Consider the following 72089-nt stretch of genomic DNA (forward strand, 5'->3'; position numbering starts at 1 on the left):
CTAAAGTTTCTTGGCTGCTTGCTAGTATGAGTATTACCATCCAGACTGATTTAGTTGGCTCAGGTCTTCCCTTGATGCCTTAGATGATTTACTACCCATCCCTTTGAGAACAAAGGCTCCAGGAACGCTTGTTCCACTCTCTGGGACATACCTGCTCTTTGCTCTGTGCCTGCTTTGGAATAGGCATGGATTTATTTTATTTATTTTTAAAAAATTTTCTTTCTTTTCCTTTGGATCAAGCTGCTGACAAAACCAGCAGTTTCTTGAGATAGCTGTCACACGTGCCACTTGAGCCAGTTCAAATATTACAAGCATACTAAAACTTGCCAAGGACTGTTCCAAGCCGCCCCATTCTTCTGGCCCTGCATGGCTGCCTTGCTCTGAACAGCCTCTCACCTGCCTCTGCCCTATGTCCTCAAATCTGCTGCGTCCACGTGCAAATCTATTGCAGTGAGGTTAGCAGTGAGACAAGTGTAGGGCATCTAAATGAATAGCCTTTTTATCAGTGGTGCTAGTAGATTTGCAGTCTTCAGCCAGTCACGTGTCTTGCCTATTTTTCCTGTGTGCTATTGCACTAAATCAACAGATTTATACAGAAATACAGCAGCAAAAAGTAGGCGGTCACACCCTATGCAGACAATAACAGCAGAGAGCAGCTGTGGAATCAGAAGATTGGTGAAGCTAACACTGAAATTGCTGGATACTTCTCTTTGTCATTCTTTACCTTGAGAAATGTAAAACAGCTCCTTTGGGCTGAATTTGGTGTTTCTCCTATTTAAGACTTCTCTGTTATATAGAAGTTTTGAAACAGAAGTCCAGTCCGAGCTCTTCTTACTTGATTAGACTGGCAGAGGAATGGAGTATTGATATAGAAGTAAACAGCTAAAACAATTGGAAGCTCTCCTGGATCTGCAAGTGCTGTATTTTCTATGCCAGATTCTATTCCATACTCTACTATGATAGAGTATTAGATGCTCTAATATGATCGTTTCTATAGAAACAACCCTTCATTCTGTACAACTTGAATACAACAAAGTTTTGCCTACCCCCTCTTTTCCCCCCACATATCAGGATATCAAAATCACAACTTTAGAGAACTTGGGCTGTTTTACATGTAGGAGTGGAGCTCCAAAGTTTATAGTTGTTGCTCCATTTACAAATACCAATGTTTGCAAAACATGACCATAAAATTGTCGTTGATTACTACGAAGCATTTTGCAGTCATGTTGTTTGATATACTTCCTTTGTAACCAAGAGACCTTTCCTGAAGTGTCTAGGTAGCCATTTCAATAGGCAGAAATAATGCAGGCTACTAATTGGCTGGAAAATCACTAGGGAACATGCCTAAGAAGTAGCACGGGTGATTTGACAAATTGCACACTGCCATCAGAACAGAGCAGATGAGCATCCGAGAACTACTTTGAGAAGTGCTGTTCTGGGAAAGGCACTCACTGTATTTTAGATAAGACAAAATGAAGTCTCTCCCTGCTTGTGGTCATCAGAGAGCTTAAACTACTAGTGTCAACACCAATACTGAAGCCAAGAGCCATTCATGTCATTATCTTCCCCAGCCCAAATGCCCTGGCTCTTTCAGAGGTATATGATACCCTTCTTTACTTCTGACTCCAACCTCGTGTTCAGAATCGCAACTACAGCATTCTCTCTAGGACAGTGATTTCTAGTTCTGTGCTACTATTTAACATTTAATATTTCATCCTTCAGCATTCCCTGAAGGAAGGAGATGCAGATGGCCACAAGGCGTACGTGAATGTACGTGCATTTTAGAGCTTGCTGTGTAACTCCCAAGCTGAGTGCTGCTCACGCCTGGCAGCAGTTTAAATCTGGAGCAGAACTTTGTAGGATACTCACATAATGATATAACCCACATTTCTGAAACCTTGCTGCTTTCCTTCCCCTTCCCTCGGAGGATAAAATAGGTCAGCTCTAGGCATGAGTGTGAATTTTGTGGTTTGATCTCTTTACACAGGAATAATAAAAGGAGGTGGTTTCTAAGCCACAGAATCCAGTCTCACAGTGTTGCTATCAACCACGCCACACAGTTTTCACTACCAATTGATCTTCAAAATAATTTTGTTTTCTTCTTTTTCTTTGTAGCAGTACAGCAAAGCCCATCCTAAATTTAAACAGGCTTTCTGGACTTTGGTGAGTTTACTTTTCCAAAGTCACCATTACCTCTATGAAGCTGCAGCTGGTTGTTTTCTCTTGCTGGATGTGAGAAGGCTCAACATGCTACTTCAGTGGTCTTTGGCAGGTTGCTGCCAGCTTGCTTTGCTTTTTCAAAAATTATTGTAACTTTCTGAATTTTTCAAGAGGGAAGGCAGGATCTTTGCAGCTATCCTCCTGACTTTGGGTACTGAGGTCACTGAAGGCATATTTCTACCATATTTTATGGGACTTTTGGTCATTGTGTCGTCCAGGAGAGTACAATCAATCCCACAGGAAGCTCTTACAAATGCCAGAAATTTGTGGAGTTTTCAAGCAGCAGGTAATTGGCATTCGGGGAACAACAGATTCACTCTGCAAGTATGGGGCTGCTATTTCTCAATTCTGTTTTATTCCACAACTTTTCTGCCCTTCTGAGTTATTTCTCTATTTCTAATGGAAATAAGCATGGAGTGGCTTTCTTTGCAAGACATCTGAGCAGCAGTTACTTGGCTGGAAACTTAGATGGATACTTAGGAACTTGCTTAAGTGGAATCCATGGTGGAAGACATCCAGGAAAATCTATTGGCTGCTCAGAGCGTACGGAGTAGTGTTAGAAGATTTAAGTCTCTCCAGAGATGCTTAAATGTCAACTAGATTCGGCAACTGAAGCATCTGCTGCAGCTCTTGTTAAAAAAATAAAATAATACAAAAAGATAAAACATCAAATAGACATTTTACACTAACACTCAAGTGAAAGGTGGACCTGGCAGAACAGTGTCTAGCACAAGAGATGTAACTAAAACCATATCAGAAACAAGTTTCACCAATGTCTGTCACCAGACAAAGATTTCCCAACAGCAGATCTTTGTACAGGTAAATGAAGTACTGGCAAAAGGACCGGAAATGTTCAGCTGTGACTCAATTTCACCGGGACAGAGAAAGTTACTGATATAATGAACACAATGAAAACAGTTATGTTTCAGGGCTGTCATCCACATTTTCGTACATCTGGAACATATTTTTCTTGGAGCTCAAGTAGAGATAAATCCTGATTTGAAGCCCAAAGAAGTCAACAGAAGTCTTTAATTGACTTCATTGGGTTTTTCACCAAGACTTTGACTGGCACATCATATATGCTGAAGTTTTAAGTGAGAATCAGTTTAATTCCCTGGGCATGCGCTGTTATTGACACCTTTCTTAACATTTTGGTTGGGGAAACAGCAATTTTTTAATGAAAATAATTTGCTTTGCTGCTAATGAGAGACTAATTCACTATCAGCGATGAAGACAACAACGTCAAGGCCTTATGAAAAGCAAGAAGCAACAGAGCTCAGGAGGGATGTGACTCTGTGAGAGCTAACCCATGCTTTTAATTTAAACCTGTATCATTTGCTACTCTGGAGCCAGAGTGCCCAGTGCCAGGTATTAGAAAGCCCTCATTGCCCTGTCATCAAGGTGGTGCCAAAGGGACTTAAAATACCAATTTCAGGAGTTCAAATATTTTGTGGTATTATTCACTATAGTTTTACCTCATTCAGCAGCGCTTGAGTTTCTTTTGGGCTTTCCACGAGTAGGCACTGACCCAATATTTGGCCTTTAATGAAGAACAGAAGCATTAAATGGTCTAAAGTTTTCCAATAAAGAAGTGAGCCATTACTGAAATTCACTCATTTTATCCTAATAACATTGCATTTCCTGCCAATAGCTTAAAATATGCTGTTATTCTCCCTGAAAAGAAAAAGGTCTTAACTCTAAAATAAGACTCTGGAAATGATATAATATAAACATGTGCTGACATTAATTACTGTAATATTTATCTATAAAACAGATGGTAGTGCTTTCAAAAATGTGTGAGCAATGATCAGAATGAATTCATTAGGCATTTATACTGCTGTCATGTACTTGCATAGGTGTTGCCTTGGACCCTGCTGTATGCTAAGGGGCTCTTTCTTTTTAAGTGAGGTTTTACCAAACAGATGGAAAACATTATTAACTACTGTTTTCCTTTCTTGTCAAAGATGTTTTGTCTAATCATCGCAATAATTACACATCCACATTGTAGTAAATCATGCTGTATAAACATTTAGAACAGAGTGGATTATTAGGGTGAAATGCAAAGTATTCCAGACATTAAAACAAAACAAATATGGACTAGACTCTGCTGAATAATAACAATTTTCAACATCAAGGACAGACAAAACATAATTTAATAGCTTTGGCTTTTCTTTCTTCCATTTATTCTATGTACAGCATATCCTGGGTGCTTTCAAAAGCCTCTCTCTTCTCTTTGTGTGAAAATCTTACTAAGGAGACATTTTCCTTTCTACAGCAGCCCCTTTCAACATCTTGCTGACACTGTCTTCTTTTAAGGCAGGACCACAAAAGCCTCCCTAATGTGGGCCCTTTGTTTCCTCAAATAGCCACAATATTTCCATTCTAGTTTGAAGCAAGTGTGTTTGTCAAAGGTAACCAAGAACTTTGGGTGTGGGTCTGCAGTATCGCCATTTCCACCTTCAGGACATCTCTGTTGGATTCACAGTCGCACAATATCAGCACAAACAACTGCATTTCCATCAGGTTGTGCCTGCACCTGGAGGCCACCTTAGCCCTGCTCTGGGTCATAACCTCACTTTGGGAATTGCTTGTACAGGTGGCTGCTAGGCGCAGTTCACACCAACTTTCTGGCCCCGTTTGGCCAAGCAGTGAGTGCAGGCGGGTGCAGCTGATTCAATGGCTACACTATTGATGCCTCTATCTGTGCTGGTCATCCTTTAAAGTCAGTGGAAGAAACAGAAGATGTTATAATACTAATTTAACTGACTATACTGATGGTGAATTCTGTTCTGGTGCTCAGATCTTTCTCCTTCAAAGCTCTCTGAATTTCTAGGGTTTAGAAGATCCCGCTTGAAAGAGATCTCTTCCTATTGTCCCAAAGGTTCATGAATATTGTCTTACAGTGTCAGAAAAGTGAGTTTGCTCTCCCTCTGTAGCCATCAGGTGTCTATTCAATTGTTACGAAAAAAAAAACTAGATTTGATCAGAGACTGAAAGAACATTTATTTCATCTACCACACAGTTCAGACTTAGAAAACAACAAACACCTTATCACTGTGTACATTTGCAGGACAAGTTTCAGATCTTCTTTTCCTAATAGTCAGGCTGCATCTACATTTTCCTCTTCTAAGATAAAGGCAATCACACCAGCTGTTTCTTGGAAGGTCAACAGTTTTTGATACCTATGGGAACTATGACCAAGCACTGATATACAAAAAGGTTTAATTTTGGGTTTAGACCTTTTCTGCATACTTTTGCCTCCAAAATAGAATTGTGCAGAGTCCTGCTATTCCTGAAAGACATTATGGCAAACTGCAGTACTAGGAGAATATCAGTGATATTGAAAAATAAAGTTGGCTTATAGGGGAGCTGAAATATTGAAACAAAACAAAACAGAGAGAGAGATTAAGTAGCTTCCATGGAAAGCAAACTAGCTATATTCAATGGGAGAAAAAAAAATCTTCCTGTACAGAATTGATTCCTCATGCATTAAAGGCTGGATACTCTGGTACACCACTAAGCAGTAAAAAGCAATGCTTTACTGCTGCAGGTCAATATATTTCTATCTGCAGACATTTACATACTTGTGTCAGAAGTTGATCATGGCTTAGGTTTTATCAGCAATGATCTCTTTATTGTATTTCTGTACATTCCCTAAGGAAAACCAATGGCACAGAACTGGCTATCTGTACAATCTTGTTAAAAGTCTGCAGCAAATTGCAGAAGTTTGGGCTTGCTCAGTGTCTGTTACAATACAAATACTCATGCAAATTCTTAGTACAGCAAAAAAGGTTGATCATCACTAAGCTTGCTATATCTTTTCCTAGATGCATCTTTTTACAATTTGATAGGATATAATGCAAAGCCAACCCTCTCAGCTCTGCTACATGGGTTGCAAAGGGCTCTGAGCAGCTTAGTTTTGCTGTGTTGAAATGTTTGCACAGAACTATACTGCCATTAGCTAGCAAGACCAAGGAGGTGCTTAATGCTGCTCTTTTAAAACTCATCAAGTTCATTAAAGCTTTCCTGGTCCAGCAGACTCATTTCCAGCTGCTTCACCCTGCAGCTTTGCACAAAGACAGCCTCACATGGTCACCTTTTGTGTCCAACTCTGCTCTGAGGTCAGGCAGACCAGGTGACAGCTCCCTACATCCGTGCTGGCACATGCTTAGGTTCGGTCTGTTTTAGTAGTGCGTCCCTTGTGTCAGATTAGAGCACACCATAGTTTTGCAGTAACTGCTGGTTAGTTTAAGGAGTACCATGCCATTTACCTCTTTGGGCAGCAACGCAGAGGCCTGGCTTTTGGAAAGTGGATATTCATGAAGTCTTTGAGAAGAGCCACAAATCCACACTTCATGAAGAATCTCTTATGGGCACTTTCTCATGTTACAAGACAGACAAGAACAAAGGCAGACTGCTGGTTGTTTTGAAGCCACGAGTTCGTACTATGACAGGCTGTACAACAGGTGGTCACTCATGCGACATTTTGATGCTGACATCAGCAAGCTGTCAAAGCTATCAAGGGCACTGGAACTGACTGATAACAGCAGAACCTCATTTCCATACCAGAATGTCTCTGCTTTAATGTCTATGGCAGGAGGAAAAGAATCAGCACCAATACCTCACTGGCCACACTGATGGGGAAGCCTCATCTGGTAAGTGCTGTTCCTGTATCATAGCACAGCAGGTGGTCTCTACTCTACTCTCTACTGTGGTAGAGGAATTCAGTGGTGCTGCCGGACTTTTCTAAGGTCCTTTTATAAGCTCCTAAGAGGTATGGTGATAATAGCTGATGATACATGATGGTGAATATAATTATATATGTCAGATGTTTAGAGCTAAAACTCTGACTAGCTTTATTTGAGCGCTGTATGTTGCTGTATCGGGCAGATTTGAGTCACTAAATAGGCTTTAATGTGTTTGAATGAAGCCTGAATGAAGCATATCATTCTAAAGACAGCATTGTAGAAATGCTGTATCTGGCTTTTCGTTTCCACAGCTCTTGAAGTGTCCAGTTGTGTCTCTTTCTCAGCTTCTGACTGCCTTCAATAACACAAAATGCACACATATTCCTTCACTCAGTGCACCAATTTCAATAATATTATTTTATACTAATATACGTATTGGAGGATTGTGATAATGAGACATGATCTTAGCTTGTTTAATAATTGGAACAGTGTCTTGCTTTCAGATAACGATGGGGAATGGAGTAGAAAAAACTCATCCTGATTTCACAGCTGACTCAGAAAAGACCTTCTGTGGCCCAAGCAAACAGGAAAGAAATGGGACTTGCTGAGGTAGATCCTGGAAATCATAATGATTGCCTGGGAACATGGCTCTGACAGCATCTGTACAGTCTGCACAGGCTGTAAGTCCTGTGAGCAGCTTCTTCCACCCAGACTGAGGAGTGAAGTTTGTGGAAAAGAGATTTCTGGGAACCTGCCTTTGAATTTCCAGTTATACACAAGGGCTTATGCCTTGTGTATGGGAACTGCTGAATCACAGCCCAAACCTCTGATCACCTGAGGCGAGCACTGAGTCAGCCATGGCAGCACAGGTGAAGGCAATTCTCCTGTGCTGCCGGAAGGGTGGAGCCTGGCTGCACCTCTCCTAAGGCCCATTTAAGAGCTGACTGCCAGTGGGGAAGGAGCTCTCCTGGAGATCCCTCCTCTGGAGTTTTGCAGTGAGCCTGGGATACAGGTAAGCATCCTATCTATTCTCTTTTGGTATGATAACTGCTTAGCTAAACTCTCTGGTATATATCATAATTATAGCATCTGTACATTCATTGATTATGCACTTTGGTACTTGACTTTTTGAGTTGCAAGGAGGATGACAAAGAAACCTGCAGTGAAAATCAGTCTGCACACCTGAAGTTGTTCAGCTCTTGACTGCAGGAAGAACGTGGCGAAGTTTTCAATCTTGTGATTGGATTTATCTGAGCAGCTGGGGGCTCACCCAGTGGGTGCTGCTGAATTGAGTTCTGCAACCACTGCCACTGAGCTCCCTGCCATGGTTTCCCTGGCACCTTGAGATGTGTGGACAGTAGTGCTGGTGCTGCCAGGGTCACAGCAGAGATATTTGCTTCCAGCTGGGGACCTGAAAAGCAGTATCACATGAAATCAGTCTGTTTCCTTTATGGTTTTCCTATTGTTGCCATCACTGAAAGAGAATGGGTCAGTACTCCTAGAAAAGAAGTTGCAAAATCAAAACCTGGTAGGTTAGCTTTTGGCAGACTCAAATTTGTCACTAGAAACTGCCAGATCCAACAGTGTTTTCTCCATGCTAGCTAGTAAGAGATCAATAACAGTCCTAATCATGAAAGTACAGGGAGATTGTAAGAGAGCAGTAAACAAGAGTGATTGTGAGTTTGACCTATCATTCCTGTTGATTCTGGATGGTTTCTGCTAGTAATTTCATAATGCATCATGAATTTCCATAAGGCAGATGGCCCAGCATATGCAGAAAGAACTTGTGGAATTTTTGCCTATAGGGTTGAATGGTTAATAAAGGGAAAATTTTTAATCTATGGAAATGGCTGAGATTGCAGTAGGGGGCAATTAGCCCTCTGGACTCAGGTCTGACAGTTGTCTGGAACACCCCAGTACAATGCAGATAACTGTAACCTCCACACCTCCTCAGTCTGAGCAGTCAGGCCCCATGGCTGCCCCAGCAGCTTCTTTAGCTGCGGTGAGGAACTCTTCAGATTCAGTTAAATGACTCTAGGCCTCTGCCAGTGTGAAACCAGGCACAGCCCTTTGAGAGGACAGCTATCTGTCCTTAACACCAGGAGTATGCTGAGTCTGCAAGAGTCTAGCTTGATTTACAGACAGAAGTGACAGAAGATGGGCTGAATTATGTAGGAATAGACTCACACAGTTGCATCTCAGTATTTGCACCAGCGTGCTGTGATGCACAGAAGAGCCATTGATTTCTCCCGGCTGCCGGCCAGTGGGAGCACTGCAGGGAGAGGACACAGTCTGGGAGAACAAAGGGCTCCTATTCCCTCCTAGCAGCTTCCTCCACCCTTCTGTGCTCAGCATGAAGTTGAAAAGGAGACTCTCCAGTGCTTCTCTGTGGGGAGAACGCTTGTCAGGAGACGAAGCCCAGGGCTGAGGAGGAAGCAAAGAGGAAAGAAGCTTCCAGTCATCAATTATAAACAATCCCAAGGAGCAGACTTTAAACAGATCAGCTCAGAGCATAGGAAACTATTTATGAACCTATCATGTTCTGTTTCTCAGTAGACCAAGCACTGAGTATACAGTACACGGTCAGGTTACTCCACCAACACATGTATACATACCACTTGCTGGGAGGAAAGGTGATGTACCTAGCAGCAGTTTAGTAAGCTGACATTAGACACTCAGATTTTTAAAAGGGGAGGGAAAGTCATATTATGGTATCTTTTGCAAAAAGAATGTAGGAAAAATTTTAAAGAATTAGGAGGAAAAGCCCATCTATTTTTAACAAAATATTCTGTGTTGAATTTCAGCTTCAGTGGAAGTACAGAAACATCTGGCACTTGGCTGATTACTTAGAACTATTATAGAATTTCTATATCGTCCTATGTCTTATCTCAGGGACTGTGCTATACTTCCATTCAATCAGAGTCACACAACTATCACACATCTGGTCTGATCAAAGGTGCAGTGGGTGGCATGATCAATATGTATTTGAACTAGCTTTGGAAGGGAAGTGCAAAGTCCAAAAGCTGTTGAAACAATAAATAAAACATCACACTACCAGAAGATGACAACTTTTACTTTGCTTGTTATTCTTTCCTCATTTTATTCCTTGTAAATTCAAGAAATTACATACGTCTGGCACTTCTTGAGTTCTGCTGTAGCAGAAAATACTCTGCAATCCCTCATGAAGGCTTGTTAGTTTAGAACTTCTGAATTTTGGATCACTGCTAAATTTGAAATATTGAAGTAGTTAATGTACAATTCTTGACATCTGTTGGTTTTAAAAAAAAAAAAGCCATCAAAAATCACCTCGTGCATAGTGCTGAGGAATATCTGTGTTCATAACAAGTGGGCAGACTTAATCAGTCTTTGAACACTTTTCTTAATAACATTCTTTCCTTTCCTTAAACAACCTTATTTTCACTTGGATTGTAGAAGTCTCAACATTACCAGTCAAAAAAATTAAATTGGACAAGAAGTTTGGAGTTGCATATACCTCTGAATTAACTTAAGACTAATGGAAGGCTATATTGGCTGCAGACATGTAACCTGCTTGATATGAACTCCAAGAGCAATGCAATGAGCCCAGCAGCATATGTGATGTCTGGAGAGGACGACATCCATTGCACAAAGCTGCTGGTTACTGTTTCATGTATGCAAGGGTATAACTAGTTGATATAATTTTGATTATCTAATGTTTGATCTTTTATATCCTGTTTCCATGGTTTTGGTGGGTGGAATTCCTAGGCTGAAGTTACCTTAGCCTGGTTGAATGAATCTGTCATTTAAAAGAGGCTGTTTTTTATCACCTGCCTGCATTATCTAATATGGTGATACCTCAAGGAGGTGGATGCACTGTTTGCCACAAGACAGAGCTCCTGACTTATGGATTCTATTTATGAATCAAGATAGATCTTAATGTAAACATTTGTACAAATTTTCCAAGTAATAAAGCTAAAACTAAAAAAATGCAAGAAAATTAGTGGAGATAGAAAGCTCCTTTCTCAGCCTCATGTAGACAACTAAAATGGAGAAATGCGAGCTCCTGTAACAGCAGACAGACATGGAAATAAAGCCACTTTCCCACTGACATAGTGTGCCAATTTCCCACTGTCTTCATAACCTGTGGTAGACTGAATCCATGCTGAGTATGGACTGCAGGAGTGGATTAGACTGGCCAATGGCTGTGCTACCACCAAAAGTGAGGATGCCTCCCTTGGCTATGTGCTGCAGCTGCTTCACCTTCATCAGCCCTGCCCTTGTCTTGCAGCTGTGAGGTGAGTGGGATCAATGCTGATACAAAAAAACACCTTTATTTTTCAAGGTTTGTTTTCAGCCTGGAATTAGAGCTTACCAACTGCGCACAAGGAGGCAGTGGGAGCATGTATCTGAGTGGGGATAAAGATAAGGTCACTGCTTTGGCAGCACTATGGCCTCAGAGGGGATCCTGCAGTGTGCAGAGTGCTCCCTGAAGGATATGCTAAGACTGTTTGGGCAGCCATTCCTAAGCTTTAGTCAAAACAAGATTTTAGGAGCTTCGTGCTTCATTTTCTTTATGTTGTAGCACTTGAATTCTGTAACTCATTTGCTATATTGGCACATATAATTCTCTCCTGGAAAGTACTGCTGACTGAAAGAGACCATCATTCTGAGAGGTGAGAAAATGATAACCTGTTGTATTTCCTGAAATACAGATAGTTTCATTCTCACCTTTTGCCCTGGACCTATCCAATATTTTGTACAAATTAAGATTTAAATAATGTGTTAGTTATTGCTTATGATTCTATATCCTTTTGTAGCCTGTAGCTCCCTTTGACATATAGGCAGAGCTTACCTGCTCCTTTCATGATAAATATCAATTGCATGAGGAATTGATCTCATTTTGTTAGTACTTGTTGATTGATAGGATATTTTTACTAATAGCCACAGATCTTAATTTAACAACTTTTCATGGGAGGAAGAAAAACTCCTCTTGTTTTATTCTGTGAAGGGATAAATTTTGGAACCTGCCCACAGACAGGTGGAAGGGCCTTTCTATAGGAGCTGTGAGGAGACAAAAAAAATCCTTTTCTGTGTTGTGAATGCAACCTCAGGGCTGTATTAGCTTTTATATCTGGTCTATTGCCACACCACAGAGCTGGTGAGGGAATGATTAGCAGATCTGGGCTGCCCTGCTCTTCCTGTCTGTAGGAATAAAACCAGACAGAGCATGCCCCTGCACTGCCTGCTCCCAAAGCAAATCAAGTAAGATCTACACTCTAGGCTCCATTACATCCATGTTTCTTTTCACAAAGATATTTTCTGATAAATGAAGCAACAGATGTTCATGCACTGTCAAACATTAAACAAGACAGAGAAATAGGTATTCTCCCTGAAAACAATATTTTGTTTCAGGATTATTACAGATTATTAAAAGCTCAATGCAAACAGGAAATGATCCATACCATGGTACTTTAGAACCTCCCACCACTAAAAGGAGAGAACGTACTGTGTCTCATCAGCTCCTGTTATGATGGAGATGATTCAATCCCATTTTATCTTAATAAAACAACTGTGAATGCAAATTACCAAAGGATAAAAATACGTACAAGAAGATCTGCAGAAGTACTTCCAAAGCTCAGCATGTTTCAAAGACCTGAGGTGGAAAGCTCAAATGACAAATGAAAACCAAAGGCTTCTAAGTCCTTACCAAATGCTAAGTATCAATTTGTAATTGAAATACTTCGGGGGGGGGGGGGAAGGAACACTTGACACAATGGATGGTGCATGATGGAACAAAAGATCTTGAAGGCAGAATACAAGACCCTGGGGACCCCAGTAGTATATCCGAATACTAAATGACAGATCTGAAAACTGTAACTTCATTCAGGCTACCAGATGCACTACAGAGCTGAGCAGATGAAACTAGAGGATCAAGGGGAAGTATCACAGTGATGCAGAAAACCCAATGGAAAAGTAATTGTTTCAAACCCAAGGGGAAGAAAAAAAAAATACGTATTGTATAACAGAGGAGGATTAGGTGAAAGACAAGGAATAATTCTCTCGTGCCAGGAAAATTCAGTCATCTAATTCAAACTCCTGATCCAGAAGAAAATATTTTGGTTTTTTGCAAGTGTTTTGGATGACAGAAGATTAAATATAATGTTGCCATCCAGGACCTTACGTCTGATCACTGTTTGGAGACAGATATGATCAAGAAACACTCAATCTGCTGTGGGGAAAATTCTTGCCTGCATGAGTAGAGCTAGTTTTACCTTTCAAACATTTATAAGTTTTGTGATTTTTATTTTATTTTATTTTTTTTTTTTAGAATGAATACAATTTCTAATGAAACTCTGAAGGCATTTGTGCAGTGGAAACAGAAATAATTGGAAATCAGTACATCAGCTTGGTATTAAAGATGCTTGCTCATTTACTGGTGCTGTTTTGTATAAAATGAGAGGTAAGAAAAAAAGATTATGAATATAAACTGTAGATTCCCATTGCAATTTTTGCAAGAGAATAAAGGTTGTATTAGCATTATTACATTTTGATATGTCCACTTATATTTTGGCTTCAATTTCAAACAGATTGTAGTTTGCCTTGCTCTCTCTTCTACATTGTTCTTCATTTAGATGTGCTATGTAATTTCTGGCTTCTTCCTCAAAGAACTGCCCTTCAGTAGTTGTTTAAGAGCCTCCTCCAAAGTTTATAGATCCCTTGAGAAGAAAGGGTTTATACAAATAAGCTACAAAATCATTATAAATGTTTATGGAAGGCATGGTAGGAAGAAATACCAACTACCTATACATCTTAGAGTTGCAAGGCAGTATCACCATGCCTGGAGTTTTGTAATAGTGTTATATTCTAAATGTAAGAGAAATGTGCAGTGAAGTTACTGAACCATGATACTACGAATGCTTCCAAGACCCTGAAATAGTGCACTTTTTGTAAGTGAAGATCTAATGATGCATGCTGTTTGTTATTGTGCTGCCATGGCCACCTATTGAGGAAAGTGCTTAAAAGAAAGTGAATACAGGCAGCACAGTTATGCCAGCCTTGGCATCAGCCCTGTGTTGGACATGGAAGCAAAGGTCCTCTACCGAGTATGCTGGTGGATAAAATAAGTTGCGCTTCTGAAGGAGAGGAGGTGTGTTTATTTTGTAATGCTCACACATTCAGTGTTGCCTAACTTTGAAGACTCTGCATTCAGGTATTTCAAGTATGCTGGAGGTATTGCCTTGGAGAGAGAGTCCATCCTGTGCCAAATGCCCATTTCCACTTCCTCCCTTTATTACAGTCATGCTACAATAAAGGAACTGCTACATGGCTGCTGTCATAGATTTGTTATCAACCAGCTTTGTGTTGGGGAAATTCTTGATCCCTGTGGCTGTTACCTCTATTAGTACTCAGGTTTTCACAGATTGGTAGCTGCTTACTTAATGTGCAGACAACAAAGATGCAGGACTGGCAGTGTGTAGCTGGCTGCCTGGCCAAGGAGATTAGAGGAAGATTGACATGATGAACCTGGGAGTCAGTCTGAGTCTCTCAAAGATACTGAGAAGAAAGGGAACTCAAATAGCAATGAAAGCTTCCCTTACATCCAAGGCAGGTTACATAAAATATCATGTCAAGACATGGTGCTAGGAATGAAGGTTTGGATGTCGTAAACAACTTCTTCATTAAACATGTAGCTTGGAACAAATGGAAGAACAATTCCTGATCTTTTCCTGAATGTCAGGAACGATCTAGTTCAGATGAAACTATGAAAGAGCATTAATGCAACAACTGCATTCAACAGCAGTGCAGAACTGACAAACTGCAGAACATCCAATCCATTAAAAAAAAAAAAAGAAAAAAAGTAGAGGAATTTGAAACAGAACTTAAAGAAAGACAAAAAGTTAAACTACAGCAGTCCATGCTCAATATAGGCTATTTAATGACACCCCACTTGAGGATCAGCATAGCTGTAAACCACCTGTCAGTAGCAGTTTTGGAAAGATACAAATATGGATAAACAAATACAGATAGAATTAAGAAGGCATTCCAATAGGCAAAGAAGGCTGTAAACCTCCTGGGTTTTACTGGGTAAAGCTCTGCCAGTGGGTTGAGAGAAGTGATCCTTCCTTTCTGATCAGCACTGGTGGCCACACATGGAGTGCTGGGTCTGGTTTGGGGTTCCACAGTATCAGAATGATGCTAACTTAGTGAAGTCATGAATATAACTAAGGGAGGCTGGCAGAGCTATGACAGTAGCTTGAAGAGAAGGCTCCAGGAGATCGTATCAGTATCACATGAAGGGTATTAAGAGAAAATCACATTCTTCTCAGTGGTACCTACTGACAGAACTGAAGGAAATGGGAACAAGTTAAAAAAATTCAATGTGAACACAAGAAAACACTTTGGTGGTGGTTTGTTTGTTTGTTTTTACTGTGAGTGAAACAGAGGAAAATGTTGCTTAGAGAGGCTGTGGAGTCCCCCACCTGTTGATATCAACTGGTCCTCAGCAACCTGCTCTGGATTTTCCTGCTTGACCAGACAATCTCTAAAGGTGCCTTCCAACTTCAGTGATTCTGTCATTCTGTAGAAAGCTGGAACCTCATTCAAATGAGGAAAGTACAAATGAATATAAACTACAACAAGTATATGTAAAAGCAGAATAATATGAAACATTAAAACCTGGCAGGAGGGAGTAAGAAGATGGAGCCAGACTCTTGTCATCATTGCCTAATGACAGGACAAGTGGCAATAGGCACAATTTATAATACAAGCTTCCCCACTTTGTGATTCTGTTTTAAAAATATCCTAAAAGTACATGTATAGTGAAGAGCTCTGCTGTGGTTTTTACCACGCCAGAAGGAGTGTGCAGGATTTCAGATGCATAAACATTGTTAAAGCGTAGGAATCAAAGAACAGGAATAAAGATGCAATGTAAGGAAGTAGAAAAAAATATAATACACAATTGTATGAATATATCAGTTCAGATCTTAGTGGTCACAAGTGAAATGAATAAAAGTGAATAAGTGAAATAAAATTAGAAAATATTCGAAAATATTCATAGAAACCATTCCTCACTGGCACTCATATTTTGTGTACTTTCTACACTTCTAGTCTTCTTATCTGAAAAAAAAAAAAAAAAAAAAAAAAAGATACAGTAGGCTAAAACTAGAATTGTAATGATAACCATAGGAGGAGTAATCAGGCAGATCAGGATTCCTCTTGCTATTAAAGAACCCCACAAAACTATCAGAGGATATGATGGAAATCTATAAAATAATGAGTGGCATGGACTAAGCTGATATATAGTTGCTCATTTTCTATTCTAATATGAGAAATCAAATGAAAGTAGCAGATGTAGAGTATAAAATGAAGAGTATATATGTACTCCTAGTTAGCTGTACAACCCCTTGCTACTGGAGGCTTTACATTATAAGTGCTATTATGGTTTCAAAATATATGGATGAGAAATTCATTTCTATGAATCAAAATATAATTATTATTGAAAAGAATTGTAGCTATTGTAGATTAAGACACTATGGGCTCAGAAAGTCCTGGGTCACAAACTGCTGAAGGATGCACTAACATTTTGGGGAAGTACCATTACATGGTCTTGCTGAGGACACTACTGTTCCTGGTGACAGATGGGCTTTGATTGGACCCAATAAAACTGGTTGCCCAAATTTGAATTCACATTTCAGTGTGCATTTCTTCCAGTGATTGTGGCAGCTTTAATATAGATCACGTTTGGCTTACTTGGCAGTCACTGCCTTGATGCTGTATCTCTGCCCTTTGCCCTCCAGGTCCTCAGATTTTTCATGATTGCTTCATGATTGCAAAGAGCGTTGTGTTGTGCAAAGAGTGCGATACTGATGACAGTGGTTACTAAATCCACCCAGTGCCATTCTGACAGCTAATCCTACCAGGTCATAAAACCAAAGGCTAGATGAGGTATGCTAAACCTTCAGAAGGGATTATGGATAAGACGATCCCAAAGTAGGGATAGAGTTATCTCTTCCCTTCCTTGCTTAATCCATGTTAAGTACTAGAAGCAACTGGAGAAAGTTACATAAATATGTTCTTTCTGAAATGCAAAATAACTCAGTTCCTGATTCTTCTCCCTTCAAATGATCACTTAAAGTAAAATCTTGTTAGAAATGAGAAGTTCTTTCAGAACAACTGCTTTCTGAGAAGGACCCCCAATTGTCTTGCTTGTGGGAAATAACAGATTTTGCTAATGTAAAAAAGTACTCGCAAAGACACATGCTTACCTTATCTTTGGCAAGTTTACTGTATTCACAGAAAACCTCTTTAGCTCTGCCACCAACACAGGAAATCCAAAACAAATCCAAAAATTGCTTTTGAAAAATGCATGAAGCAATGTAGAAACAGCAAGCTTTGGATAATGCTCTACTACTTTATATTTCACTAATATTCAGAGAAAATACTTCATATGAACTTGGTTTGTCAGATATTCTTTGATATTCTTTTTCTGTCTTCTGATCTTAATGGTAAATATACATTGTGCTGCACTGGATACAAATACACTTGAACAAAGCACAATTCACAGCACAAACTGTTCAATGTTTATGAAGTACACATAAAATTGGACTGCAGGAAAACTAACACTCACACTCTGTTGTGCTTTCTGTCTCCTTTGAAAGCCGCTGTCTTACCTTTTTCATTGTTTCTTTACAGTCGGTGGTAGATGTAGCTCAAATATCATACCTGTTTTCTTATTATTTAAAGTATAATGAAAGTATTGTCAGGAATCTAACAATCATAAACAGGAATCTACTTCATATCATTATTTAAATATCTCTATAATTACCTTAGAGACATTTAAAAAATAATATTTAGGTCATCCAGTCCTTAAAGCTGCCCTTAGTTTAAAGATTCATGATATGATGCAGGAAGATAAAATGCCATTTTTCAGATAACTGCTTGCATTAAGTAGGATTAAATGATTAATCAATTGATCTGAACAAAATTGAATGGAACTAGGAGGTGGCAAGCCTTTCTCACCATTTTCCAGTAGAGAAGGAAGATGTGGTATATCTTGAATATTACACCACACACTTATCTATATAACAGCATTTCAAAGCAAGTAACTAATTTTTATTATTCTTATTATTATTTTCAGCAAGCAGGTTACTTTAGCACAAAATCTGGAATCTACTCATCATCATTATGCAAGATGCTCTTAACAATCTACAAAATACTTGTTGATTTTCTCTGAAAAATCCTGTTATATCACTATCATGTATAAACCTAAGACATATATGTCTTGGCATTTTTAATGGCCAAAACACTATTTTTCTTCTTGTTCTTCTCCAAACAGCTGACTCTTGTCTGTTATGACTCCAACACCATGTGTAATCCAGGTTTTAAAATTGAGTTGACTATAAGCAGTGTATTTTAATTGTCCACAGCTAATGTACTTGCAGTCTTAAATCTCCCCTTTCTGTTCACAGAAAGTAAGCAGGCACTGAGAGGATGAACAAATGGGTGTGCCCACCTCTTGCTGCTGTTGGAGATGAGGGGAGAGATAAATATTATGCAGTTGCTTCATAAAAATAAGCTGGATTCTTCAGAAAAGGAGTGGCTAACCACAGTAATCACATTTACATTGTGGTCTCCAGAGAAGTCCTCCTCAGAGTTCTGAGACTTCTTTCACTCCTTGTTGCTATTTGCTGAATATGAAATCATAAGGATGTGTTACTGTGTTTAAGGATGTCATGCAGAAAAGGAACTTCCCTGAATCTGACTTATGATGACAGTCACTCATACAAACTTTGCAAATTCCTGCATGAAGAAGAGAAAAAGTTTGAGCATGTGTACACGTGTTGTTTCTGCTAGGAGTCACTGATGAGCTCAGTAATCAGGCTTGTTTCATGGTGACTCGTAACCGCTGATTCACTATCAGGACCATATATACTTTGGGTCAGCCACACAATCTAGAAATGGGATAGAAGAATATGTCTTTGCAACAGGAGACCTGTAGATTGCTGTCAGCATCTTTCCGAAGTGGCTGAGCTTCTCAGCTTTTGCTGGACATTGTGCTGAGTTGGCACAACTAAGAAAACCCTTAGAAGAACCTATGAATTAAGGGCTTTGGGATCTAAAGATGTTCATCAGTGTACTTAAAAAGCCTAAATAGAACCTGTAAATTTCAAAGCATCTTTTAACTTGTGATAGCATCGGTAATTAAAGAGACAGCAGGAGAGCCGTGCAGTTAAGTAGCCACTTTCTGATCGTGAAATTCACGGCTCATGTAAAACCAGACAGTGCTGACAGGGAAAACACAAACCACTGGCTTCCTCTTCAAATCAGCCCTTGATCTTTCTGCATCTTCTATGGTAAACACAATTATCTCCATATTTAAGCCACAGAAGCTAAGGCAGATCGTTGAAGTGAACTGACCAAAGACTCCTAGGCACAAAATTCACAGATTGAGGCCTTGTTTATTCCAGGTGGTCTCTCATATTACTGACTCATGTCTGACACACTCGTCTTTGTTGCTAAGGGTATAGCACAGCAGGAATGAGCTGGATGGAAGTCCTTCTAGCCCTTGCTTGCCCTCAGTGGCAGCCCAAGGGAACACAGCTGTGCAAAGGTACCAGGGTCCCTTGAGGACACACAAAATTCAATGGCTCATCATTACAGATCTCAGTACTAAGTAAGGGGCTGTAAGTAACTGCCCATCTTTTGAGAGAGGCAATCACAGTTAGTCAGTCTCAATGACCTGTTTTCATGGTCAATGAAATGGCTGAAAGCCAAAGGACTACCATCTCTCTTTTCCTTAAATTGAGGATTAATTGAGACAAGGTGATTTGGGGTCTCCACCGAGTTGCAATTTTATATCAGTAGGATCTGGACGCTCCAAGATTTGGGGAGCAGAACTGTGATAAAGACTGTCCCAGATCCGTAATATATTGGACAGAGAATTTCAATACTGAAATTACAGGAGATATCTTTGTCAAGATGTTTTCCTTTCTTTGTCACATCCCTCAAGTAATCAAAACCTCAGGAACACTGATCTCGTACACTTGCTGCAGCTGAGATGGAGCTGACATTTTTCTGTTTCTCTGAGTCCTGGATCTAGTCAGGAAGTAGGCAGCTTTTATGAAGGACTGTAAAAGCATGGAGAGAAGTACTCTGTACTCTGAAGTCCAAATTTAATCTTTCTTTCACTATACATCTCCATATGTGGGAGGAACTGACTTGGAACCAGTTATTCTAGTTTTCCACCACTGGACCATTTCCCTTAGCAGTTTATGAGGAATAAGGCGTGGATGTATAATAATTAAAAACTATTACATGCAGAGAAGTTAATCTGTTTGGTACTATTCTGATAGAATATAAAAGGGATCACTGAAAAAAATCAAGCATAAAGGGAATAGGAAGTAAAAATGCAGTCAAAAACTTTCCATTGTTCTTCTAGGAAGAGTAATAATCAGGCGGGGCTAATGATGCTGTTGTGGCTTGGACCTCCAAAATCTGAGGCCAGGATCAAAAGGGATCATAAAAGATGAAAATTTCCACAATTATTAAAGAAAAGATTTGATTTAGTTGTCATAACCGAGGACTCCTGATGAGTCCTGAAAAGCATGCAGGAAAGCAGACAGACAGACATGAATTACAGCAGGCTAGATGTTTCTCCCAAATCAGAGACAGCTTCACTGGAAATATCCTACACAAGTTTCATGGCAAAATAAGCTAATATTTAGTTCTAATGGTTGTATGTTTCTTCGGGAATAATGCTTCACTTCGAAGAAACTATGTCTGAAATGCTTTAATCATCCACTACCACTGGCTTCTGGAGTACAGCTGGTACATGCACAACACGGCCTGGCTTTCTGGAGTTAAAATAGGTGTCACAGACTGCAAACAGGTCAACTGCTGTAGACAGATTTGATGTCAGATAACTACTCGGCTCTGTACAAGGACAACACAAAGAAACACTGGTTCTTAAGGGGCATGCTGAGGAAGGTCTAAAGCATCACATCCATATGCATGAACTATAAGACGTTCATGCAGGGCAAGTTTTGCCTGCTTTCATGTGTCTGTTTATCATTAAGGTGAAGGATATGATTGCCATACTGAAAAATTCTTCCTTCTGTGTGACATACAGAATTAAAATCTGAATCGTGACTAATACCCATATTGAATAGTTTGATTCTGTGGCTACAATGAGAAACAACAAAAAACAAATAACAAAAGAACAAATACTCTAACTTCAAAGGATTTGATATACATTGCAGAATACTTTGCTGTTTGGGTCCACCTTCCAAATACAAATTCCAATTCTGTTCCACCCTAAGATCCCACAGGTCCTTAACACAGCATGATAAACTACAAAGTATAAACACACTCTCTTCCTGGACCACTGCAAAGCATAATCCACACCAAGAAAACAAATATCAAATTATTACAAGTAAACAGGCACAGTCCTGGTATACAAACAGCTATTTGCACAGGCTTGATTATAGAACATGCCTTGATAACTCATAATTATTGTCATTATATTCATCTTAGGAGCTTGTTTTCTGAGGCAAAAGAGGCAGGACAGCAGATCCTGAAGATGGGAAGTATATGGTATATGGCACCGGAACTGTTTACTACATAAAAGAATGGTCGCTGTCTTGATCCAGTAACCCAGCTGAAGGCAACTGTGCTGCAAAAAGAACTCTTTGTCGCTAAAGAGCTGTGCCCTCTGAAGTCTTCATGCTGACAAAAACAGTAAAACAGTCTAATCCACCTAATGCAAAACGCTGATGTGGGCTGATGTCTTTCATAGAATCACAGAATCACCAAGGTTGGAAAAGATTCCAAGACCATCCAGTCCAACTGTTTACCTACCACCAGTATTTCCCCACTAAACCACGTCCCTTAGTACAACATGTAAACATTTCTTGACACCTTCAGGGTTAGTGACGCCACCACCTCCTTGGACATCCCATTCCAGTGCCTGACCACTCTTTCAAAAAAGAAATTTTTCCTAACATTCAATGTGATGCAACTTGAGGCCTCTTGTAGTAGTGCTTGTTACGTGAGAGAAAAGGCTGACCTCCACCTCACCACAGCCTCCTTCCAGGCAGTTGTAGACAGCTGTAACATCTCTCCTGATCCTCCTCCAGACTGAACAATCCCAGTTCCCTCAGTCACTCCCATAAGCCTTGTGCTACAGACCCCTCACAGCTTTGTTACCCTTCTCTGGACACACTCCAGGGCCTCAATGTCTTGCTTGTACTGAGGGGCCCAAAACTGAACACAGTACTCAAGGTCTGATTACAAAAGAGCCTTGAGCTTTTTGCATATGCTAAAGCCAGTATTTGCAGATGAAAAGATGCTGTCTTGCTGGCCTAGGAGCTACAATAAGAGCAATTTCAGACATCAGACATACATTTGATTAGTAATAACAGAGATTCCCTCAATTACACGTGGTCAGAGGGAGGCATTGAGCTGAAGTTAGAAAAACGTTCAGGGTTTTTATGGAAGGGCTCTGCTGGGTATGCTTTTTTGCAGGTTATCTGCAGCCTTGCTATCTTTCTAAAAGCTCCCTCAGGAACCTCACAGCTTTCACTCTCTAAAAGTGTCGAGGAACACACAGTGCAAGCACATCTAGGGACTGTCAGGGGCCGGTCCTTTCTGCTCATTCATTGTTTTCATAACAAAGCACGTTCAGAAAAATTTACCTGGAAATAAAATGTTACTGTCAAAGCATACAGATGTCGGACATGGGAAACAAAAGGCTGAGCATAACCACTGGCCAACCATTGCCATGGTGGCACGCCCAGAGGCGCCCACCACCAACCCCCTGGCCTCCAGCCTTGGGGACGAACAGGGCTGGTAATTAAATGTCCTATGTGTTGGTGACCGGCTGACCAGCGTTTTCAGCTCTAGCAGTGCGGATACAGGCAGCTGGCCGTCACCCTGCAGATCAAGCTTTCTCCTTCCCATCTGCAATCCCAATCCGATTTCTTTTTTCATCGATTTCCGACAGCAGAAACCGAAGACCAACGCTCAGGGCTCTCTATCCCCAACGACTTGTCCAGCACCAGTAGCACAGCCCGGGCAACGCCCACAGGTGAGCGTCGAACCCCTCATCCAGCCGCACACACGCGCCCTCCCTCCGCCTCGCTCCAACCCCGCTGCGAGCGCCGGCTCGGCTCCCTCCGCTCTGCGCACGCGCCAACCGAAGGGCGGGGGCTGTTTTCCTCCTCTTCCCCGCTGCTGGCAGGGCTTCGGCGCACGCGCGGAGCGGCCTGAGAGGGGTGAGCGCAAAGGGGCGGCTGTGCGCGCAGGCGCAGGCGGTGCGGCCGCAGCCCGAGTGGGGAACGTCTGTCGGTCGGGGCCGGGCGCGCCGACGGGATGGACGAGGACGTGCTGACCACGCTGAAGATTCTCATTATCGGCGAGAGCGGCGTCGGCAAGTCCAGGTGAGGGGCTCCGTGCCCGGCGGTCTCTCCGCTCCGCTCGGCCCGGGCCCCCGGCGCCGCGTTGGACACTCCGCCCCCACCTCCGCCTCGGCGCGGCCTGGGCGCGGCCTGCCCGGCGTTGGGGGGAGCTTCCTCGGCCTCTGCGGGCCGGCCCCGCTCGGTCTGCCGGCCTCCTTCTCTGGTGTTCCGCCCGGGGGGAGAGTGGCGGGGCCGCCTGAGCCGAGCGGAGGCGCGGCCGAGCCCTGCGGACCCTGACTCGCGGACTCGGGCCTCCCTGCGCCCTCTGAGCCTATGTCGTCATCGTTCTGTGCTTACTCATCTTCCTCCTGCCTTGGGGTCGAGCCTCACGTGTGCTCGTGTAGTCGCACACACGTCCCGGTGCTGAGGGAGTGGATGGGGGCACTAAAGTACATATCGAAGTCGGTCTGCCGCTGAGTACTGTTGTGCTTTCCCAAGTCCTTGGGGCTGGTGTTTCACAGCGCTGTCACATCTTTTGTTTAAGCTGCCTTCTTTTGTCTTTTTTTTCTTCTTATTTTTTTGATAGTGCCATAGACCTTAATAAAATAAGTGATTTATGAATGTAGGCCATCTGGGAACATACCACATTTCTTATGTTGATTATTACTATTTTCTTTTTTTGTGTGCATGGCCCTAAGTAACCCGTAAGTTGCTAATGGGAGAAAACAACCAACACCCTATTAATTATAAATCTGTCAGCCCTCCTTCGAGTTAGCTGCTGAATCAACAGCCTAGTGTGGTAGGCCTCTCGTGACAGACATGACTTGAGATTCTCTCAACTAAAAGAAGTCTACCCTTTTGTGTGTGGATATGTGACAGTGCGCACAAATGCATAAACAAACATTCAGAACTTTATTTCTTCAAAACAGAAGAAATAGCTGTTTCTTGATTAGAATGTATTTGATGCTGAACTTGGGTTAGTTTGACATAGCATGTAGTTGAAGTCCTGACTTCTCAAACAAATGCTGTACACCTGGACCCTGCAGCAGTGCTGTGCTTTGTAGAAGACATCTCTCTTTGAAATAATGGCAAAATGAGGGATTGGCTGAGTTTAGCTCTCCAGGCTTACAAACTGATGTTTTTGTTCCAGTAGCAGTATGAGGGTTCCATATTTTGCCTTCTTTAGAGAATTAGTTCTGGTTGTCGCTAAAATAGCTGCTCTTAAATAGCGTCTCCCAAAAAGTAAACAAGGCTTTGTTTTGTTTCCCTAGCCTGGAAATGAACAGAAGCTGTCAGTCATAGCCAGCAGCTGTCTGCCACATGGCGATATTTGCTCAGCGCAGATGAATAAGGTTACTGATTAAAAAAAAAGAAATAGCATACTAAGGAACTTTGTCTTGCTGAAATATTTACATTTGGCACAAGTGCTGTGGCTTATGGGTACTTCTAGGAAGGACCCTACTACTATAATGTGGGAGTAAATTTTGCTTGCATCTGGTTTATTGGTAACAAACATCTGTGGATAGGGAGAAATGTTGTATATGTTAAAGCTGTTGTGTACAGAAATGATACAAAACTGTAAAATGATTTGGAGTTATTTCTGCTGTTCAGTGCCTGTGTCTTTTTCTAATGGGTGTAATCCTTATTCTGCTGCATGCCTAATTCCAGGAATTATTTCTTACATCAAAAGCTGACTTGGGATTTTCTTCCCAAGCTTACGGAAATACTCTGTGAGACAGTGTGAAACTGAGAGAATCTTGCAGTCATACCGAGGCCTGGGAAAAGAGAAATAGAAGTAGATCACTTGGCTGTTAGGCAACCAATCTGACAGCTTGAGTGGCACTCCTTCAGGAACTCTGTAATGGTTGTATACAAAAGGGCTGGGCTCTTCTGACATAGCATGACTACTGTATTATTTTGTTTCCTTTGTTTTATATTGCAGGGTAAGGATGGGAAAATGAGATGTATTTTTCTTTAGCTATGTAATCTTGCTGTTACTTTCAGATGTGTAATTTATAGGCTTTTGACAAGTAGTGAATATGCTGCAATAACTAATTCTTTGTTTTTTTTCCATCAGCCTTCTGCTGCGATTCACAGATGACACATTTGACCCAGAACTTGCAGCAACAATCGGTAAGTATGTGCTGATGCTACCTGAAAAAAATTTACACCAACTGCAGAATGAAATAGCAGTTTGTTTAGACTTGCCAAACCAGTAGAGAAGTTCAGTCATGTCTGTTATTCTGTGAGGAAAGAATGATGTGCATACAGTTTAGCATGTAGTAGTAATTAGTGTATTGTCTGTACTGGGCAGTAGTCATCCCCTTTGTGGTAAAATGTATCCTTGGCTGGGAAAACAGATGCTAAATGTCATCCTTGGTGAAGCTGTAAGTCGTGTGTGGGTAGTGGGAAGCTCTAATACAACAATCTGCCAATCTTTTCTAGCAGTTCAGGCTAAAATGGAGTTGTAACAAACACCGTTATGTCTCCCTCTGATTTATTTGCAAAGTAGCTGTGAAGATGTTTGGATAGTCCAGAACTCGTGAGTAATACGATATTTGGGTAGCTTGAGTGTTAAAAATACTTCGGACTCTCTATTAGAGAATGTCAGCTTTTGCAACTTGAATAGTACTGGAGTGTGCTAGGCACTGTGTAGCTTCTGTTTTTCCTGTACAGGGAAGAAATTACAATGTGTCTTATGTTTTTTCTAGTTACTAATCAGTTCCTTGGCAGCTAATACTATTGAAAAATATTGAAGAGAGCCATGAAACTGGAGTTGGGGAACAAAGGAGTGAGATCATGACTGTGTTGATGTGATGCCTACCAACAGGGAAATTAATTGTGTTTGTGGAAGATGGTGCAGGAATGCAAGATATCCTATGTAGAGAGTTGCATCATGTTCTTAGAAGTTTGATTGTGCTTCCTTTGGTGGCCATCTGTGCCACATTAATAACTGAAGTAATGTAAAATAAAAGTAACTTCTCTGTAGAATGCATTTCAATTCTAAGATGTTTTGTACTTCCTCTACAAAGTTCTAGTTAAGGACTCTGATTAGGAGCAGCCAAATTTAGGGGAAAAAATGCATCTAGGTCAGCTTTGTCTGTTTGTTTAAGAAGTCTTCAATAATGTTAATAAAATACAGGAGCACTTTTCATGTGGAGCTTTGAGAAATGTAGTGATAATAAATTCAAGGCAAGAAAAGGCTTAATAAATAGCATTACTTCTCTGTATGGCTTCTGCTGGGTGTGGCTGCTGTGTGGGAATCGCTGCTGTAAGCATATTAATGTTGGGGAATGATCATATGCAAAGGCAGTAAACAGGTACGTGTTGCTGCTGAGCACTGCTGAGGCTTTCCTATAGGTGTTGTATAACTTCCTGAGAAGGTGTCAGGGGTGTTTTTTTTCCAGCAGATCATAGAGGTGCAGTACTGTGTGCTGGCCCAATTAAAACCAGCATGCTGACCTCTTCAGAAATGCAGGGGTTGGGGTTTTATTCTGAAGATTTTAAAACTTCACGACAGACTGAAATTCACTTCTGGATGGAGATATTTTCAGTGTGTCCCTAACTCAACTTCATATATCTGCCTAGCTGGGCAATGACAACATTTCAGAGTTGGTATTGAATTTGTAAATGATAGCTTTCATGTGCCATCAAGCCTGAATACAGTGCTTCATCACCAAAAGAACAATTTTAATTTGTCCCAGAAAGGACAAAACAGTCATTTAAGTTGCTTCTGTTTTCTTTGACAAGTGTATGCCATGAGGAAATAATTGCTGGGTTGTGCTCTGAGGATGCACGTTAATTTGCTCGTTTTAAATAAAAACAATAAAAGTTCAGGTAGCATTGTGCCACTGTTTTCATTTTCAATTGTGTGATGCACAAATCAGTATCTAATCAGTTTGGAGCTAAATATATTGCAATCGCGCATTGTGGTTTGTGACATTTGATTGCTGGGTAATAAGAAGCACAAATTTCCATGAGTAAATGAAACTGCATTACAAGAAAAGTTAGTCATGGCATGCATTACTGCAAGCTCACTGTCAGACCACGTAAGACGTCAATCTCTGTCAAGAGCCCTTCTAGTTGAAGGGCTGTGGTGAGCTCTTTCCAGAGGTCTTTTCTTCTCTGGACTGAACGAGAGCAGCTCCCCTAGCCTGTCTTTGCAGGGGAAGTCCTCTAGCTCTGAGCATCCTCATGGCCCCCTTCTGTACCCCTTCCATGTCCCTGTTGTGCTGGGTGCCCCAGGCCTGGGCACAGTGATGCCCACAGAGCCTCATAAAGGCAGAGCAAAGTGGGGAAAAATCTAGAATAGATGCTGAAAGATCCTGATGTGATTCCTTTTCTTTGGGATTTGCCACACTGTACGACAGCAGTTAAGGTTTTGCAGCATGTTGTGTGGAGCACTTGTGGGATAGCAAATTACTGTGGACTTTTTTCCCCCATTTAAATGAAAAGGGAACAGAATCTGGGTTGTACTTGCGTGTTTTTTTTTTGTTGTTGTTTTTTGTTTTTTTTTGTCTTTAAAGCACCTAAGCTGCAGCATCTCCACTTTCTGACAAATGTGTTACTGAGAGGCAGCAGGCTTTGTTTGTAGAGATGAAGTATTTGGGGGTGAATTCTTAGAGAATTCTTTACTGCTACAGGACACATCCTGGATGCGAAATAACGGGGTTTGCAAGATGGTGAGATGACAAAACATTTTGTGAATCTTTACTTGAATGTTTTTTTGAGTTGATCAAACGCAGTTTCACTTCGAGTTTGGGATTGGAAGTACTTTCTACTGGGACTGCAGAGCACCACGCATTTCCAAAATGTGTGGATTGACTACAGATAGTGTTATCTTTCAATGTCGTCTGCTTACTGCCTGCTGAATTGGGTGAGATGTCTTTGGCTTTCACTTAGAATAAAAAATGAAGAGAGAATACTGGGTTAAGGTTGGCTGCAGCAAGGCTGGTCTCTTTCCTGTTGAGACACGAGGAAAAGTGATCTTTGTGTCTTGCACAAATCTACAGCTGCTGGCCGCAATATAAACTTCAAGCCGTTTGTTTGCAGGTTTTTTATTATTTAGGATTTACTAATAATCCTGCAATATTCACAGGAGTATAAACTGATTCAGGTAAGTATTTTGGCTTCAGTAGCTTCTGCAGGATTAACCATGTCCTGTTCTTCTTACCAGGTCATTGTCCTCTTTGTGTTCTTTTGAGGCAAACTTGTTGCAGGGCTTCATCTCATGGATCAGATTGTGCTCCACCATTTTCTGTAGTCCTCACTGCTTTTGCCTGTCTCCTTGCTCTCTGTTTGAGAGATTCTAGATAATCATGAAATGCAGTCCTTATTTCATAAGTGAAATTACATAGATCTCTTAGCTTTGTAGCCTTCCTTGCACTTGGAGTCCTGCAGCTCCCAGATGCCTGGCTTCTCAGTTACCTTTAACACAGATAACGTGCTCCAGCTGACTTTGCACTTGGTACAAATGCAGCATGCCATGGTGGACTAAGAGCAGCGGCAGCATGAAAAGGACAGAACTGTTTCTTGCAGACTGTAAGTCTGTAGTCTGTTGGTGTGCAGTGCTGGACACCCGGGCAGTATGTGCCTCCACACAGGAGTACAGGGTAGGACCGTGCTCCCTGGGTTTTGGCTGCCTCCTAGAGTATGGTGGAAAGCATTGTCAGCTTTCTGTTGTCAGGGTGACAAATGTCAACTCATCTTGCAAGCTTAGAACTGATACTTGTCACAGGAACGTGTCTGCATTTCACTGATTCACTTACAGAACAGAAATGCGCTGTTTGTTCTCTTTAACAAACAATTTTCTAGAGGCCTGAAGTTTTCTACTTGCTTTCTTATATTATTTTAAAAAAAATATTTGTCTTAAAACATTTGATGTGTCTTAATCACTTGAAAAGATATTTTTTAATGTGCTTTTTTTCTCTTAGCAATCAGTCTATAACACATGCAGTTTATTCACTATTTTAGTGTCTTAATTTATACAAATTGCGTGTGCAAATTTTAAACATTACCTCTTGATTTTAAGCTTATCAGCAAGGCTAACTTAAAGGTGCATGTGCGCTTTCCATTAAGTGAAAATTGCAGAATAGACACGACGTTTGGTCTGTTAACTTAATGGGAGCACAATAACCTGGCTTTGAAACACAGTTGATGCTCTAAAGGGGAAAAAAGTCCTCCTTGAAACTGCTGTGACATGCTTTGGATTTATGTGAAGTATCTGATAGACTTGTAACACCTACAGTTATGGATTTTAATATCAGATTGATGGGTGAATCTGTACTATTAGCAGTCAGATGTTCTAGCTGAGCAATGGTGATTTTCACAGTTCAGGGAAAGAAATACAGCATTGCTGTGGAGGAGGAGATTCTATTAGTGTAAAAGTTACTGCTGAACACTGGAAAATTGTTGGGACAGGATGTTCTTTAGGACCAAGTTGTGGCAACCTGCTAGCATAGCAGCCTGCTGTGAACTAAGTTCTATGAACTGGTGTTCAAAAGATGAAAAGCTAGTGGTGGCACTTCTTTTCTGTGAACATAACTGTAGAATAATGTGCCATACTTGTGCATGGCTTAAAGCTTTATATTACTGCTTAGTTGGGGATTAAGAGTCTTTGCCACTGGAAAATGACGTTATTATACTTCATTTCAGAGCTGCTGGCTGATGGGGAGCAAGATGAAACATAACTGTACCCAACCTCTCCCTCACTTGTATTGCCGTAGTCTTTAACTTTGTCCTCCTGTTGTTGTGTGTAGCTTTTCTTGGGGAAGTGATAGGCTCTTAGTTCCCATGTATTAAAAACAAAGTAATAATAAAATCTTGATGTAGAGGTTGATTATTCATATCGACAGTAGAGGTGTTACCATGATGTCTGTCTGTGTCTCCATCGTTGTGTGCAGTACTTGAGTCCCTAATGCTGCTGGAATCCTTACAAGAGACATACTCCATGTTCAAATAATCTGGAGCTTATTGGATGTGCTCTCGTTAGAGCAATTAGTGCCATCTAACATTGTTTGTCACAGGATAGAGGTCATGCGTTAGATCAGTCCCTGTCTGTGCTAGTCTACCTCTGGCTGATCATGCTGATGGGACTTGGTCAGAATGCTAGAGATGAGCTTATTTGCTCTGTTTCCCTGCCTTGCTACTGCTTCCTTGTTTATTTTGAAAGGATGTTGTTCAAGGTCAGTGATATGCTCAAGAACATGTCTTTGAGTTGTGAATTGAAAGTTAATCCATTTGAATTAAAATTTGAATGCTTGTCATAGAAAGTGTACTTTAATGTTGGCATTTTTTTCCCTTATTTCTGTAAAATATTTGAGTCAATGACCTAAAATGTCATTGGGCTTTTACAAAAACCCTTCAATAAAGCCTTGAGAGTGTTAAGAACAAAGTGTGGAAGTAACCAATAGAACTTACTGCTGCTTGTTTTATGAGTTTGATTTTTTTTTTTTTTTTTTTTTTCTTGTTTTCCATTTCCAGAACACATGAAGTATATATTTGAAGGAGTAACATTTTTTTTCCTTCTCCAGGTGTGGACTTCAAGGTGAAAACTATTTCAGTTGATGGAAACAAAGCTAAACTAGCAATATGGGTAAGTCTTGTCTTGTTCTTAATATATTGCTTTGTTTTGGGAATGGTGATGGCTTGTGTAAGGTGTAACTTGTATTGAATCATTTTACGTTTAACAGGACGGTTATTTGGAGGCATGGGGGCTTTAGTACCTGAAGTCACTTACATTTTTGATATGTGAAGTCTGCAGCATGTTTACTGCTCAGATAGATTAAATTATGCTCTGAACTTCGATAAGGAATGAGCACTCTTAATAGCTGTGGGGGTTTTCTTGTTCTCTTTGCTAAACTGTTGGCACTTCAAATGTGACGATGTAAAGTTGAATTTACTTTAAAACACACAGGCTTCTTTCAGCTCTGTCATGGGATGTTAAATTGCATTTACCCTGGGTCTTTGGACTGAGATGTTAGAAGTGAGGAACATACCTCTACCACAGATTTTGATGCTTGCTGTAAAATCTTAGTGTTACAGCTGTGTTTCTGGCTGGCTGCTGCCTGCTAGCCGTAGAACAAATGGTACAGCAGAAATAGTCTAATTGTTATCTAATTCAGTTATTCACTGCACTTAGCAGTTTAAATGTGTTTCCTGGGACAGACTATGCAGAATCTCAAAGTTAATGTGAGTGAAACAACAGAAGCAGATGTAAATTCAGTTATTCAGATTGTTGCGTATACTAAATTACTCTGAGTCTTATATTGTGTATTCTGTAGGATACCTGAGAGCTAAAATAGATTCTGCTCAAATTCTGAGTAACAGAACTTTTTGGATGGCTTTTTAGGATACTGCAGGTCAGGAGCGGTTCAGAACACTAACACCCAGTTACTACAGAGGTGCACAGGGTGTTATTCTTGGTAAGTACAGCTTTGCGTGCAATTTTGAATAAGTTAATGGTTTTCTCATGCATTGGAGTACTGACTCACCTAACCTTTCTATGCTATCTAATTGATTTTGAAAGCTTTTTTGTACCTTCATGTGGAACAGCACCTATACTAAAAGATCTTGTGTTTTGTCTGGCTACTGTGTAGTCTGTCGCACAGGTCTGAGAAACAGGGATTGTGCATGAGTTTAAAAGCTGCTGCTTCTTAAAGGGATGTCTTAGAGCTCTTTAAAGCTTCCTCTGATTGGAGACATTCTTGAGTAAACAGTTATTGTCTCCAGTCCAACTGCTTAATTTGAAGTAACCTGTTAACGAGATTTCCTGGTAGGTTTTGTTTTGTAGGTACTGTTTTTCAAGTTCCATTATGTTCCCCATGTAGGAAGACACTGTCAAAACATGTGTGAAGTTCCTTAGGTGTTGCCTCTGAACTTACTACTTAGTATTAAATGCCTTAAGAGTAAGCAAGCACTATTTGGGAGTTAGGAAGTTCTGTTGAGATTAGCCCTCTGTCTTCTTAAAATAACCCTCTACTATTTCTTTGTTGAACAACTTTCTAGAAATCAGACTGTTCTTGCAAGTGAAACTGTTGGTTTGAATGAAATGAACTGTTAATACTTATTTACATATGGGGTGGGAGAATGAAGAAAAAAGATTTTTCAGAGCTTGAAATGGTCATTATAGGTACCACTGGCTCCTGAAATTTAGATCTAGGAAGTGTAACTGTTAGTGAGTCTCATTACTTGTACCTCATATAAAATGCTACATAGAAAGGAATGCTAATAAAATGCTATATAAAAAGGGCATTAGTTGTCAGTTTACTTTCTTAGCTGAAAATGAGGAGTGACTGTAGAAATTGTGGCTGTTTGGTCTGGTGGAAGCTGAAGGGAGACCTTGTTAGTCATATATAAATTGCACCATGGAGGATGTTTGTCTCAGGTGTCTTAGAGATAGAATGCAAGGAAACATTCTCAAATAATGCCAGGGGAGGTGGTTAGATTGGGTATTAAGAAGGATTTATTCACAGAGAGGGTGATAAAGCATTGGAGTGGGTTTCCCAGGGTAGTTGTGGAGTTCCCAGCATTGGAGGTACTTGAAATGTGTGGACATGGCATTACAGCGTGTAGCTTAGTGGTGAGACTGAGGAGATCGTATTAATGGTTGGACATAATGATCTCAAAGCTCATTTTCCAACCTAGATGATTCTGCAATTCTGTCAGCACCATAGCAGTGCAGTGTAAGTAACACTTTACAAGTGAGATGCTCAGTGCAGAAGGTCATGACATCCTCTAGGTGTATCTTCTGTAGTGATGTATGTAAGTATCCTATATCTGTGGTTTGCAGACATGGAATTCTTTGAAGATAATGGTCTCTATCTTATAAACCAGAATGTCTAAACATTACTGAATCTTAGAGTTGTTCTGCATTTGTATCATCAATGGTTGGAGCTGGTGAATGAAGTCTAAATTGGATTCCTTGGGGTTTCTTTGATTTTTCTAATTCAAAAAACATAACTTTTGCTCTTTGTAGGGTGTCTTTCTTGGAAAAAATATTGTGAAATAACATTATTTATATCTTTCAGTTTATGATGTTACAAGAAGAGATACTTTTGTCAAGCTGGATAACTGGTTAAATGAACTGGAAACGTACTGCACAAGGAATGACATAGTGAAAATGCTTGTTGGAAACAAGATTGATAAGGTAAACGTGGTTCAACTGCACTGAATGTTCTGCTAGTGTATTTTGCTAATATTACATATTAATGCTGTCTTGTAGGAAAACCGTGAAGTTGACAGAAACGAAGGTCTCAAATTTGCAAGAAAACATTCCATGTTGTTCATAGGTATGTTACAGATACTTGCAGAGATTTTACTTGAGTTTTTGTTAGATGATGAAAGTAGCACTTCTGTAGGACTGAATTTTTATACAAATAAGTTGTGTTTCTCAGCTGCAGTAGGTGCAAAGGTAAGTTACACCCATCTTCTATAAATCTGTCTCTAACTGTGTCTAGTGGTCTAGCTTAACTGTCAATGAGTATACTTGAGAGCTCTGTAAGAATTAAGGGTGGAATACAAGATTGACTGTATTTTGACAAAAACTGTTATTGCTTTGAGGTTCTGCCTGGTTTCTTATAATTGTTAGTTGTTTTTTTTTCCCCCCTTAGTCCAGACCTACTTGCTGAGTTACAAACAGAAGCAAGGTGAATCAGGGGAAACCGGTACTGACAGCCAACTTTCAGTATAGCAAAAGAGCTGGTACTTGACAAACCTACAGTAGAAATGGAATGTAAAAAGAAGTGGGAGTGTAGTTAACTTGTAAATGGTGGGTAGGATGGAGTAGTGACTGTCCTGACCGGAGGAAAGATGTTGGTCTCATTTTGCCGTGGGTAAGATGGGTTTAAAGTTGAATTTAAAATGTATAGCGAATTGATTCTTTATGCCCAAGTTTGTTAATCCTTTCATATAAGAATCAGCCAGAAGTACTTTATAGGATGGTTCAAGTAGCAAAGCAGTTCACTGATGTGCTCTGTGTTTGTTTGTGACGTAGATATGCTCCTCATCTGCAACTAATAACATGTTTTTGTTTGGCACTTCGCAGTGTTTTTGGCGTTAGAGTCAGATGTGAAAATTTAAGAAGCTCAAAACTGAGGTGCAAGCTGTTAAGTGCATGGAATATAAAAGGAAACGTAGAACTTAGTATACATGTGTTTGTGTGACTGTACAGAAGAACAGGGCAAGCCTTAGTGGAACTGAATAGTTGCAAATGGTTTCTGTTTGCTCTCATAATACACCCAGTGAGCAGTGTTTTGTGGTTTTGATGAAAGAAGTATTCCTGAATGAGATTGCCAAGAATTCTGCTCAGTGCAGAAGAAATGAGACCCCTGATCAGTTTTTAACAGAATAGTTTTATCATGGAGGTTGATCCACAAACCTACAGCATGGAGTCCTTTGCTTCTAATGATAGTAGTGCTGCAGTTCAGGCAGCAGAAAATTTTCCAGTCTTTCTTTTACTGAACTGCTTTCCACGGCAAAAATAAATGTAAACTGTAAGTCTCCATATATTCTAGTGACATTCAATCTAAAAGTTCTCTTAATAAAGCAGCAACTAGTGGGAACAAACATCTGCATAACTGCTAATTATGATGCTGCTACATGTTGTAGAACACATTGCAAATCTAGGTGTTAGGTTAAGACTTTTCTGAAAGAAGAAGCGCTGAACAAGTTATTGGCAGCTATGCTAACATTGGACTTCTTGTGTCACTTTTCCAGAGGCAAGTGCAAAAACGTGCGATGGTGTACAGTGTGCCTTTGAAGAACTTGTTGAAAAAATCATTCAGACTCCTGGACTGTGGGAGAGTGAGAGCCAAAACAAAGGTGTAAAATTATCAAACAAGGAAGAAGGACATGGAGGAGGCGCTTGTGGTGGATATTGTTCTATGTTATAAACTTTGGGAGGCTTATTCTTTGCATATTTAAACAGATAGTGACATCTTTCTGTAAATAAATCCATTAAATGCTATTTTTAGGGACCTTGCAGTTTGCACATACTTGTTTTGTATCATGGCAGTGAACACTTGTAGGAAAAATGTTTTGCAGCTTTCCCAGTTTGAGAATGTTATGGTAAGCATGCCCAATTTGCCATCTTCAGGTTTTTATAAAGTAGCATAAATAATGTGCAGGAACAAATGCACTAAAAGTTTTATGATTATATACATCCATCATGTAAGTATTCTAAACAAATCCATCTAACACATGCACATTACTACATTGTCTGCTTTCTGTCTCATTTTTAAGTACTCTGAAATTACAGAACTGCATAGTGTACACAGACCTTGAAAACAGTGTAAGCTATAAATGTAACATTTCATCTCTTCTAGTAGATGCTTTTTTGATATTAAAAACAACACGATTATACAGTTCTTAGGTAAATCTGAATTTTTATTTCAGCTGAGCTGTCAAAAATATAAATTGGCACAGGCCATAATTGATATCAGCACCTTCTGGAAGAGATGCCGTGAAAGCTTCCTTTGCAAAGCTGAGGGATGCCCTTTTTTCTTTTTAATCATCACTTCAGTTGATGGCTTAACTGGAGTTTTAATCCTGTGATATTTATATACTAAATTTGTGGTACTCTTGCACTCTAGGTTTTTATGATGCAGTCTACTCTAGGCCTGCTATAGAAAGTCTTCATTTTTGGCAAGGAGTCTAAATGACATCTTTGTTCTTTCATTGTGGATCAGTTTGCCACTCTTCAGTACAGATGCCTCATTTTCTTAAATGTTTATAACTATCTCAAACTGTAGCTCACTATGGCTGTGAAGATCTGTATTATGTCTGCTTTGTGTGGCTACCTGTTTGGAAATATAACTTCCTATCACAGACACTAAATGGGAAGCTCTGGGGCTACTGTATGGAAAATACTATTACAATGAGTATTCACTTGAATTAACTGTATCAAAGCCAATGGTTTGTTTCAGAAGACTTGTATAGACTAATAAATTTTTTTTCCACAGTATTCAACTTTTCTAACCTCTTTCTATTGTAGAGTTGTATATTTTCTAGCACGTGCAATTTAAACAAGGTCATTTCTTACAGAGAAATTATTTCTGATCTGTGAAGGACAAGACAAGGATGCTGTGTTGATTTTTATTTTTTTAATAATCACTATAGTGCAATCAGTAACTGAACTTTGGGCAACTTCTTGTAAATACAGCAAATGACTGCCTTTTCTTACTGCAAGGTTTTGTGTACATGTCAGCGTACATGATCTGTATTTTGCAGCAGATCTTGGCTGCTTCTGTTAAAATACACTTTTCTTCACATGGAAACTGCTTTCTATTCTGTTGTACACTTGCTTGAAGACAGTATCAAAATTTGGAGACTTAACCACCCTAGTTGTTTTTACCAAATACTGTATCTATAGTATTGTTGATGTAGTAGAATAATTTAAATATGTAAATGTAATTGTTATTAAATACACATACATATTATATTGAAGTGTTAGATTTGTATTACTGTTTCATGATGCAGAATGTGGGCTGAGCACATCTTACTGTTAGTGTTGAGGTCGCTGATTCTTGTTTTGTGTAGGTTAGTAGCAGTGGAGACCTGTAGAAGCATTAAAGCTCTGAATAACTTATTTTGGTATGATTTTGCTAATGTTGGGCAGATGTTGTAATGCAGGCAGAGGCCAGTAGTACTTCCATACCCATTTTTCCATCTGTTTTGAGTGCATCTTTATATCGTGAAAGGACTTAATTTTTAGTTTGTGTCAAAAAGATCCTTTTATCACAGGACCAGGATTCATCTTGTATTCTGATTCTGCCTAATCTGACAGCTTCTCTTCCCAAAGGGAGAGGAGCTGCGGGGGACTCTGAATAGTGGCATTGTTCTGCAGAAGAATGAAGTCATTTGCTTCTTTCCCTGGAAAACTGGAGAGTGGGTGAGGGGAGAGAGTAGTATTTTGGAGCAGCCTGCTTAGTAAGGCTCAAACAGAGCTGTCTTTTTTTTTGTTTGTTTGTTTTGAAGAGTTCTCTATTTGATATGCAAGTAGATTTCTTCTTCCTCTTCTAAGCATGTTTAGGTATGTCCTTAGGGAATGGCTTTTTCTGAGTCTCACTTTTTCCCTCACTGCTCTTTCAAGGAGCTGTGCACTGGAGGAGAGGTTTCCTGTGCTTCCAGTATGTTAGAGCAAACTTAGCATCATGTGTTCTTCCTCTATTTCTTTTGTTTCAAACTTTTTTTTTTTTAATTTTGTGGTTGCCATCTTTCAAATTTTTCCATACTTTCATTGTTTTCTCTTTGCAGGTGAGTGTTGTACCAACACTTTTCCCAGTCCGCTGTCACTGGCTGTAATGCAAGCATGTCTAAAACTACTGTGGGAAGTATCATGATTTCTGTCTTACTGATTTAAGAATTGATTGCTTTTAGAAGCATGTGGAACCTTAATGGGTAGCTGAGGGATAAAGGGGATGATAATTGATTTTATTTTTTATGGGGTAATGACAGCTCTTTCTTTTCCAGAAGAGTGGTCAGGTGCTGGAAGGGGCTGCCCAGGTGGTGGAGCCGCTGTCCCTGGAGGTGTTGAAGAAACATTTAGATGTTGTACTGAGGGACATGATTTAGTGGGAACTATTGGTGATAGCTGGATGGTTGGACTGGATGATCTTGGAGGTCTTTTCCAACATTGGTGATTCTATGAACGTCCTCTTTAATGGCAGATAGTTTTATAAGCAAATACTGAACCACAATGAAGTAATTGGGATCGTGGAAGAGAATTAAGCCTTGTTTTGTTTCATTTATTTTGTTTTCAGTGTTGAAAACATCAAGCATCAGTTAAATACTGATGGCTAGCAGTGGTTGTAAGCTCTGGAAGCCTGGAAGAATATAGCAGAGCAGGTAGATCATCTTAAATTTACACTTCACAATACTACTGTTATGGTTTTATCTTGGATTCCTCCTTTCACTTTTTTAATATATTAGAAAAAGGGAAGATGATAGGACAGGCTTTTGGTGCAGGTTTCAAGATGCTCTTTTTTTATTGATCTACTATTTCTGCTAGAAGGGCTTTTATCCAAAGGAAGGAGTCACTTTTCCCTGTTCTCCTACTGCCATAATGAGATCAGCAGCTGGTTCAAAGTTAAATGAAAATGTCAGTTCAGTAAATCCCTGAATGCCATCAACTGTCTCATTGACCTTGGCAGTGCTTCAGGAAGCAGCGGTGGTCTTGATGTCATTACATATGGCAGTGGCAACTCCTCTGTGTGCTTTGTTTTATTTTCCTTGTCTGTCAATTACCTGAAAGATGCACAGTGAATTGCAACAGTTGATTTAATCTTGGCCAATAGTTTTGTATAGTTTAAAAATGTTTTGAGGCTGGACTGGCTGTGATTTACTTTTTATTCTTAAACACTTGCAGCACATGGCCAGGCTGTGTTTTGATCACCACAAGTTATTGCTGTGGAGCTACTGGAGGATTGGTCAAGTGCTCAGGGCACTGCATCTACTTCACCTGTGCTATCTTGTTCAAAGCTCCTGTAATATCTTACAATGTCTCCTGCCTCCTTGATGAAGCAGCATTATCAGATACAAAAGTAGCATTATTATTAGATTATTAAAAGTAGCATTATTATTATTATTAAAGTAGCATTATAATTAGCATATTATTATTATATTAGCACAAGATAGCAGGGTTATCTTGTGTTACCAGATACAATGTTGCATGGTTTATAGGGGTAGTTGAGCCTTCAAGGGCAAAGTACAGGATGCTTTTCATGGTGATTTTCTAACGGTGTAAGATTTTTTAAGGGGGGAAAAGGAGAAGCGGTCCATTAATACTGTATCAAAACTCAAGTTTTCTAAGATTTCCTCATATTCATTCGTGAGTACCTCTGGCACCTTAATTAAAAATGTAGGGGCTATATGTAGGCAAAGGATTGCGAAGCCATGTTTCCAAACTACTGCGTGCTTATCTTCCATGGCTGATGTCAGTGCAAGAGTAAAAAGCTCTGACCTTGTGCTTGTGCCAGAGTAACATCTGGTCCTTTAAGTTACAATAGTCCTGGGGATTAACTACTAAAGTTCTCATAGTGCTGGTTTCTGTAGCGTCTATGCATAAAAATAATCCAAAATTCCTAGTGATGTTCCAGAACTCTTGGGCTCTAGTTCTTTATCTTACAAGCTCCAAAAATACAGAACTGTTTAAAAAAAAAAAAAGCGTCTAGTTGCCATTAGAAACTTTTCTGGTGGAATGATCGGCTCTGGATTTACTTTGTTCTGGAAACGTCTTCTAGTTGGATCTTTTCAGTAGTTCTTGATTCCCCTGTTTTAACATCTGTCAGGCTGGGCTTTCTGGTAGGATGAAGCTGTTGTGATGTTGGTGAGAGCATGAACCTTGGTCTTTAACTTAAGCTTGAGCTACTTGTTGCTTTCTAAGGCTAGGAGCAAATCTATAAGGCAGAGGTCAGGGAACAAAGTTAGCAATAGTCCAAACTCTGAAGGCATTTACGTATTTTAATATATACAATAATATATGTGTATGTTCTGCACTTCAGCCTCAGACACAACGAGTTCCTGTAATGCAGGGTAGGTACGACACGGCCTGCAGCCCAGTTTCATCCAGAAGAACAAGATTGCCTTTTTTGTACTTTTTTGGAGGCAAGAGTGAGTTATGTACATTGACAGTGCCTGAGCTTGGTGTGAGAACAAAGCTGGTCAAGTTGGGGTGTCTGCCTCGGTGTGGTTTCACTCAAATTCTGAAGAGTATCCTCGGTGAGGCTGGCACAGATCTCGGTTCAGCTGGTCCAACCCCTGCTCCAGTGGGGACACCCAGAGCAGAGGCCTGGCCTGTGTCCAGGTGGCTTCTGAAGTTCTGTAGGGAGGAGACCGCAGCCTCTCCTGGCGCCCCATCACCTGCACTGCGCATAAATACCGCGGGCTTGTGCCAAGAGCGTCTTGTCCTGTCGCTGGGCACTGGGCTCTTTGCTCTCTCCCCATCAGCTCTCTATGCATTCACAAGCTCCCTGTGGGCCGCCTCAATGCTGAGCAGAGGGGAAGGATCTGTGCCCCCTGCTGCACCACTCCTAACACAGCAGGACACGCCCTGGGCTTTGGCGGTACGCGGTGCTGCTGACGCACTTCGGCCACAGCTTTTTTCCTCCCCATATCGTTTTTTTTTCTCTGTAAGGAGCTGAACTCTGTGAGGGCCCCGCGCGTGCAGCTGCTGGGGGCTGTTCCTCCCTGGGGGCGGGATTTTCAGCTTTGACTTTCGGACTTTCAGTACTTTCCTGTTGGTCTTTAAAAGTGAGCACTTTCCGTCCCTGGGTGGGCTCGAACCACCAACCTTTCGGTTAACAGCCGAACGCGCTAACCGATTGCGCCACAGAGACCTGCGCGATTGTTGGCAGAACAATATTGCTGATTGCATTTGCATTACCTGCTGCAGGTGGCGGCTGTGTGCATGTGAATATTGATCACAGCCACCACGTTCCTGCACTGGGCTTGAGGTGTCCTTGTATCAGAATAGTGCAGGAGATGCAAAGAAATCTGCTGCCTACTGCGGGGTGCAAAAGATGACATTCTTTTCATTCAGAGAAGTAGCTCATGTTGCTCAGGAGAGGAGGGCTTGACGTGGTGATGTTAGGCCATGCTCATATCTTGGGTGGGTGAGCTGTACGCTTCTTCTAAGCCAAAGCTGTAGAGTGGCCCAGCAGCACAGTGCTTGCTGCTTGTATGGGCATGGCTGTGAGAACTCTGGCAACCTCTGTGGCTCTGAGCTTTAAAGCAATTAAAGACATCTGCTCTTTGGAGCACAGGCTGAGAGACCCCAGGTGATGGTGATCCCTGGAAGAGTCTCACTGTGCCTGGGGACGAGAGGTTGGGAATGTTGTCTGGCCTAAAGATAAAGTGAAGATTTCATGGTTGAAATTACATATATATATAATTTTTTTTTTAATAGATGTGCTACCTCAAAGAAACCACAGATTACTTACAGTTTCTTGTGGGTGTGTTTCTCCAGCCAGGAAAGGGCAGAGCCTTTCACTGTATATTCCCTTGCAAGACTGCACTTCTGATTACTCCTGACAATATTGTTGAGAAATCCTCCTGCAGCTTAACAGCGTGAGCATAGGAAGATGTCTGCTAATTATTTTAGAATTAATTTGAGTAATTTGCTTTCAGAGAGTTAGGAAACACTAGGTAAGAGAAATGACATGGAGCATGGCTGCAGATTCTTTTGTCCTGAGCTGGAATTGGAGGGTAGCTCAGTCCCATGGGCATGAGAGCTCAAACGTAGCAGATTCAATGTAGGGAGGAGGAGGGAAAAAAACTGGAGAGCTGAACTTAGTATAGAACCTTCTGTGTTTTTAGGTAAGTGTTAATATTGGTCTTTCCAATGGTTTCCATGATTATCTTTTGGAGCACTAACAGCATTCAAGCTTTGGCAATAATGTTTGAACTAAGAAATTACAGGTTTTCAAGGCATTACTCATACAGTCTTTTCTCTAACTTAGAGTTTGAGACAAAGCTTTTAGGAGAGAGAAGGCATTAAATTAACAGGTCAGCTGGAAGATCCAAGTGTTCAAGCAGGGAGGTCCTGTCTCAGGTCTGTGGAAAGGCTGCAGTAATGCAGTGTCCTGCTTTTTCTGGGTGTGAACAAATGTGTGATGAAATATGATGGGAAAGCTAACAGGTTTCTGTAGACCAAGCCAGAGGGTGAGTTCAAGCATTCAAGCATATTCAAGGAATATGCTGCTTGCCTCTCTTCATCCTCTAAACAGAAAGAAAAAGCCATCTTCTCATCCTCAAATTTCCCTACTTTCAAAATCTACAGTGGGCTATAGGAAAGAAAGAGGCAGGTTCTTTAGGAGGGTTTGTTGTGTCAGGACAAGGGGAAATGGTTTCAAACTAAAAGAGGGGAGAGTTAGACTGGATGTAAGGAAGACCTTTTTTACACTAAAGGTGATGAGGCACTGGCAGAGGTTGCCCAGAGAGGTGGTAGGTGCCCCATCCCTGGAGACAACCAAGGTCAGGCTGGACAGGGCTCTGAGCACCTGATCCAGTGTAGGTGTTCCTGTTCATTGCAGGGGAGTTGGACCCGATGACCTTTAAGTGTCCTTTCCAAATCAGATGATTCTATTATAATATATATATTTTTGCTTCCACAGATGACCTCTTCCGCTGTGGGTTTTTTTTTGTTTTGTTTTGTTTTTTTTTATAACCTTACCAGGGGATGTTTTCCCTCCAGCTTGGCTTTATCTCCTTTGCTGTAACTTCTTTTGCTGGGTCTGCTACTGACAGTGGCATTTGCAGGTGATACTTCCATGCTGAACAAAACCAGGCCAAAGGCTGTCTTGTTCATGGCAAGTAAAAATGAAAAAAGCAATTACATTTCTTGCTGGACTGGAAAGTTGCTCATTGCAAAGCAATGCCTTTTTAATATTTTTTGCTTTTTAGGGTAAATACAGTGCAGAACTAGGAATGCAAACTCTGAGCATTTGTTCTTTTTCATGCATTGTTCTGTGTGGAAGTGAATCATACAGTCGTATCAAAATGCTTAAACGTAGTGATAGACTTAATTTGTGGTGTGACTGAGGAAAACAGCTGAACTGCTTTGTAGCTCTGTAGTTGTATTTCGTATACAGGGAAACGTTTTTGTTAAAACTGAGTTCTGCTCAAGCACCCTGTAGTAGCCTGAATATTGCAGATGAGGTATTCTGTCCCCTGGAAGTAGTGCTGCCAAGGGCTCCAGGCAGATCCCTGGGGCTCACCAGCGCCGGTGATACTGTGCTTCAGGAACTGGGTGGGTGCACTGGGAAACACAGAAAAATACAGGGAAAACAAGTGATGAAGAGCCCCTGATTTCTTGGGCAGGTGTTTTTTTTTTTTTCTTTTTTTCCTATGCAATTAAATTATTCAGTTGAAAACCAAATCACTTCAGTTGTTTACATTCGCACTTTATTTTTCTGCCCTTGTGCTTTGTCCTCAGGAGTTGCTTGATGACTGCATGCTTGCTACAACCTTTGGCAGCCTGTCCTGCACCTGCAGCATGGGCCAAACCCTTTGTCTGTCCTTGCAGAGATCCCTAGGCACTTGTATGGCATAACCAATATGGGGAAGTGGGGGAGCAACTTAGCAAGAGGAACAAAGGAAGGAAAGTAGCCCTGTGAGGTTAAAGATGCTATCTATCTCTCTGCCTCTACCAACCCCGAGCTGCCTGCAAGACAAATTGTCAGCAAAGCCCATTTGTAGGAGGTCTGTGCCATTGCTGAAGCACGTGTAAGCTTCAGAAGAAAAATGATAGCAAATCATGTTCAAAATGCATTTAAGCTGTGAATTTGTGTGTGTGTTCTCATTCTCTATGACTTCTGCCTCCCTCATGGACTTTCCTGTAGGCTTTGTCATAGTTAGAGGAGTTATCACCAAGTAGAACTCTCCTCAAGAGCTTGTATCTTTAAAACAACTCATAGAAAAATTCTCATTTTGCTTGTGTGTGACTGACTTTTATGAACTCCTGTTGAATCTCCTAATCCCGTTTTGGTCTTTTGGTGCAATTTACTTTTATCCCAAAGCTCAGCTCTCCAAACTTGCCAAAGAAAACACCGGGCACCATTGAAAGGCTGGTTTAAATGGAGCTGCTTGAGGGAGCCTGGTAGGGAAGTTTAAAAAGACAAAAGTCAATGTGTTTTTCATATCTTTATATATAAAAAAATCTTTATGTTCTGATTAGGGACTAAGTGGACCCTTGAAACCACAGTCCCTTTCCTTACTGAAATTTTATATTTCTCAGTTAATATGGGGCAATGAAAGTGCTGGGATTTTTATTTAAAGAGCAATGGTGAACATTGTAATAAGATATTTGTAGGCATAACAGAGAAATGCTGCAAAACTAGATTTTGCAAATTGGTAAAAGAGAAGATAGTCCATTTGTCTCAGGCATCTGCAGCTCTCCATTAACTTGGAGTGGAGCTCTCCAGATTGTTTACTCTTTGCAGTGCTTTGAGATGGGTAGAGTTGCTAAGTCACTGCAAGACCAGCATGTGTTTCTGCAGAAGCATTTAGATGGTTAGATGCAAACTCACTTTTGAGTATTTGGGTACAAATTTTTATATGAAATCTGCCAAGGACAAAGAAACCTTCAGCTTGAACTGACAAGCCTAAGGTCCCATCTGGTGCAAACATGAAGTCAACTGGTTCTTTTCCTCCAGTGTGGTATATGTGGCTTCTTAAAAATTTGGTGATGCTATATATATGAACTTCACATAGTGATGCTTGGAATAGAGGGAAATACGGATTATGGTTTGACCCAGGAGCCATTAGTTTGTGTACACAAGTGTGGCTGAGTACAGTTCTAACAGTGTGGCTTGAGGTAAGAAGGCACCATTACTCTTCCTCTGGATTAGAGCAGACCTCAGAGTTTAGTTCTGGAACAATCCGGAGATGATGTGGTGAATATATATATATATATATATATATATATATATATATATGCTCTTGCAATAGACATAGCATTTACTGATATCACATAGTTCAGGATTTTTCTTTAGACTACCTGATATTGATGAAGGATCAAACTCCTTCAAAACCTGCATCATTTCTCTTACTGCTTACATTGCACTTTCCCTAAAGAAGGAAAATATTTCCCCGGTGACACCTATGCCTAATAAACAGCATTTAAAGATGTTTAATTTTCCAGCTATTCTACTTTCTGGTCAGCTTCAGTTAGTTAAAGACTTGGGCTTTTGACTGGGCTCAGGCACCACTTGTCCCTTACGTACCCCATTTGGTGCAGTTCCATGCAGTTCTGAAGGATGTAAAAGCTCCCTAGCGATCCTCTTCGTTCTGTAGTTCAGCTCTCTGGTTCATCCCTCCTTGCATATTTTCTCATTTTTATTCTTTATTAATGGAATACAGTATTATCTTTCTACTGCACTGTCTGAGGCCTACTTGTGTATAGTTGGCCTGTAGTCCAGGGATTCCTACTTGCCTTTTTGGATACAGATACAATACTGCAACTTCTCTACTGTGTGGAGTTTAAAAAAAAAAAAAAAAAAAAAAAAAAAAAGTGTTTGTGTGAGTGCAGAACTCTCACAATGTTATGCTCTTGTCGTGACACAGTAGAGAACATTTAAATGCAAACCAGTGCCTTAGCCTTCCTGCCCGCTCTCCTCTCGTGGGCACTCCTTGTCTGAGATCTCTTTTCTGTCCTGCTGTGATGAAAGTGACAAAAGGCGGGATTCTATTTGAGACTGTACACAAATTATCCCAGCAAAGCTCCCTGCAGTCCTGCATATGCAGTCTTTTTTGCCTTACAGATGGAGAAATTACAGCCTGGTCTATGTGCTGGCTTCAGGCTGAGCTGGAATACTCTCGCTTATCCTAGTAAGCATGTTAAGAGTTTCATCTTTGGTTAAACTGGTTCTGCTGGCAGTGCAGAGAAGACTGGAGATAGAGTGCAGAGAATGGCTTGCTAAAAATGCAGCAGAAGTGATGACTTTATCCTGCAGATGCTGATGGGCCCCAGCTGGCTACATTGGCTGGCATGAGGAGCCTTGTGTGAGGCACTGTGCTGCCCTGTCACAGTGCACTGCTCCCCCTGACTTCCTGGACACTCTGAGAAATACAGGAAAATCAGAGCTGAAGTGACTTCCACAAAGCAGAATTCACCACAGTAGGCAGATCATTGTAAAGCAATTACTTTTTAAACTAAGAAAAAATTTGTTATTAGTTACAGGGTAAACCAAATGATATGAGAAAAGCAGCAAAGGAGGAAGAGCTTTTAGGCCAAATGCTTTACAAAGCCTCTTCCATAAGATGGCAGCAGCTTATTTTGTGAAATATGCTGCAAGGCGGAGTGAAAGGATGGCTGTGGGAACCTGTGGAATGGGTGCCTCATCTTTGTGGGCTTTGTATCTGTCTTTTGCTTGATCCATGGGCCGTTTGGTCCGTGCCCTTTGTGACTGTCCTCACGCAGGTTAGTCAGCAGCCTCGCTGTACATGGTAAAACATTTTCTCTTGTTTGATGCAGTGGTGATAAACATAAACACAAGCAGAGATACTAAAAAACAAGCTGCAGGAGCCATGAGTATCTGATCATGCTTCAGCATTTGCTGTGGGCAGGTGTGTAGAACGCAGGGGAAGGTGATGCTGTACGTTGTTTGCCCTGTTTCAGGTTTTCTTTCTTGCGTGTAACTGTTTTGTTAAGAACTGCCCAAAGTGACCTGAGTTTTGAGAGCAGGAGAGGTAGAAGAACAGGTTTGTTTTTTTTTTTTTTCTCGTTCCAAAACACGAGATCTGTTTAATGCCACAGTCAAACCGACCACGCTTTGTTCTGAAGGAAGGGATTGTGGAGAGGGCTTTTATTCGTCTAACAGAAAGTGGTTGAAAGAAAATACATTGGAGATGAGCTATTTTCTGAAATCTTTTGATACAAAGAATTTCACGTCTCAAGTATTCCAGTTATTCTTTCTGAGCGCGTTCCATGTTCTCAGTGATGCCCACCATTCTGTGTGCAGCACATACTTATGCACGTTGTCTCCTGCTCCATTTTTTTCCTTTACAGGTGCATACCAAATATTTAATAGTCATAAATAGTGTGATTTGCTCTAACAGTAGGTTCTATTTAAGAGCAAATTATGGATTATTTTCTCAGTTGTTTTTCTTGTTCTGAATGGGTAACACGGGAGGAGCTAAAAGAAACTTCCTTTTGGCTTTCCCCATTTACTGCCTCTTGTTAGGCATTGCTTGTGTTCCCTGTGGCCCTTTAGCATCCATCTATCACCAGTATTGTGGTAACTAATGTGAGCTTGAAGAGTGGGAGGAGAAAAACTCAGTGATCTTTGTCTTCCATTCACGTTTAAATAGAACTGCTGGACTTTGTGGTTTTGATCTCTGCATTGGTGGAGTGCAGACAAGTCCCTCATGAGCCCTTCCCACCTCACTCTGTCCTCGTTTCTGGCTCACTGGGGACTGGATCCTGTCTGGAAGTGAATGGACTGCGATCACAGCAAGGAAGCACAGTTACACAGGCATGCTGGGAAAGAGAGGTACCCCAGTTCCCAATGGGGGTTCCGAAGGTTTAATCACATCTCAGAACTTGGGGGCTTAAAGGCTGAGAATTACTCTTCCTTAGCTCTTGGACCTGCTTTTCTACTGCAGACAGCGATGGAGATGGGATGCTTTCATCCCTTTTCCTTTTTTTGAATTGTGTCTCAACTTCAACTAGGAAAAGACAGGCTTTCTGCTCTCAGATTTTGGCCAATGGTAAAGCTTAAAGAGTTTGAAGAAGTTATGCTTGGCAGGAAACTCAATATTTTAAGGGGTCATTTCATTGTTACTGGTCTACAGTGCGTGCTGCCTGATTTATACCAAGGAGACTCCTGGAATGCGTCCTGCTTACTTCTTTCTTTCTTTCCAATTAACTTTAAGGAAATAAAAAAAGAGATGAAAGTGAGTTATTTGGATAACGTATAGGATGTTTTATTTATTCTAGAAAGGTTCAAATTCTTTCCAAGAGTCCAACAACTTCCATTTTCAGAAAGGAGCCCTTTTCACCTCAAATTATTTACATTGCAATTGCATCCAGGGGCTCTGGTCAGGATGGCTCCAGAGGGCTTGGGGAAACAAATGGGGTGAAAAGAAATGGAAAAGTAAATGAGAGCAGTTTGGAGCATATGGGGAGCCCTGGACTTCATGCAGATCAGCAAGGGGCTGGACTGCAGCACGGAGGCTCTGGCTCCCGTTGCTTGGGTGGGGTGGATGGGGCGACGGGTGGCCAAGCTCTGTGCAAGCCAAGGATGGGGCTTCTCGTGGCCATGTGAGCTGCTCTGCTTTGCCTTTCTGCAACGTTCTGTTATAAAACATGTTAATGGCAACCATTTTGGTTAGCAACTAATTCCTTAGAGCAAATGTCTGTAAGTCAATTGTGTATCAGATGTTGCTGCATATTACTTTGTTTTGGTGTTTAGCCACAAATAGCTCGTGACAATATTTTTGTGTTATAACACACCATAATTTACTTCTACCAAGCATGTAATTCCTGAGAGATGGAGTGGCACTCAGCCTATATGTTCTTTGGTCTTTGCTATGTTCAGTCCAACACAATGGGTGCAGCTGAATGATTTAATGTCATCCCGAAAGTATTCACACAGACTGCTGAAAAAGAAAGCTGGCCATGGAAATAAATTGTAACTAAATGCATACATAAATATAGGGCTACAATGCACACAGAGGCGGTGTATTGCCGTCCCCTGCTGAACTTTTCAATAATCTTGGACCTGTGCCTTCCTGGGGGATAAGAAAAAAAGCACCCTGTAAGGTAAATTTGGTTAAATAGTGAGCTCTGTGAAATGTTCCTTTGATGTCAAACAGGTGGAAGATCTGGAAGAAATGAGGACCATCCCAAAAATGCAGGTACTGTATTGACCCACTCGTTTGAAGTATAAGTAAGGAATCTAGGAAGTCTGCTCCCATCTATCTCCCTGCGAGATGGAGGGAATCTGGAGAGGTTTCAGGGCTGCTGTGTATGACAGCAGCAGTTTGCTGCTTCACAGTGTTTGCTGGAGAAAAAGAAGTCTTGGAGCTTTAATGTCCATTGTGGAGGCATGTGCCAAGCCTGGGTGGGGGCTTGCTACATGTCTGACTGTTCCTGGGACAAGATCCTGATATGACACCAGCTGCAAAATCACTACAAATTCAGTGTTCTGTTTGATAAACCAGTTATCTGCTGGGCTTGACAGGTTGAAAGCTTGATACTTTGTTAGGATAGGGAAACAGCTTGCACCATTACCTTGCCTTGCACCATTTCTAGTAAACTGACTATGTTTTGATTTTGGAGGAGTTACATTTTAAATTTGTCAGCTTTCAACTCAGAAAAGCTATTAACCTCTTATTTACTGGAGCACCCCCATGGTTCCTTGCATTAGGATGCTCATTAATTTTGCTGTGTGTTAACTGTCAAAAATCCACCGAAGTGAGTTCAGAAGCTTTCCTTGCCAGATATTTCAGTATATTTCTGGTGATTTATTCTACTTCTAGCTTATTTTATTTACACTTATAGCTGCTTGATATTCCTGAATGTGGGCCTAAATAAATCATTTTTATTTCAAAAACAATGGAAGTACCTTCAACTAATACTTGAGAAGATATTGCTTAGCAAGTGTAGTGCTTGCAGTATGGATTCTCTCTTGAAATAGTGCCTACAGCAATGCTAAATCAGATTTTTGGGGTAAAAATGTCCCCAGACCTGTAATAGAATCTACCAATTAGCAAGCTTGCAGCCCCTGAATCCCACCCAATGCTGGGTGTTGCTGTGAGCTTAGGGAACAGAGTCGTTACGGTTGGAAAAGACCGCTAAGGTCATCATGTCTGTCAGCCCACTCCCGCCATGCTCACTAACCACGTTCCTCAGTGCAACATCTACATGTTTCTTGAACACCTCCAGGGATGATGACTCCACCAGCCTGGGCAGGCTGTGTCAATGCCTCACCACTCTTTCTGAGAAGAAATTTTTCCTAATATCTTAACTGAGCCTCCTGTATTGCAACTTGAGGCCATTCCCTGATGTCCCATTGCTGTTACCTGGGAGACAGTCTCCTTTCAGGGATCTGTAGAAAGGTGAGCAGTGCTGCCAGGTGGGGCTGTGAGATGGATACAGTGGCTCTCGGGAATGGTGAGTCCTGCAGCACATCTCTGACCTTCACAGCTGCGAGGGCTTGGGCTGCTGCCTGCTGCTCTCCTGGTGTGAGGCAGTTAAAGACCAGACAGAATGGACAAAACACAAGAGTTTTCCTCCCCTTCTTGCATCCATACAGGCTGATGCTGTTTAAAGTGCCTTTTCTTTAAGAGATCAGTACCAATAAAATACGCACCGGTAAGAAGCCAATTTATGTACCAGAAATGACTACATGTGTTACATAATTAGAATACCTGCCCCGACTCCTGAAATCCATCACCCATGGACCTGCTTTTAATCTTGTGTCGTCTCCCCGGCTTATGAGATGAAATGTAGCTGGGGAGCGTTATGGGAACCAGATGGAGAGCTTGGCTGTGGGGCTGCTCAGAGCGCAGTGTGTGCGTACCTTGCAGGATACCTTAATCCATGATAAAGACAGACAGCTCACTCTTCCAAAATCAAAACCATATCCATCAATGGTAACCTCTTCCTAATGCAGCACAAGCTGCTGCCGCTCAGATATAGGCAGCTTGGAGCGCCTGATGTAGGCAGAGCTGGACAGTGGCCGTGCATGGATGAGATAAAATCAGTTGGCTACCTCATAAATAAATTTGAAAGATATTCTAGGGTGATATAAATTCAAGTACTAACTTGATCTGACTTGATCCCAGAGGGGTGTTTGCTCCACCTTTCACTCACTGGATCCTGATTTATAGCACACATTTTTAGGCTTTATTATTCAAGAAAGAAAACCTTCAAACTACATCTGGCTGACCCAGCGCGCTCTGCCCGGAGAGCTTCATGCTGCTTAAATTAATACAACTTGTTCAAAAACGTTGCAGAATGGATGGGTTTTTAAGTCAGCGAGGATTCAGTTTGGGTAACTGAATGTTATTCCTACATGGTAAAATACCAGTAGAAGTAAAGTCAATAAACTCTAAAGGCAAATATATTAAAGAATTCTTATGCATCATGATTTTCCTCTTGCCATCGAGGGAAAAGATTGTATTTTATACAGGAACTGAGATGTTTCCCTTTCTGTAGTCCTGTGTGGATTTAACTAAAGCAGCAACTAAGAGAAACACAACGTTTCATAAAGAAAGCCTTGTTGATAATTATAGAATGGTGGTAAGCGTATGCTCATGGCCTTTATTTTTCTTGTTCAGAACTTTATTATGAATCTTTAAGTTTCAAATGACTCTTGATACTTTGCATGTGTGAGACAGATTTTAGGTAAATAAATATGACTTATTATTTTGGGACAATACTTCAAATATATATTTTAAAGGTCATGTTCTTTGTTTGACCACATATGACTCTTATAGATCTATATGCTAACTATTCCACACCAGATTTTCAGGTGGTAAATAGGAGAGGATGGAGCAAAAGGGAGAAATAAATGATGTTTCTAGGAACAGTTCTATTTCTGGCAAACCAGTCTTACCTGAAGCAGGCGTAAATTATGTAGTAGTTACTCAAAGTCTTCATCAGTGCCAGAGGTAGAAAAATTAGCTATAACTACATAAAAATATTATATTCATTTATGTAATTACAGGCTGTTGCTAAGTTTGCAGAAAAATGAGAGTATTTGACAGCTATCTTGTGAACAATCTGTTGTGATTTTTATCTCCTGTGTGCTTCACTAAGAGTAGAAATCAGTTGAGAAAAGCAAAACTCAGCATACCAAGTTCTGCCTTCACAAAGATAAAATATCTGCTTGGTTGGGATTTTGCCTGCTGCTTCTCTTGAACTCCACCAGTGGTGGTGTTACTGTGTAGTGCTGCAGATGCGAACAGTTTGATGGTAGCAGTAACCTTCAGGGTACTCCATTCATTGGTCTGGAAGAAAAACTGTCACCTCTGTAACTGCTTTTCTTTCCAAGTAGTGCTCTCTTTGGTAAACCATTGATATTAAACAACATATTCCGCTGAACACGGAGCATATGGCTGATGCAAACCTGCGGTATATGTCGTGGTGACTGCAGCACTGTGTGTACGGGGGAGTCATTTTCACAAAGTGTTGATTTAGAAGAGCATGTTTTGAAACTTCTGAAAGCTGAACAAAAGACTTCCATCCAGCAGGAGGTGTGAGCCGCCGTCACAGTTTGCCACATGCTGTAGCATGTGATGGATATTCAGACATACGCTCCATAGATCTTTCTTGGCTGTAGTCTATTACCTCCTCTTTTTTGCCAGAAAAAATTTGGGTAGCAAAATTAATCACAGCAGTCCTTTGAGCCCATATTTAAAAGTTTTGAATTTTAAAGAGCATTACACCATGTTCCCACTGTTTCATGCTAGTCCTATCCCCATTTGCATATGACACTGTAAATTTTTCTGATTCACTTTTTTAGTCAAGGAAAGAGAAGAACATTCTCCAGTGAGTTATAACAAATTATGTTACTGACTTCTTACATGCTGGAAGGCCAAGAGCCCGTGGTCTGTCTTGCTCAGATTTATTTTGTCCCAAGGTGTTGTGCAGCTCCTTATTCATGCTTTATTTGGGATTCCAGCCATTTAAAGAATGCTATTCTGCTAGTTATACAAAACATTTATTTCATTGCACATAGCTGCTTTGTTATTTAATGCCACACAGAGTCTTCAAGGTGGCTTAGACTATAAGCAAAAGGGCAGTGTCAACTATTGATATCTACAACTTAAACCAGACCTGATACAGCAAAGGGAAAACCATTAATCATCAGACACGTGAGTGCCTGCACTGAGACTTGCCCTTGCATGGCAAGACAGATCCCACGGGCAGATCCAGCATTGTTTGGCCCAGCTCCTCCATGTGCCCAGCACAGCAGGTGTTGCTGGTGGCTTTGAGCTGAGGGAGGCAGTGGCAGAGCCTCTCTGGAGGGTGACACCTAATGGATCGATGGTGTCAGGGGGCAGGTGTGCTGGTGGGGAGGCCGAGCCCTGGGAGCTGGCCGTGCTGAGCTGTGCGTGAAGGGAAGCAGGGTGGTAGGCTCAGAAAGCTGGAGTTAAAACCTGTCTGACTTCTTATTGGCAGTGGCACTGTCTGTATCTCCAAGAGACATTTTGTATGACTCGGGGTTCTGAAGGCAGATAGTGGAGACGTGGGTGTGTTGATCCTCCTCTGAACTAATGTTCCCTGCCTGTCACTTGCTTCATATACAATATATTTCAATGTGAAGAGCATAGCTAGAGTAAATTCTTCCACAAAGAAGAAAGTGAAGCTTTTCACCATCTAATCAATATTTCCTTAAGACGTGCCAATGTTTACTGAACAGAAATATGGTCTCTCTGTTATAAATTATATAATTCTGACCCCAATCCTTCCCTGCCCAGATGTCCTCTCTCCTGATGAGTGACATTTAGAACAGGAGTATTTGCTTTTAGGATGGGGACGGTGTGTGCTATGAAGCACACACTCTGGTGCTTTGCATAAAATAAGCACTGAGTTAGTCCTGATGACAATTTTTGGGAAATTCTGAATGCCTCGGTCCATATGTCAGATTCCTGGGCTGTGTCCAGGAGGGTATTATTTATAACAAACATCAGAACTGCAGCCATCCACTGCAGCTAACTGCCATCTTGGAGGAAGATTAGTTTGTACACTTGTACTGCATGCAGACATATACAAAGTCTGGCTTTCTCTTGAAAAAGCTTGATGTTTTGGTGACTGACTAGATGAACAAACATATAAACTTTCAGGAGCTGGCAGAGCAGCATCCAGTTCTGGTTACCCTCTTTGCTTCCCTCCACCCTTTGGCTCTCACCATAATTGAAGACAACTGCTCTGACCACTGAGATCAACATCTGTAAGATGAAGTTGTACATCTTGGGACTGAGGTCTCCAGACTTGGCACCCAGCTGCCAGCACATTGCTTTCTCTGGTATGCTCTGGACTTCAGCCTTGGCCTTGGAGCTGTCTACCTGTCTCTGACACTGCTGTTATGCTCTTCTAGCCGTTGTGGATAGCACCGGATTCCTGTGATGCTCTCCATAATGTTATGCAGAGGGGAAAGAATGGGTGATATTGTGAGAGGCAGTTATATGAAGCTATCAGTACACTCTTGCAAATTCACCCAGAGCAGCTGGCTGTTCTCACATCTTTCTGTGACCCAGATGTGAGCAGAAGAGCACTCTGCCGTCGTGCTGTGGCTCAGGGTACCTGTTCTGTAACAACAGTGCTTGATTTTCTATTTTATTTTATTTTTGGTGGAATACTATTACCAGAAAATTGTTAACATTTGCATGGAGGAGGTTAACTCTTTTAAGTGGCTTCATGCCATTAAGTAGGAATGTAACCACTCAGTAGAGCAGTTTGTCCATGGAGAGGAAAAATAACCCTTCAAAATTCTGGCACCAGTTCCACATTAGAGCTAAATTACTGTAACAGATTGAAATGACAAGACTCACATTTTTAAATGAGCATGTAAACGAAGCATGTGCCCAGATTGGCATGGGACAGGAATCCTAATTTGCACATATGCTTTGGGATTTGCACACACACACACAAAAGCAATTAAAAAATAATCTGGTGAAGCATGTCTAACACAAAGCTGAAGGGATGAGTTTAATGTTTTCACACGGTGGTGTGAAAAGACCTAAGCAGGCTTTAAATATTCAGTGTTTTCTTTAGTAGGCAGTATCAGGATGGCTGAAGGCAGCTCATCACAAATGATGGAGAAATACAATGCAGTATCTCCTCCAGACTTTTGCATGGAGTTGGGTGAGGCACAGACCTGTCAAAATGCATCTGGAGGAAGACCAGAAAAATAATCCCAGGGATGGAACACCTCTCCTATGAGGACAGGCTGAGAGAGCTGGGACTGTGCGGTCTGGAGAAGAGAAGGCTACGGGGAGAGCTGAGAGTGGCCTGTCAGTATCTGCAGGAGACTATAAGGGGGCAGACTCCTTAGCAGAGCGTGATGGGATAGGACAAGGGAAAATGGACTCAAACTAAGAGGGAAGATTTAGACTGGATATAAGAAAGACAGTTTTTAACCTAAGGATGATGAGGCACTGGCACAGATTGCCCAGAGAGGTGGTGGATACCCCATCTTTGGAGACATGGTCAGGCTGGATGGGGCTCTGAGCACCTGATCAGTGTAGGTGTCCCTGTTCATTGCAGGGGATTTGGACCAGATGACCTTTAAGGGTCCCTTCCAACTCAGATGATTCTATGATTCTATGATTTTTCCATGAGAAGGTGATATTTTATCATTAGGCTATCTAATACCACTGGATTTTTTGTTATAGTAGCTGACTTTCAAATATGATCACACTGTGAAGTAACTGTGTGCAATTTTGTCGATACTTAAGAACAGACTCAGGGCTCCATCACAATGTGTCTACCACATACTGACGTGACTGACCCTGATCCACAGCCGGGAGTTCAGCTCTGTTGCTGCTCAAACCCAGATTACATACCATTTTTTTGGTCTTTTTTCTTCTGCTTAGTGGAAAGCTGTGGAGTGTATGTGCTGTCCGTTGCGTCTGTGTGTGTACAGATGCTCACTTGCACCCCACTTGCTGGCAGTGTTACAATGCACCAAATAATCACTTTTTAAAAGTTGGTTTTAAAGATGATTTTAAAAAAGAAAAAAGACATGAAAAGAGTCATGGGGTGGCTTTTCCAACAACATCTTGAACTTGTAATTCTGCAGTGTTGTCTCTGAGCCATTAATGAGATCCATATTGCGGGGATGGCCTTCAAGTAATGGAGGAAGGCAAAAGCAGCTGTACTTGCTATCCCGTGGCTCTGTCTTTTTCATTATTCTCACCCTTATTTTTGTGGTGGGGTGTATTTTCTGAAGCAAACAAGCTCCCCAGGGCTGGCATGCTGTGCAGCAGGTTGAGGGCTGGGGCTGTGATGCTGTGAACCCGCTAAGAGGAGCACTGCGGTGCCTCAGAAGGCAGAGATACTTTCCGTGGGTGAGAGTCCTGGCACAAATATCTGACTAAAAGACTCTGAGCCTATTACCAAAAACCAACCCAACCAGCAAGATACTGCCAGAGTTAGCTGAATGATCCAAGCATTTCACACAGTTGATGACCAGGGCAGATTTATCCTCCCTGAGTGACACATTGGAATAATATTAGCTAACTGTCTGTAGCTGGTTGGGGCGTCTCCTTCCAGACACATAATTGTTACTGTCACCTCTCATGCTGTATGGTATGCAAGGCTGATGCCTGTGAGTTTTGCCCAAGTGCTTTTAAAGAGCTCTGGAGGCAGCCAGCCTTGAATGCTGAACAAACGGTGATGGCTCAGTTAATAATGGGCTGAAAAGTGCAAAATTAAAGCATGTGTTAGAGTGCATGCATTAGCTAGATAGTTTTTCAACAAACTGTCAGCCAGTATATGTAAGAAAAGTAGGGCTACCATGGTGGAGACAAAGACTGCTGTTGAATAACTGAAGCACACAGCTCATCTTTGATCGGCTTTGCAGGGCTGGATCTGCTGTGCTTCTCCCAACTTCCCGTGAGCAGTGACTGCCTGGAGTGGGGCTGCAGCTTGGATGGAAGAGGAGAGCCCCAGAAGAGGGGTTAATCCTTGTCAGCTCTCTGCAGTGTGCAGACAAATCTTCCCCCTAATGAAAGGCTGTGAAACTGAAACAGAATTTATTAGACACTGGCTGCGTCTTAAAAAGATCCAAATAATATAGGCGCATTGCTGCTTGATTTTTGGCTATCTGGTAGCTAATTTCTCCCAACTTGAATCTGCACATTTGTAATGCAAAATGTTTTACTTCACATTAAAGTAAGAGTGTTTGTTTATGCAGTTTCATTTCCAATAAAAGCTATGCTTTACAGTGCATTATACAGAATGACAGCAGTGCACTGAATTACAAGGTCATGCTATAGATCATACTCCCTCTGCCAAACACCCAGCGAGGAATTTTGAAGTCGTAGTAAGGGGCTGAGCAGCGAGCAGAGCCAGAAACAATACAGGTTAGAAAAATGTTTGTTTTATTTAGTGAAAGAAGAAAGAGCTTGACTTATTAGGGAGGGTTTTCCTACCATATTCATTCTGGGTCCAGATCCTGGAAAGAATGTTTGGGATGGAACTTCCTGCAGTTGACCCTAATCTGTCCTCAGAGCCTCATGCATCTTTCCCTAAACCGTGCAATACTGGGTGTGTTTGAAGATCTAACTAGCAGTTTATGCTTAGCACTATTACATTACCAGACATGACTTTTCCATAATGTGTGTGAGGATGCGTCTGGCAAAAGGTGAGGAAGTGTCATCTTCTGCACACAGACTGGCTGTGTGCTACTGTGCTTCTGAAAGCTGTGCCCTAGATAGTAAGAGTGCCTCTGTCCAGATGTTTACAAGGATCACGAAAATGATCCAAGGGATGGAACACCTGCCCTATGAAGACAGGCTGAGAGAGACAGGGTTCTGCAGCCTGGAGAAAAGAAGGATCCAGGGAGAGCTGAGTGTGACCTGTCAGCATCTACAGGGGGCTGTAAGAAAGAAGGGGACAGACTCTTCAGCAGGGTCAGCTGTGACATGACAATTGGAAAATTTCAAACTGAAAAAGGGGAGATTTAGACTGGATATAAGAAAGAAGTTTTTCAGCCTAAGGGTGATGAGGCACTGGCACAGGTTGCCCAGAGAGATTGTGGATGCCCTGTCCCTGGAGACACTCAGGTCAGGTGGCTCTGAGCACATGGTTGAGCTGTAGCTCCTATTCATTGCTGAGGACTGGATCAGATGACTTCTTCCAACTGAAAAAACTTGATGATTCTAAAAAAATGGCTCCAGAGCAGAGAGAGACCTGAACAATGCAGCCACTACTTGCATTAGTGCATTTGCTGTGTGTGGAAAAGAATTTGGAGATAATTGTTTGGCTATGTAGAAGGCCAAGAAGTGCTGAAGCCGACATGGTGGATAATTTCAGTATGGGAGTCAGTTTCTCAGCCCATTTCAGATGTGAGATAAGAGAAGTGGCATGAATGGTAAAAGCAGACACCCACAGGAGGAATGATTGTCAGATCTGCAGAAAACCCAGTATCAAAGTGAGATTTCAGTGTCAAATATGCTGTTCTCTAGACGTGACCAGTGAGATGAACCTGAAAATGGAGCTGTCTGTAGTGAACAGTCTTCCAAAAAAAACAAAGCTGAGTCACTGCTTTCTTTTGTTTCAACAATGGTGGTATTCTGACAAAGCTGGATGGCACTTTGGGAATCGAGCTTTTTGGTGGGGTTGTACTGCCTGAGGGGTACAGTTTGGGCAGCACAGAGATGGTGAGGCCATCTTAGAAGTCTCTTTTGACTTGGACTCTACCAGGTTCTTCTCTGCAGATAAAAAACTTGACGAGGAGCCACTCCAGTGCAATGTGATATTTTATTGATGCAGAGAAAGCACAAGAAACTCAAAAATGAACAGCAGAAGACATTTCCAAGCTTCTCACTACCGGTGAATTTAGTAGGACTGCTTGCTTCTTTAAACCCAGCATGCAGGCCCACGTTAGCAGTGATTTTTTGGCTGGAGGCTCTAGTACTGTTGCCTTTCTCAACCTGCCAGGTAATCACACCACACCACATGGTTTTGGTTGGCAGATACTGTTACAGCATGAGATTGATTCTTGCAGTGCCCTGAGGCTCCTGTCCCACTGTTCTCAGCTCAGATCTCTGCTCTGAATTCTGTTGGAGGATTCCATTTGTGACTGTTTGCTGAGAAGCTGAGTGGCTTCTGTGGCTGACCTAGAGAAAGGCTGAATCTTCTGCAGTGAACTTCAGGGAATCCAAACAGAAGCAACGTCAATGGCCTCGCTGAGGAACTTTCATAAAAATAAGTGCTCCGTCACTCTGTCATGTTATTGCAGTTCTTTGCTTAGGCTGCACACCCTGTCTCTACACTTTTGAGCACAATGGGGTCTGCAGTATGTCATACCAGGCCAATTAATCATTCTCTGTAGCCAAAACATATCTCCACTCCCCCTGCATCTGCCACAACTGCCTTCTGTCCAGAGTCCTTCAGCCTCACCACACAGGAGGGCAATGTTTTTCACTCAGTCTAAGAGGACTGTGCAGTGCCATGGCCTCTGTGGTGAACAGCATTACCAGCAGAATCTGGATCAGGCTTTATTGGCAGTTCATCATTGAACAAGTCATGCTGATTGTTCCTTGTTCTAGGCTGCAGATATCACACAACTGCAATATCAGGTCAGATATGTCACACCTTTGCACTGGTTAGAGGTGTGTGGCTTTTGCTAGAAGCTACTGTCATCATGTTCTGAAGAAGACTTTTTTTTCTGGACAGATTAATGTCTTTGTCATGGTGGTTACTTCTGGAAATCTGTTACTCCTCAGAAAGCGTAGAAAAAGCAGGGCTGACTGCAGCAGGATAGATTGCATTTATTGAATTCTTTGATTAAAGCTCTTACTGTTTTCCCGCTGTTTTGGTGTCACAGTTTAGATTTTTACATTGAATGACAGGAGAAGGGGGAAAAAAGAGGAAATGTTTATTTAATTCACGTTACAGAATGTAATGACAAGAGATTGTTTCCATACGTACTGTTTTTCTTGACCTTTTAACATTTGGAAATGTCAGGAAATTCCATTACTGTAGGTCTATCCAGCTTTAACGCTACAATAACTTTATAGCTATTCACAAGGGAAATTATTGTATGTTGCCTGAAACAGTGAAGGTGCATACACACAGATCTCCTTTTCTTCTTCCCTGCCAAACAGATATCTGTGGCTGCATGCCTTCTTAGCTAAACATGCAACTTTTGTGTCCCGGTAACTATGACTTTTCTTTAAAACCTGCTGGATTTACTGAGACAGCAAAGAGAAGTATTTCTTTGAAGTCTAAAGAAACTCTTAGTATTGTAAAGTGGATTTTGACTTCCTTTGATTAGACAATGACCAAAATCATGTACGGTTTTTCAAATATAAACATTAATTTTGGTGGCTTCTCTTTTGCTTTGTTAATGTTTTTGAGGGGGCCTATTGTGAAGCCAGAGAGGCTCAGGAGGAATTTTGATCCTTGCATGTCATCTGCCCTTTAAAACTGAACAACAGATTCCTATCACGACTTTGATACATGAGCTGCGAAAACCCTGGAGGGTCTGCTGTTTAAGTAATGCACTTCTTGGTCGTGGTAGTGGTGCAGTACACATCTGTATCTTGTCATTGCCCAGACTTTGGTACAGAGCCACGAGGAGCCCATCACCTTGGACAGCACCAGGCCGGTCTGGAACCCATGTGTGCGAGGTCAGCTCCAGCCCTGCTGCCTGCGGCTGAGGTCCCAGCAGAACAAAACAGCAGCAGGGACGTGGTGTGGGAGATTCTGGCCCACCAGGCGTCAGACCTTCAGTGCTTCTGTAGGGTCGATGCTTTGTCCTTTAAGAAAACTCAACACATGATGGGAATGAGTCAGCTGAGAACTTAGAATATAAAAGAAGGGAAACTGAAACCAGAGAACACGTATACACATATTTTAAAAAGTAATCTAAAGGATTAAAATTAATATTGGGAATGTGCATAATGATTGCTTGCTTTACGGAACACAACCACTTAAATGTTAGGGAATTACCCATAAGGTTATCATTAACATTACACCGTCTGCCAGAAATATCCTGGATCTTCCATATGCTGATGCAAGAAACTCTTCTGTCTTCAGGAGAATCACAATCAGCTGTGGATGTGGTCGATTTCACTTATCATGCATACAATTAAGAAACAGCAATTCCCTGAGTCCCCAGCTAGAAATGCCCTCCACCATGATTGTAATGTGAACTAATGAAGTGGTCCTGTTGTTATCACTTTGCAAGCTTAATTGGATTTTTAAACAAAGTAATTTTGAAGTACAACAACTGAATAATAATTGTCAGGTGTAATTTATTACTTTGCAGAAGTTTGGAAATGAGAACTGTGAAAACTTGCTACCCTAGAGCATGAACAAATCTCTTTTATTGACTGAGATCAAGCTCTAAGATGAAGTTTGTATGGGTTGTTGAAAGAATTTATGAGAAGAGTTTAGATTTTGACACAATCTGGATTTACTTGCATGTAACCTTTTAATTATATATAATTTATGCATGTGTTTCTTTAAATTTAGTCTCATCCACACGGAGTAATCTGAGTACACTGTCAAAGTTCTCCATTGCAATTATTTTTTACAATATCAATGTTACTAAATGTTAGCTTCCAGATGTACTGAACAAGGGCCTGAATATAAGCTTTCCAGTCATAATTTGCTAAATGTTTTTGCAAACCATGGATAATATTCAAAACACTGAACAGTAATGAATTATTCTGGTAATGACTTAAACTTCTTTATTTCTTATTCATTACATCAGTTAGGAAAAAATGAAATTAATTTTTATAAAACATCATTAAAAAATTTAGAGGGTCTTTGCATTTACACATATGTAGACATGCAGTTATATCTCTATGTATGTTCATATGTATGTGTACACACACACAAACACACATGGGATTCAGCCTCTAGGAGAAATTCTCCACACTTGTGGACAGCCACTTTCCAAAATTTTGCAAAGGTGTAAACTATAACTGAGAATTTAGAATGGTATAGTCATGCTGTCTTTAGGACTGTAGCATGCATGTACTTTATTACTTTGTCTCAATAACAATTTATGATCTTTAATTATAAACTCATTCACTGTTATATGCATGGATACTAACAGACGTGCTTCACCTACAGCTGCAATGTAGTTCTAAATTGTTACATGTCATTTCTGGTGGTGTATGTTGTCTTTCTGACACCATTCTCATCTACATACTAAATAGAATTTTTTTTTTTTTTTTTAATTTGGTAGATTTCTGATAAGTATAATTAAGTACAAAAATGATCATTAATTCACCTGACATTCAGTACATCAACCTAGTGGTGACCTTTTCAAGATTTTGCATAGTTTTTCCAGACTAATTTGAGTCCATGAAGGATAGAAGATTTATTAGCCAGGCTCTTATTGCTACTGCTTGAAACAGAAACTCGGCTTCAGTGCTTCAGCCTGTTCAGAGTGCCCAAGTGCTAGGACTGGAGTGATTCCTGGGTGAGACACAGGCAGGAGAAGCAGACGACTGCAAGAAAACCTGAAAGAAAGCTCTATAAAATAATTGCTTGATATATAAGTCCATTACTCCTTATAAGAGAAACTAAAATGTGCAGTAACTAACTTTGGAGCCATCTGGAGTCGTCTCTTGGAAGATGAGCCTGATGATCTGACCACTACGCTATGGACCAGCGGGGAGAGAAGGAAGGAAAGAGGACAATGTTGCCTTCTCCTCACTTCCGGGAGCAGATTTATGGATGTTCTCTGCCACATCTGCCCATGTATTCCCACAGTTTGTCAGGAATTGCAGTGGACATCTAATCACAGAAGTGACACAGTGCTTCTCCTGGCCCAGACCAAAGGGTGTGATTCCCCTTTTCAACCTGCAACACTGAGCAGGCAGAAGAGCGTTCAGAACTATCAGCCTGTTTGCACAACCTTAATTTCTGTATAATGATGCCTGATTCAAATCTTTTCAGTTACATTTATTTCCTTGGATAGAAAAATGACATATATGACAACAGGTATATGAGTCAAATTACCTAAGTGAAGTAGCAATAGCCTTGAAAGGGTGACAAAAGCTAACACCTTTGAGGTACGGTGGCCTTGGTTTTGTAAAAACATCAACAAAGACCAGCAGCAGGCTACAGAGGCGTGCGCTGCAAGCCAGCAATCCAAACTTAGATATCACTCATGAAAAGCAAGGCTTGCTGCCTCCTTGCCTGCATTCCCTGCAGTAGTGGAAAAGACAAATAGTGCCTTTCGGCAGAAGCTTTTGTCAAGAGCTGAACAGTCTTCAGGCAGGAGTGGTAGGTGCTAAAAGGGAAAAATGTGCATGATTTGATGCGTATAGATTAGCAATGAGCACAGTGTTGAAAATTCCTGGCTGTGAGTCAGTTTAACATAACATTTGGACAACACTTCCCTGAACTGAAGTTTCTCAGTCTGGAAATCCAAACTGGTGATAACAATTAGTTGTTCCCTTTGCTTCTGCCCTTAATTAGGAACCTATGGGGAGAGGTAGGGAGGGAAGCAAATTAAAAGCAATCAATCATTTTCAAACCTGTCAGAAGGTGAAAGTCAACCTGAATTTAAACTGTGGCTTATGTTTGATTCGGATTTGATCGGTACCGCCACACACCCCTCATACTTTAATACATCCTAGCAGCCAGAAGGACTGCATTTTCACATCACTTACCAGACAGCGTCCAGATAGCTCCCTGCAGAAGGCTATGAGGAACTGAGAAAGACAGGAGGTCATCAGTGACCACTAAAGGATCAAAGAGGGGAAGCTGGGTGGTTTTGTACAGTGAATCTCCTGTGGTAAATGATTTTATATTGCTTAAAGTCCAACTCTGGTGCAGTCCATTTTTACTGCTTTTCTAAATACCCTGACTTGTTCAGAAATGCAGTAAAAAGCTCTTGTCCCGGCCCATTCAACTTAAAAAATGGAAAACAAAATCCTCTTAATCCCTGCTTGGATCAGCCTGCAGAATGAAGTAGCCAAACTGGTAGTCACAGTACTGCTATGGTGCTCAGCCTGCTGCGATTCCTACACCTTTTCCCTCTCGGATCACCAGTGGGATCAGTCATTCTCTATTAGGTTGGAAAAGCACAGAAAATAAGAACAATAAAAATGTTAAATGTGCTGTGGAATTTCATTCCACTTCTATAATGAGCTTAGCAAACCCTAAAGCAGAGAATACATAATTTCAAACAGATTTTTAAACAGCGCTTTTGTCAGCTCTCTTGGAAGAGGAGCAGAGCCAGATGATGATATTTTTCAGGAGTAGAAGCAGCAGCTTTTGGGGCCAATCCTGCAAGGTGCTGGGGCTGCCTGGGGATGGGTGAGCTGCACCCATTTGGACATGGACCAGTCTGGGGGTGGGTAGTGAGCTGTGGTGGCAACAGAGGAACTCCTGTTAATCAGGCACAGAACAACCAGATGAGTCTTGTGGAGGAACCGGTGGCTTCTTTTTACAGGAGAATGAGGTCGTAATTGTAGTTTCAATAAATCCTCTGCCATGTGAAGCTTCATCTAACGCACTCCTTAACAGCTCTCTGCTTTCAAGAAGAGGAGAAAAAAGGCTTCTCTATCATGGGAATTTTTTGGGCACCTTAAGCAATGGCTGTAAAGTAGAGTGGGAGGATTGCAACCTAACACCATCACATCTCTCTCCAAAGTCTTTCTCTCTGTTCTTAATCTCATTTGACTGGTAACTGTTCAACAGAGCAATAAGAAAAGCATTTGAAGCATCCCATCAAGCCAGCAAAGATTTTTAACACAAGCCAGTCCAATTAGACTATTATGGGTGGCCAAAATAAGATCCTTGTGCTCTTGATAAGTCAAATAAATAAAGTCCTGGTTGATCATGTTGTAGTGAGCTATTTGAAGCTGAAAGCAAGACAGTTTTGAGTCTCAGTTTCTGTCTAGAAAAACAGACAACGCAGGAAGGCTCTGCTGGTCCTGATTTTAAAAAATAGAGCTGGAAATGAAACAGATGAAACCATTAGTTTATTTCACTTGAAAGCTTCTGCTTTGAGGAGAGCTATGCCATATTGTTCTGTACAAGGACACCAGATTAATTGCCTTTTCTCTCTCCTTCACCTTTTATAGTGATGCTGCACAAATGGTATCAAGCTGACAGAGAAAATTATAAATATACTGTGGCTGCAATCTAGCAGCATTAATCACACAAATTTAGTAGTTTTAGATGGTAGTAGGTCATCCATTAGCTGAGAAGTTGACAGTTGTAGCATAGAAGCCTGAGTTCAGGCCTCATCTTCCCCCTTCAGGTCATCTATTTCTTTCTCGGCAAAAACATCTGGTCATTTCAAAACTGTAATTTTCATGCATTTTAGCTAACAGTGGAATGTTGAAAAGCTGTTCTGAAAAACATAGTTCTTTCCTGTGCCAAACCAGTTGGCCTAGAGTTAGCAAATGTTGTTATAAATCTTCCCTTTGCTTTTTCAACAGCTCTAAAACTACAGAATTAAATGCTTCATAAAGCAGTGGATGCAGGTTAGTATGCTGAAGAAGTTAAGCATGCAAAGCCACCAAGACTTTTTGAAGGCTGCCCCAGTCACCCCACAGAGCTCAAGCATGGAGAACCCCAAAGCTGCCTCCCACACAGTGATTTTGGAGTCATATGTAAGAAAGAAAATTTTTACTTCAAGGAAAACAAAACAAAAACAAAACTAAAAACCCTAGACCTTAGACGGAGGATCCTTTTGCTTTCCTTCCCTACTCCCAAACACAGCTCAATATAAGACAGAAAGAATGTAGTCCTGCCTTCAGTCACATGTGTGAGTGCTCTCCATTATTGTGAGCCAGTAGGGATGGTCTTTCTCACTGCTTGTTCTCCAAATCTAGCTCCAGCCTTTGGTCATAAATAGTAAGCTGAGGGATTTCTCCCACTCACCTTATTTATTCGCCAAAATGAAAAAGTAGAGAGAAAGAAAAAGCATCTCAGTGTTTATCAACCTAACATAATTGACACTGCGAGTGAAAATCTTGGAAGAAATAAAATCATTCCTTCCAAGGTAAATTTCATCCATAAACACTGAGGACATCAGGAGTGTGCTAGCCAGTGCACTGCTTAGACCCACCAACTCACGGCTCAAGAACCTTGGAATAGCAAACCCAATGTCTTGCTGCACTGGAAGTGCCCTACCCTCCCTGGTTCAATTGCATGTAGCAGGGCATGCTGCACACAGGCCTGTTTTGGCCCAAAACCCTGCTCTGAGCTAGGCACAGGGATATATAACCCCATCTTTCCTCCCCATACAAGCCCCCCAGCTTCTGCTCTGGAGATGAACACAGGCAAGATACCATTTCCTATGCTGTGAACAGTGCATGGATCTGCAGGCAAATCAATGGTGATTTTTTAAAAAACATGACTGGAAAGAAGACAACCAATTTAAGTGGGGATACTGTTCCTGGTTTACTGAAAAGTTTGGAACTACTGAAGCTTCAAATTCCGAGCCAAAATTTATTTTATTGTCATACTGACTTTGGTTGGGGTCCTGACGCAGACAGTGGGGATTGAACATTCTTTACAACCAAGTCTTCACCTACTAATGCTGCTCATCAAGATCAGCAAGAGAGCAGGAGGAAAACACTGATTGCAGGGGATATTTTCTCAGGTTCATGATAAAATTTCTGGTCAGAGGGAGACAGCTAGAAGAGCCCAGCAGAGCAGAGTACTAATTTAACATGTGAAGGAGAAAAGTTCAAGTTGCTTGTCTGCACAACAAATCCCCAAACAAGGACCAGGCTGCCAGGAGAGCTGGGTTCCACTTACTCTCGTTTTTGTTGTCTGTCATGTGAACTGCTCAGCTTTATGTAAGGATTATTCAGAGCAAAAAATGAAAACGTGAGCTGCAAATTGTGTCAGTGAGTCTGCTCAGAACAGGCACTAGCCAGCAAGCAGCTTTGCTCCTGTTCCATAGAAGAGCAAAAGACTTAAAAACCCTTCACCTGATACAGAGCAGGGACTTGAATGCATGTCTTTCCCAGTCTAGACAAACAAATGTAATGCTGGTACTCTGACTTGCAGACTCACTTTTTCTTATTCTACATAAAAATATGAAATAGCCATATTTTCATCTGAAGAAGGCATTTTAAGAGCTCCCTAAGGTAACACAATCTGGGAACCTGAGTAGAAACTTTTTAGGAACCAGTCATGCATTTATGTTAGCAAGAAGAACCCCACAGAGTTGCCTTTAGCTCCTGCTGCTGTTCGTGAGCGCAGTGCCTGGCAGCCCAATACCTAGCCACTGGCCAGGGATTCTCAATACCTTGGGATCGTCCTTCCAGTTAGAGTGCAGCACCAGCCACGAGGATTGCCTATTTCTGAACCCTGATATTATGATTTGCTCACAGGCAGATCCCCTCAGCTCAGCCAAGACCTTCTCCTGCTGTCAAGCAGGCAGATAATACCTGCTCTCAGAGGGACCAAGAATTGCAGGTACAGAAGGTATGAGCCCAGGCTGTTGACTGGATGAGCTCCCAGGCTCACGTTTCAGTAGAGCTCATGTGGAAAAACGTTTCTTATTTCCAACTCTTTTAGCCAGCCATGGTAAAATCACAGACTAGCTTGTGAGCCAATGCCTGCTGTCAATTGCTGTCCGTGAATGTGGAAGCACATTTATTTACTAACGGAAATGAACTGAGCAATGCTTGCTTGCCTCCAGACCAGAATTTTTTACACACTGGTAACGATATGGAAGAAGGACTTGTTATCCCTCACCTCTGCTTTGCCTTAGTTGAAGCCCATATGCCTATACAAAACAGTGTAAAGTGATACTCTGATGACAAGGTGTTGTTATATAGCAAAATTGCAGAGGCAAATGGTGACTTTGAACGCAGTAAGCTAGGTAAGAACAGATTATGGTTACACTAACGTTCTCAGATCCTAGAAACAGAGCAGAATAGGGCAGGTATTGCTGAGACACCTGTGTCTCCCCTGTGGCTTGCTGCTGTCCCTCCACCCTGCAGGCAGGTGATCAGGACAGCAGCAAAGTTATCTCAGTACATCATAGAGACCTGGCCTTGGTTTTACCTTGCAACAAATTTAATTCCCCTCTATCTGCCCTGTACTTTCTCACTATTGGGCCTCCTGCCTGGATTTGTTTACCTAAAGCATGCTGATAGTTATTCTGTTAGGAAAAAAGAATATATATATATATCATCCTCCAACTTTTCCACCTCTTTTTTGCACTGGGCAGCAATAGCCACGCAGGTTTCCTCCGTCTTCCATGTGCTGTCTGGGTTTCTGCATGCTCCTCAGGCAAGGGAGGCACACTGAATTTTGGCGCTGATCTGGGAGGCAGGGGCTGCCCTCCCACCTCCCGTGTGTGTGGGGCAGGCGCAGTGCAGGGCTCCTGGCCGCCGCTTGGGGCTGGCAGGTCTGTAGGCTGCAGCCTGGAGCCAAGGAGCAAAAATGTAGAAAGCTACTTAACAAAGAGATTGCACATGTGCTGTTCGACCTGAGGAATGAACAATTGCTTTTCTGACTGCTCTAAAAGGGGGCTGCTTTATTTCAGTATCAAAAAAGAGATTCTGGCTTCCTCCCCGGCTACGGGCAGGGCAATTCTTTATTAGTGACGTTGCGTGGAGACTTGTCTCAGCCTCAGAGTGATCTCAGCTCCTTAATCTCCTTGAATACACCCTGCTTCACTGTCACTTTTGCCTCAAAAATGGCAGTCACGTGGCTCTCAACACCAGCCCTTGCTCACTGCTGTCCCTGGGAAGGCTCCTGGGCTGCAGGCTGTGGGCTGCCATTCCTTGCTCCATCTACTTCAGCACTGAATCTGTTTGGCCTCCACACAATGCAAACCAGGTAACTGCCCCTAGCCATGGGAGCAGAAGGGAGAAACAAAAATCTGTGAACTTAAAGCAAGGATTGTCTGTAGTGACTGGCAAACCAGTTGGAGGAAAATTCTCTCTGCAAAGCGTGTCGGAGGAGGGCAAAACAGTACAGAAAGGATGGGAAATGGAAGGGGAAGAGGCAGATGAAGCCTTGCCTTCAGAAAGCACTGGAGCCCTTTCAACAAGATCATATTACTTGCACAGTATTCTGTACAAACTGTTTACAAATGCCCAATGTTTGAATTATGGTGATGTCAGCAGCCATTAAAATTTGATGCACTGGAAGTATTTTATGCTAGTTGAGGCTCACCTCCTGCTCCAAGGCTCTTGAAAGAATTTCAGAAATAAAAACAAAATTTAGGGTTTTTTTAGTTCATCCCATCCTGAAAAGGCAAAGAAAAATATTTGAGATGTCCACTCAGACAGAGTGACTACATGGTAAAAGAAGAATAGAACAATCCCAGTAGAGCAACTGCACTGGTCTCACACAGGAGAAAGACTAACCAAGAATTTAGGAACAAGTAGTGCACCAGAATGATAAATACACAATGCTCCCCCAACCCTCAACCACAAATAAATTGTTAACTATCTGTGATGAATGGAATAGGTTGGATATTAAGAAAAATTTATTCTCAGAAAGAGTGGCAATGTACTGGAACAGGCTGCCCAGGGAGGTGGAGCATCTGGGGCTGCTCCTAAATTGCATATGAGTGCGGCTGGACCCAGAGCCCATTAATGCACACATAGGGATGCTTTCAATACTGGATCTCACACATTTGCTCTCTCCCATCTAGTAAAAGGTTAGCAACGTTGTGTTCCAATTGACTTGTCTTTATTTTGTAGATCTCAGAAGCGAATATTCATTTTCTCTTGAGCTTCCACATGTAGCAAACAAGACTGAGAAAACAAACATTTGTAATTATCCTCAGCAACCACTGGATGTCAGTGACTGCTGGATTTTAGCAGTTATTTTAGTTAAAAAAAATTAAAAGTCTACATTTTCAGTAGTGCCTGAGTTGCGTGCATGACTGAGACCAGGCAGTAAAAGTGCAAGCAGATGGTTTGACAGACCAGCACAGAAACAGATGTGCTCATTTGTTTAGACCACGTGCTTGTGTTTGCATCCCCCCACATTTATACACAGTGGTTTGTAAAAAATGCTTCAAAGCAGAGGAGAGATTGGTGAAAAAGAGGTGTGCTTTTGACTGACAGACCTGGTAGAGCTTAACTGTCTCAATTAGAACTGCTCTGCTGCAGGCTTAGGAGAGCATTTCAAAAGGTGCAATCTGAAAACGTGGCACTGATGCATAGGCACAGGGAACACATCAAGGAAGAGAAGGCCACTTGTCTGTGTGTGAGCACTCTCCAGGGCAGCACAAAGGAGAGCAGAAGGCACAGCAAAGCAATGCAAAACATTAGATAGACATCTCCTGGGTCTTGAAGGCAATTGCACCAAAGGTAGTAACCAGGCTTGCAATCAGTGCTGGTAACTCCAGACTAAGATCTGGTCCTGCACTGGAGTTGGACGTAGAAGCAATGCTGTCCACTGCGCAGTACTTTAAGAATGCTGAATGCTTCCCATATAGTCTGTAACCGAGGGGAAAAGTTGCAAATAGTAAAACTTGGATACCAATCTGTGAGCATGCTATAGCAGTGATGGAAAACGCTACAGAGGCGAGCAAGATCACAGAAGGGATGGAAGGCAGGTTAACATGCTTAGTTTCTTCTGCTTCCATGGTTAAAATGTGAGAAAGCACATGAATGACAAAGTAAATAACATGTTGCACTGCAAAATCAGCGGCAGTGTGCGGCTCCCTGAGGTGCAGGGACATCAGAGGCTTCCAGAGGCTCTCAATACCACCAGACCTAGAGATTGCCTCCAGCAGCAACACTTAGTTCAGGTCTTCTCATCCCCAGCAAAACATCCTGGGCTGGGAGGGAGACCAAGAGACATATCCCATTTTAAGCACAGAACTTTCCAGATTCATAACAGCCCCAGATAAATTGTTCCAATGAAAAAATACCCAATTTTTAAAAAGAAAGTGTGTTTCAGGAGCTTAAATACACCTTCAGCAATATCAGAAGGATCACATAGCAGCCAGGTTGTTTGGCAGCAGCAGCAGATGCTGTGACACCAGACTGCAGGACTGGGAGATAAATGTGTAAGCCTGCAAGGATCCAATCACAGTATTTCACTTTCTTTGTGGAAGCTCAAGAGTGTACACACTGAGCAGGACTAGCAGGACCAGCCCAGTGGCCACTAAAGACTGCTACATACAGGTTAAGTTAGAAGTTAGGAAGAGATTTTTTACTCAGAGGGCAGCGAGGCACTGGCACAGGCTGCCCAGAGAAAATGTGGGTACCCCATTCCTGGAGATGTTCAAGACTGGGTTGGATGGGGCCACAGGCACTCTGAGCTGGTGGGTGGCAGCTCTGCCCACAGCAGGGGTTTGGAACTGTGTGAGCTTTACAGTTCCCTCCAACCTGAGCCATGACTGGTTGGAGGGCTCCTACCATGACTGCTACTTTGACCAAGAGGCCCAAATCCCATCTCTTCCGGGCGTTTCAGCACAACAGGTGCAGAAGTTCGGCAGCCGTTCCTATACTATGGAGGACCATATGCTTGCAGCAACTTTGTGATGTGCTACATCTGGGACTACATACAAGGAACAAGATGAGGTGAGAGGCTGATGGGGCTTCAGCCCTGTGCAGCTCCCCTCCAGGCTGCTTTGCCGTTGAGCAAGGTCTTTGCACCATGCCGTCAGGCTGCCAGCCATGCCCTGTTGCACTATGGGATGGCTGCAGGGGGCTGTCCCTACTCTCCTCACTCCTCCCAGCACTGCATCCCCCTGGGTGAGGTGGGGTCTGCTGGTGGGCTCCAGGAGCACTGTGCCTGGGCAGAAGTGAGCTGGCCTTCAACCCCATGTCCTGCACTGCTGAGCCAAGATGTAAAAGTTCTTTACTTTCTTCACATTTTTTTCTTCACCTGAATATAAAGGCTCCTTTCAGCGTATTGTTAATGTGTGTATCGAGGCAGTGCTTCCTTTCTAGAGCCTGTTTCCCCAGCCCATGGGGCCCACAACAGTTCAGTTGCCCAGCTTCCCATCACAATGTCTTGTAAGCTTTCAAGGAACTCTTGGGATTATTTGCCACCAATCATGTGTTCAGAATTGCTTGTTTTATAGCTAAAAACAATCCCCTGTTCCTGCTGTCATCATCGTGTTTGTGAATCAAATTTAGCCTGACTGCTGTGGGACAGTGCTAGCCCAGCAAAGCCTGCAGCCATGAGGAAACACTTGCAGCCCTGTCCCACATCAGGTACTGCAAATACAGCTGGGACAGGAACATTTCCAGCTCGCCTCTCACAGGGTGAGACTGCTTTGCCTTTAGAAGATAGCTGTAACAAATGAAGCAAATTTCCTTCCCAAGCATATGCTTACTGCTTTAGTTTTTCTGTGCGTGGTATTTTATATCTCCATATATATCCAAAGGTACATTTTTAACATTGCTTGGAAAAAAGCACTTTATTATTTCAGATTCAGTAATTCTGTGTCACTCTGCAAAGAAACTTCAGTACTTTATAGCAATGCATTTCTCTTTATGTATTTACCACTGCTATTAGAAGGCCGGGAACAGAAGAGTGGGTAAAAAAGCTGACAGGTGGAGAACAAAGAGGAATAGATTTCAGAAGGTCTTTTTCATAGAATCATAGAATCATAGAATCACCAAGGTTGGAAAAGACCTAAAAGATCACCCAGTCCAACCGTTCACCTATTCCCAATAGCTCCTACTAAACCATGTCCCTCAACACAACATCCAGTCT

The 72089-nt window shown here is 41.6% G+C and overlaps 1 protein-coding gene and 1 non-coding gene across 2 annotated transcripts; one reads left to right on the forward strand and one right to left on the reverse strand.

Moving 5' to 3' along the window:
- Positions 1 to 23180: 23180 nt before the first annotated feature.
- On the forward strand, positions 23181 to 36555 carry RAB18 (RAB18, member RAS oncogene family). The gene is made up of 7 exons (XM_042888979.1): positions 23181 to 23323; positions 25359 to 25414; positions 30814 to 30875; positions 31632 to 31704; positions 33310 to 33428; positions 33504 to 33570; positions 34997 to 36555. The coding sequence occupies exons 1-7, from the start codon at positions 23256 to 23258 to the stop codon at positions 35170 to 35172; spliced, it is 621 nt and encodes a 206-aa protein (XP_042744913.1). The 5' UTR covers positions 23181 to 23255; the 3' UTR covers positions 35173 to 36555.
- A 3985-nt stretch (positions 36556 to 40540) lies between these two features.
- Positions 40541 to 40614, reverse strand: TRNAN-GUU. Its single transcript has one exon. It is a non-coding gene; the product is annotated as a tRNA-Asn (tRNA).
- Positions 40615 to 72089: the final 31475 nt, after the last annotated feature.

Source organism: Lagopus leucura, unplaced genomic scaffold (assembly GCF_019238085.1).
Source record: "Lagopus leucura isolate 7727_CA_CO unplaced genomic scaffold, USGS_WTPT01 Super-Scaffold_100157, whole genome shotgun sequence".
Lineage (NCBI taxonomy): Eukaryota > Metazoa > Chordata > Aves > Galliformes > Phasianidae > Lagopus > Lagopus leucura.

Bases quoted from the DNA above. Each gene is read 5' to 3' on its own strand.
- RAB18 (XM_042888979.1), top strand. From the start codon at position 23,256: ATGGACGAGGACGTGCTGACCACGCTGAAGATTCTCATTATCGGCGAG. The intron at 25,415-30,813 runs GTAAGTATGTGC...TTCCTTCTCCAG, and splicing joins AGAACTTGCAGCAACAATCG to GTGTGGACTTCAAGGTGAAA. The intron at 31,705-33,309 runs GTAAGTACAGCT...TATATCTTTCAG, and splicing joins TGCACAGGGTGTTATTCTTG to TTTATGATGTTACAAGAAGA.